Below are 62,672 nucleotides of genomic sequence, written 5' to 3' on the forward strand. Positions count from 1 at the left end.
ATAACAACAAATAACTCAATACTTCAACACTCCTCCTTGAGATGTTTGCTGGTAACTCCAAGTTGTTTACGAAGAGTTTCAAATCTGAATTTGGGAAGAGCGTTGGTAAATATATCAACGAGCTTCAATTTCATTAAACATCTCAATACATTTATTCACAAGGTTCTTCCTAATCACCTTGAGAATCTCGTTTTGTTGTAGCATCTCATGAGAGATGTTAAGAGACAAATCATCAGAGTCCACAACACCCTTCAAAAATCCAAGGTACTCGGGCATAAGCTCCGCACAGTTATCTATAATGAACACCCTCCAAACATATAACTTAATGTTGTTCATCTTTTTTCGAGCTTCAGATTCTAACATAGCATCTTGCTTCAAGAAAACTGCATGCTCCTCATCTTCAGAAACCTCGGCAAAAGTTGCAACAACATTTTTTGTACTGTGGAGGTATTCAGCCCTTGAATATTTAGTCTAGAATTCTTTTCCTGACATATTTCCAGGAACAAAGTTTAAATATGCTTGGCAGATAACTGGTTTCTCAGCAAAAATCTGATGAATAACCTCTGGAGTCAATTTAAATGTAACTCTGTTCGTCTGACCATTGGATAATAGTTTTACACACCACATGTCCTTTTTTAAAGCTACCTGCTGTTTTGGCTTCTTGTTTTCAGTCTGCTCCACCTCTTCCTAACGGCCCAAAATTCAGCCTCTAATAGAACACCTCCAATGACCAGTTGCCTGTGGAGTTTCTGCAGTAACTTAATCCAACGCCCCATTTCTGTTTTAGTGAGTTGCTCATCATGCGGAACATTAGGTTTTTCGGAAGTAGATTTCGACTTCCCCACAAGATTCAATTGATGAGGCAAAAAAGTCCCGACACTGGTCACGGTCAGGTGGTACAAGTCAAATGAGCACCCTAATTTTTGAAGACATGATTGGAGACCATCACTTAAAGGCTCAAGACTTGGTCACCCCGAGGGCACAAGAATATGCAAGGAAGACCCATTTTGAGCCTACCGTTGAGCATATCATTTATCAAGGCCGTGAGTGGAAGATTGCTTGGAGCATTGAAGACATGAGGATTCACGGTTTCGGACACTTAATAGCTCACATTTTTTGGGTCGTCTTCATTGAGGGCATTTTGGTCACTTCACTTGACCCAAAATGCACTCCATGGCCACCCCTCTCATTAAGGGTAGTGTAGTCATTTGTCTTATTTTGTATTATAATATAAATAGAACAAGATAGAGTTTTAGGACTTAGTTGTTTATTGATGGAAGGCAAACTCTCTCTCTAGTGTGAGGAGTGTAACACCCCTTAGTTGTAGGGCTTGGAAAAGCCACCAATCCGTAACTAGGGCTGCCCAAGTGTGGATATCACTTGTGTTGCATCGTTGGCTTGATCATTGGTGATTAGGGAGGTAAAGTCCCTCTTTTGTCAACGTAAGAGTTTGGTGTTAACATTCATTAATCTTAGGGTCCTTACATATGGTTAGGGTTCTTAGATTCTTGAATATTATATGTCAAACTATCTATCCATCTCTTTTGTTAACATTGTATTGTTGTTGGTCTTTGAAGTCTAGTGAAGTCGTGTGGGGCTCTTTCGATTCACTGGCATTGTTGTTCTTGTGTTCATCTCTTTTCTTGCTCAAAACTAAATCTAAAGTCTAGTGAAGCCGTGAGTGGCCTATTTCGATTCACTAGCACCTTGTTGTTCAGCTTGTTGCTCTTTTGTTGGCTTGAATCTCTTGGTACACACTTAGTCTTGTATCATCAGGGAAGCTATCAAACTCGAAAAGATAACTTCCCCCCTGATCTTGCGTAAGCTTAAGTAGAGCCTGCTTACTTGAACCCTCATTGTTTTTCTTGGGCTCATCGTCTTCATCATTACTGATTTCTTTCTCAGTAGTCTTCTCAGCCCAGAGGTAAATTGGATAGCTAATGAATTCAGAGTGCTTTTTTACGAGGTCCTTGATTCTCTGTTCCTCCAAGTACTTCAGCTGATCTTCCTTGAGGAAGAGAGTTATTTTTGTTCCTCTGCCCAATTGCTCAACATTTACATCCCTTGTAACAGTGAATAAACCACGTGTTTGTGATTCCCAGATATACTGTTCGTCATCGTTATGCTTGGTGGTCAAAATAACTTACTCACATTGACTACTTCGACAAACTTGCTCAGAATTTGAGTTCTAATTCAAAGGAAAACTTCTTTTTATCATTTCAATTGTAATCACTTCTTGGTCGCTAGATTCGGAAACAACATATTTTTATCTTTGAACAGTAACATATAATCTTGTTCTAGCATTTAACCAACTCTCAATAGATTTTGGTCAAGATCAGGTACCAACAAAACATCTTGAATAAATTTAGTACCTTTGGGAGCTTCAATTGCCACAGTTCCTTTACCAACAATCTCCAACTTGATTTTATCGGCCAACTTGACACTACCTTTGGCAAATTTCAACTTCATAAAATATTCTTGTTTGCTGGTCATATGTTGAATGCAACCACTTGTCATACCCGATTTTTACCCAAGGTCAAAACGAGCACGACATTATGAATTCTAAAAGAATTGATTTTATTACAGAGTCGCCACCTAATTTTTAAGGAAAAATAGGAAACCTATTTATTTATTTAACAAGTATGACTTTATTTAATCTACGAAACCAATTTAGATTCTAGGTAAAAGTTCAAATTATTCCGAAGGGAAGAAGTTAGACACTCTTCAGAATCCACAAGTGTGGTTCCCGACCAAACTTATTTTTATTAAAAGAAAGAGGAAAAATTAATGTTTGTAAGTAGAAATACAAAATGGATATTAAAACAATATAAAAATTTTTTATATAAAGAATGTATAAGTTACATATGTTATCGTAAAAATATGTGTATAAAAAGTATACAAAAACAAACAAAAGTACATGAGAATATGTATGAAAAAAATAAAAAAAGATTAAATATAGAAAAATTTGTTCAAAGGAAAAGATTACGTAATGTTTTTAGTGTAAAAAAATATGAATTATTCGATTAATTATATAAATCAATTAAATTCTTTTATATAAATAGTAACGGCCTAAATTTGCCTAACGCGTGATGAGAATTGCGTAAATAAAGAATATCCCTTCCAACACCCCAAAAATAAAATTTTCACTATGAGAATATTTGTACAATTATAAAAATGTAAATTACAAACATAAAACTCAAATTCTTCTTTCGAGTGCTCCTTTTGACGATATTCCTGAGAACATGTGCAAACACTTGTAAAAAAAATGTTAGTAACAAATAATAAATAATTAAAAAAGGACATGTGTGCATATATGTATTTGAAAAATATAATTTTTGTTAAAAAGTCGGGCTCAAATAAAATTTTAAATACGGCATGGCTACGAAGTGGTTGCTTAATTTATTAGCCGTTCTAAATCGTCTTGCCAAGATGCGAATCATAAAACTTTTACGTTAAAAATTTTTTGTCATCGCCCAAAATATTTATTTTATCACGTATTTATATACGTAATATCCGTCTTTTATTTGTGAAGGCCTCGAAAATCGACAGAAAATTTCTTCATTGGCCAAATTTTGGACCTTAATATAAAATAATAACTTTGATAAACTAAAGTCTGTCTTTTGTCATGGGGTGACCTCAAATATCCAGATGGAGAGATAATTTCATTGGTCATGTTTAGTGTAGAATCATGTTTCTTATCTGTTGAATTAAATATAAAGGACCAAGTCGTCCTAAGCAGTCTCGCAAAATAGTAGCAGCTCACCCAAGAAAAATCATAAGATTGTGCTAAGTCACTCTACAAGTAAAGTAATAACAAAAGAAATGCAACGTGAATATAGTAGCTAGCATCAAACAATAATAATAAAATAGAAAAACAAAAGGCATAAAAAATTAGCATCTAAATATAACAAATTGTCTAGCATTCATGGAGTTTGTGGGTTTTAGAGGGAGAAAAAAAAATGGAAGAAAATATGTGGGAGTAAAAATCTATGTTTTTTTATGTGCATTGTGAATGTGTGTTAGAGTAGTTAAAAGGAAAAAGTAATTCATCAAATCTACATTTTTTAAGCATATCCAGAGGCGGATCGAGGATTTTGAGGTTGTGGGTGCCATGTCACTTTTAACGTTAAAGCTACTACTCAGAAAGGATACTTTTTATGGGCGTCCCACTGAAATTTGGCTTGTTAGTAAGAGATTTTTGAAGAAAAATTTCATTGAAACATTATCGAAGAACCTAATTTTTACGAATTCAGTTAATTTTTTGTTTTACATTTTGCTATTTACACTGCCCCAAATAAGACAAATATTTTGTTGATTTTATAGACTTTGGATTTCGATTTGATTATTTGTCTTTTCAATTTGTATAGATAAATAGATCAAATAATAAAAATGTAATTATTATTATAAAAACTATCGAAAACAACCTTTCTACTTTTTCGGAGGTAGTGTATGGACTGCATATATTTTACCCTCCCCAGACCCCACTATATAGGGATACACTGAATTTGTTGTTGTTGCTGTTATTACTATAAATTGTATAAACAAGTGTTAAATTCAACTTATCAGTCAGCGTGAAAGTACAAAATAATTGTCAACATTCAATGGATATTTCCAATTCTATTGTTAAGAAATTATAACATCAAGCCAAGCATCATTATTATGATTTACGAGGAGAGGTTAACTATAAATTTGAAGGAAGAAGGAATCTTCAACTATGTTCTACACTTAAGTTAAAAATTCTTAAACAAAGATTACCCAAAAAAAAGAGTCAAACAAAGATTAAGTCAAGAGTCAAAAAACTTATAGAAAATAGAATAGCGATCAAAAAGTAACAAAATAATGCTAGCGTCGGAATTTGAACTTTGGTATACTACGTGAAATTTCAGCGCATTTGCCACTGACACTACTTCCTCAACTGCTGCACCGGGTGGCATTTAAATAATATATCGATTTTCTTCAAAATATATATATACACATAGTTTTTCGATCAAAGTTTGCGGGTGCCATGCCACCCTTGAACCCCCATTAGATCTGTCCCTGTATGTATGCAGATGACTGTGCCAAAATATTAAAATAATAATAAACTGATAAAAATTCTAAAATTTATGAAATTAAAGGTAATTATCAATAAATCATGTAAAATTAAAATATGACAATAAATGAGTAAAAATCGTAAAATAATGATTATTATCAACAATTATTAACAACTGCAAAAAATATGTGAAAAATCGCATTTTATGTACTATAACGATCATAAAGCCTAAAAGTGCTAATTTTAAGTAAAACTGGGTGTCAACACCACTGTACAGAAACCGTGTGTTTTCATCATTCAATCTTGTTGCTGCCATCGCCGCAAACACAAACTCTTCCTGTTCTTCAACTTCTGAAATGTTGGTTTTTTGAGTCTGTTGGTTGTTCTCCTTCTTCACTCTGCAAAACCTTTCAATATGACCAAGCGTATTGTAATATCTACACTGGAGAGGTAGTTTCTTCCCCTTAAAACAATAATCATCCTCTTTATGATTGGTTTTTCTACAATACTTGCATGGAGGAAAGTTTTCTCTCTTCTTGACTCCACTGCGAGAATCGCCTTGATTATTTCTACTAGAATTAGTAGAAGTTTCTAGGATTTTACCTTCCTCTTGCATTTGCATCTTCCCTTTGAACTTGGCTTGAAGAGCAGTTTCAGTAGCTTCTTCTTGCCTCAAGGATCTTCTTTGCTCTTGATATTGAAGAGCATGTACAAGTTCTGAAGGTGGCAGTTTTGTGAGATCTTTGCTTTAAATCTTTTCGGCAAACTCACAAGAACCTTTTCTACGATTCTTCAATCTGTAAGCTCTTCTCCCATAAGTCTGATTTGGTTTACAACCTTCATCAACTTGTTGGAGAATTCTTCAATAATTTCTGAATCCTTCATTCTGAGAATTTCAAACTCCCTTTTCAGATTTATCACTTTTATTTGCCTAATCTTGTCACTTCCGTGAAATTCTTCTTTCAACTTGTCCCAAGCCTTCTTTGCATTTTCACTCGCTATAATTCTTGCGAAAATTACTTCCGAAAGTGTTGATTGTATGCAAGAGAGTGCTTTAAAGTTTTTTGAAACCTCTTCTCTGTGATTCTTAATTTGTGTCATAATTGGATTATTTGGCAAAAGATTTACCTCTCTTCCAACCTCTACCACTTCCCACAGATCATATACACACAAATATGTTCTCATCTTGACAACCCAAATTGGATAATTCTTACCAAAAAAATTAGGTTTGAAGGAATTGTAAAACTACTGGAAGCCATAACAATATTAACTTTTATGCAGGATTATTTAAAGCTCTCTCTTGGATACAATCAACACTTTCAGAAGTAATTTTTGCAAGAGTTATGGCGAGTGAGACTGCAAAAGAGGCTTGATACAAGTTGAAAGAAAAATTTCACGGAAGTGACAAGATTACGCAAATAAAAGTTATAACACCCCGCATTTTGGGCAAGAATAAAAATCATGATTTCGATGCGTTGATAATCCTGAAGCCATAAATCCTATGCCAATATGGCATGTTAATTAATTCTGTAGTATGTGAATCCATTCAAGCTTGAATTTAGACCATGGAGGTCCTTCAACTCAAGGACGAGTTGAAACTATTTCGATCGACTAAGTTTTAGTGGACGTTGTAAAGTGTGTAAGCTTCCATCGATCATAACTCTCTGTATATATCAAATTAGAGAGCTTACTATGTATTAAATGATAGGTCTTCGAGTTAGCTTTCCAACGATACCAATTTTGCTAAAATCCGACACTCGAGCAAGAAGTTATTGCCTTTCAAAGTAGTAGGCGGCGCCTATGTAAACATAGGAGATAACATAGGCACTGCCTATGTAAAACATAGGTGATAGCATAGGCACCACCTATGTAAAGGTTTCAGGTGACTTAAACACCCCGTTTTGGGGGCAAAATGGTCCTTTTCCACCCTTATTTAGCCATAAACACAAAATTCAGTTCCCAAAGACCCCAAAATACACCTTTATTCATCCAAATTGTTCAAGAACTCTCTCTAGGGTTTCAAAATAAAAACCCAAATAGTTCAAGATTCAACCATGGGTTTTCAAAATAAATTGAAGATTTGGAATCTTCGCAACGTAGGCTTCAAAAAGCACCTATCATATTCGCATATAGAGGTACGTGGGGTTATCCAAAAATCTCATGGGTGTAGTTTTTATGAACATGCATGCTTTTAAATGGGGGTTTTCAATCAAATGCTAATATCTTGCTTTCAATACGATTTCTAAGACATTTTCTTTATGTCATGGGAATTGTTTGCCTATATACTTCAATGGTTGAAACCATGCATATGTGATTTGAGATTTTCCATGGAAGTTTGATAAATATGAATGATAAATTGTTTTTAAATTCCCATGATCATGTTTCGATACTCCATATCATATTGTGATCAACAAAAGAGAGCTTGAATTTGAAATAAATATTGTTCACCACTTGTAAATGATGAAGCACCTTATTTTTTTTAACATGATTATGCATATGTGGATATGATATTGATGACTTGCAAGTCGGGTATGACGATACCCTACAGAATACGACATGTGATTGAATAAGGTGAAATTTGAGTGCATTGATTTTATATGAGAAAGGTGGATGCCCGAAGAAGGCGTTTGAGACACAAGGGCTCATCGCTGGAAAAACATGTTTGCCGACACGGAATATTGGTACCAGGCTAAGTGATCTTGTGTACTTGACTTCATGTCATTCCCAAATTGGGACTGTAGGTAGGAGCCTGAGCCAAGTGATCTTGGGCACTAACATTGGGTCGAGACTCCATGCTGTGTGATCTTGTGTCTCTCTCCCTCACTTATACTCTAATATCGGTGGCAACCGAGGTTTGACAGTTGGTGTAAATTATGTAGGGTATTCCACCTAGCTCAGTTGCATTTCATTACTATTGAGAAAAACTATTGCATTACACCCATGTGCTTTCAAATGATTTGATATGAAATTGCTTTATAATGGCTCTCAACTATATTTTGTAAAAATATTATGTTTTTCTTTGATATCTCTGCGTGCCAGTACTTTTGTGCTGACCCCCTCCCCTCTCCAACCTCTCAGGTTCAGAGGCCCAGTCTAGGGGTCAAGAGAACCAGTAGATTATTTAGACAGAGTTGCAGAGACAAGTGTTGAGCCTTCTATGTTTTGGAAGGTCTTATATCTTGCAGTCCTTTTATCTTATATTCAGTTTTAGGGTCTGCTGAGGGCTTTGTCCCAGTTTTCAGATAGACATTGTTTCAGTCATGTAGTAGAGATTTCGCAGACGATTTTTGAGATGTTGATTGAGATTGTGGGACATTATTCCCCATTATTGTTTTCATATGATTCTTAACCATGTTTCTGTTATATTGTGTTTCTTCCGCATTACTTTGATCATATGAATTAGGTGCATGATTATCAATCAAATAGGGGTGTTTCGAGCCTCCATGGTTTAAAATGCTCATCACGGCCAGGCCATGGTTCGGGTCGTGACAAACTTGGTATCAATGCACGGTTTATGGTCCCAGGGTGTCTATGAAATCGCTTTAGATATAGTCTTATTTATGGGTGTGTAGCGCGCCACACTTATAAGCAAGAGGCTACAAGACGTTTAAAAATGTCTCTCTTTCTTCATATTCTAGTTCGTGCAACATAGTCAGAATGTTCCTCCTTCATACTCTAATTTTTGCTATGGTGATGTCTATACGAAAGTAAAATCATCCCAAATTCTTTCCTTACTCGGATGTTCTCAGACCCGTCACATTACTGGGGTGATTCAAGTGCAGAAGTTTAGAGTCTAAATGGTATTGTCCCTTTGGATCGCGTCATATAAGATCTTAAAATTGTGCAAGGACTTGAGAAGAGTCCATTATTGCTTCAGAGTGTATGGGTTCTAGTGGGAACCTTGATCTTGATGAAATCGTGCTTTTCAGCCTTCTGTATTGAATATATTCGGCCCTTTCAGAAATTTATGTTGCAGATATCATGCTTAAGGGAAAAAATATGTAGTAAGAGTGTTGGAATTGTGTTTCCACCCAAATAGTAGTATAAGTTAAAGTGTCAGTTTCATGACTTGTTGGTAGCTAGTAGCGTGTGTGGATTGTATCATAATCTGTGGGGGAAATATTTGACTCAGATTTTTATCTATACAAAGTAAGATGTGTATTCTCAGATTATGGAATATTGTGTGACAAGTTTCTATCTCTTGAAAATATTTTATCATTGTGTTGATGAAACTAAAAAGCCTAGTGAAGCTGTGTGGGGCTCTTTCGATTCACTAGCATAGTTGACTTGTCATTCATCCCATTTTCTTGTTCAAAATACAAAACCAAAGTCTAGTGAAGCCGTGTGAGGCTTGTTTCAATTCACTAGCAACTTGTTGTTCTTTCGTTGGTTTAATATATGTATGGCTGAATCTGTTTGCATGAGATAGAGCTGGTAATGAAGTGATTCGTCCTTGTATGTTATTAGTAGAAGGTAGAGAAGGTGTTATTGGTCAGGGTGATTCATTGGTTGATTGAATGTGAAAATGGCTATATTAGCGAGTAAGTTATGATTATAGACTCATGGTTGTTTGAGGAATTTGAAGGTAGTGTAAATGTATGCTTGGGTAAGTAGTTATATGAAAGTGATCTAATAGGCTTGAATGGTGTATGAAATGGTTTAAGTTTAAATTGATTTGTAATGAAGTATAATGTTGTAGGTATGGTGTAGAAGTATGCTAAGGTGATATAAGGCTGCGGCATATTTTACTAAGACTATTGCATAATTTGTGTGGCTTGTGATACCATTGAATTGTTAAGTGGAGAAATACTAGTTAGATGGTATATAGTGATCTAAATAGCCATGTTAAGTGTTAGAATCTAAGTTTGAGTTTTGAAGGTTGAACCGATATAAATAAGTGTGCAAGCATTATACTATGACTATTGGTGGCTATGGAAAGATAGAGTGTATCCCGGAAGGTAGTCATTTGGGTTAAGTTCTATGATATGCGTGTACTGTTATTTTTTTTCAAACCCTAGAGTGCAGCAAGTGTAGTTCAGTTAGAATCCGGTGAAGGATCTCCCAAACTTTAGATGATGACTTGAAGCCAAGGGGGAGATGATAGAACGAATGACCAAGTAAGGCTCTCAGATTTTAGTAGTGATGCAATATGATATAAAACATCAGAAAGTGAGGGTGAATCTCAACCCATTCCTACCTCAGTATTTTTTTGTTATCCGAATGCTTACTCATGCCTTACGATTCAGTTCCGTGATAATAGTTCATGATTCCGGTATATGATAGAGAGTCACGTACTCTTCCAGTTCCAAGATAATGAGTTCTAGTTCATTCAAGTATTCGGGATCACATTCCTTATATTATGAACTCTAGTTGAGGTCATGCAACTCATGACGCATGTACTCACTCTTTATAGTGTGCTCAGTCCTGTATAAAGATCTTTTTACGCTTGAGGGTCTTATGTTTTAACCTTTTAGTGACCCTTCCTATGCAATGATAGTGGTGATGATGTAAATGTTCTTGTTGATGGAAGATCATAGTATGCTTGTTTAGATAAGGCCATAAGTATGAAGTAAGATTTGGGGCCAAGTCTTTGATACATGTGATGGTTAGTGGGAAAGTTTGTGTGTGTATGTCTTAGGGTAGCGCGTGGGAGTTATATTGACAATAGTTTAGAAACTATGTGAAGTATGTATTTATGTGTGGTTGCCTTGAAGTTAACATGTGGTTATAAATTAGGCTTGAATGACATTTTGGGATTGTAGCGGAAGGTCGCAATATGCATTAGCGACTTCATATTAAGAGTTCAGAGTAGTCATTGAAGTGGTAAGGCATGTTATACTTAGGATGTGATCTTTAAATGAGATATAGAAGGTGGCATCATATGGTTTAGAATAATAGCGTGGTCTGGCATGTTGTATTTTTTTTGTGACTTAGAGTTAGGCTTGATCACGGCAAAGGGATTTAGTTATGTCCGACATTAGTAGAAAGATTTGTCAATGCTCATATGAGAATTTTAAGCTGAGTTGAATGAATATGATATTTATAGGGAATAGTATAGTTAAGGGATATTCGGGAAGTGCTCTAAGCCTGAAAGTCAGAAGTTGTATTGCCAAAGGTCTGAAAATTCTATCCTAATTTAGGAGTTATATGTCTATATTCCAGACTGCAGAGTAGTGTCAATGTTGTGATTTCCTCAGTTGGATGTCTTGTGTAATCCGTACCCAAGATGCATGGCTCCCTATTACTGCTAGAGCTTCCTTAGAGAGAGTGTTGAAGAGAATACTCCAGTTAAGTATGAGGGTTTAGTATAATTCAGTCTGTATGGCCAATAAGTTAGTTTAGAAGTCAGATTCGGATGACTTGTTTTCTTGTCTTTGCACTTATTCATGCTACTAAAAATCTTAGATATGCTACTATTCCAAGATAGAGTATACCAGTAATTACGAGTATAGCCCAGTCCATGCATCATGCATTAAATTTAGATTCCAAATGTTCAGTTATGATTCAATTCGTAGGTGCCCTGTGCATCGCCTCAGTTTTCTGAGTATCTTAGTGAATTGAACATTCATAGAGGGACATAAGGTCCCAAGGGGGAGATACCCCATTCAGCTGCATGCATAGATTCTTATTACAGGCTCCGCACCAGTTGTCATTGCGTATTCAGTCATACATTCATACATCAGTTCAGTCAGATATGCATGCATTAGAAATGCATGTTCAATAAAAAAAGTTCAGCCTATCAGTGTTTCAGTTCCGCGTTCATGAGAAAAACTTAGTAACAAATCCATGCATCAGGTATGCATGTTCATTATGAGAATTCAGCTTATGAGTAGCTTCAGTCGTGTATTCCATGCATCAGATATGCATGTCCGGTATAAGAATTCAGAACATCACTAGTTCCAGCCATATGGTCATGTTGCAGATCAGTGTATTCTTTAATAGAGGACATGTCATGTCTGCGTTATTCCATACCTCTAAGCTTCAATATGTCCTTACCCATCATTCGCGGACGAATGATCCCAAGGGGGAGATAATGAAACACCCCGCATTTTGGGCTAGAATAAAACCATGATTTCGATGCGTTGATAATCCTGAAGTCATAAATCCTATGCCAATATGGTATGTTAATTAATTTTGTTGTATGTGAATCCATTCAAGCTTGAATTTATACCATAGAGGTCCTTCAACTCAAGGACGAGTTGAAACTATTTCGATCGACTAAGCTTTAGTGACGTTGTAAAGTGTGTCAGTTTTCATCCACCATAACTCTCTGTATATGTCAAATTAGAGAGCCTACTATATGTCAAATGATAGGTCTTCGATTTAGCTTTCCAACGATACCAATTTTGCTAAAATCCGACGCTCGAGCAAGAAGTTATGGCCTTTCAAAGTAGTAGGCGGCGCCTATGTAAACATAGGCGATAGCATAGGCACCGCCTATGTAAACATAGGCGATAGCATAGGCACCGCCTATGTAAAGGTTTCAGGTGACTTAAACACTCCGTTTTTGGGGCAAAATGGTCCTTTTCCACCCTTATTTAGCCATAAACACGAAATTCAGTTCCCAAAGACCCCAAAATATACCTTCATTCATCCAAATTGTTCAAGAACTCTCTCTAGGATTTCAAAATAAAAACCCAAATAGTTCAAGATTCAACCATGGGTTTTCAAAACAAATTGAAGATTTGGAATCTCCGCAACATAGGCTTCAAAAAGCACCTATCATATTCGCATATAGAGGTACGTGGGGTTATCCAAAAATCTCATGGGTGTAGTTTTTATGAACATGCATGCTTTTAAATGGGGGTTTTCAATCAAATGCTAATATCTTGCTTTCAATATGATTTCTAAGTCGTTTTCTTTATGTCATAGGAATTGTTTGCCTATATACTTCAATGGTTGAAATCATGCATATGTGATTTGAGATTTTCCATGGAAGTTTGATTAATATGATTGATAAATTGTTTTCAAATTCCCATGATAATGTTTCGATACTCCATATCATATTGTGATCAACAAAAGAGAGCTTAAATTTGAAATAAATATTGTTCACCACTTGTAAATGATGAAGCACCTTGTTTTTTTACATGATTATGCATATGTGGATGTGATATTGATGACTTGCAAGTCGGGTATGACGATACCCTACAGAATACGACATGTGATTAAATAAGGTGAAATTTGAATGCATTGATTTTACATAAGAAAGGTGGATGCCCAAAGAAGGCGTTTGAGACACAAGGGCTCATCGCTGGAAAAACGTGTTTGTCGACACAGAATATTGGTACCGGGCTAAGTGATCTTGTGTACTTGACTTCATGTCATTCCCATATTGGGACTATAGGTAGGAGCCCGAGCCAAGTGATCTTGGGCACTACCATTGGGTCGAGACTCCATGTTGTGTGATCTTGTGTCTCTCTCCCTCACTTATACTCTAATCTCGGCGGCAACCGAGGTTTGACAGTTGGTGTAAATTATGTAGGGTATTCCACCTAGCTCAGTTGCATTTCATTACTATTGAGAAAAACTATTGTATTACACCCATGTGCTTTCAAATGATTTGATACGAAATTGCTTTATAATGGCTCTCAACTATATTTTGTAAAAATATTATGTTTTTCTTCGATATCTCTGCGTGCCAGTACTTTTGTGCTAACCCCCTCCCCTCTCCAACTTCTCAGGTTCAGAGGCCCAGTCTAGGGGTCAAGAGAACCAGTAGATTATTTAGACAGAGTTGCAGAGACAAGTGTTGAGCCTTCTATGTTTCGGAAGGTCTTATGTCCTACAGTCCTTTTATCTTATATTCAGTTTTAGGGTCTCCTGGGGGCCTTGTCCCAGTTTTCAGATAGATATTGTTTCAGTCATGTATTAGAGATTTCGCAGACGATTTTTGAGATATTGATTGAGATTGTGGGACATTATTCCCCATTATTGTTTTCATATGATTCTTGACCATGTTTCCGTTATATTGTGTTTCTTCCGCATTACTTTGATCATATGAATTAGGTGCATGATTATCAATCAGATAGGGCTGTTTCGGGCCTCCATGGTTCGAAATGCTCGTCACGGCCAGGCCCTGGTTCGGGTCGTGACAAAAGTGATAAATCTGAGAAGAGAGTTTGAAATTCTCAGAATGAAGGATTCAGAAAGTATTGAAGAATTCTCCAACAAGTTGATGAAGGTTGTAAACCAAATCAGACTTATGGGAGAAGAGCTTACAGATTGAAGAATCATGGAAAAGGTTCTTGTGAGTTTGCCGGAAAGATTTAAAGCAAAGATCTCACAAAATTGTCACCTTCAGAACTTGTACATGCTCTTTAATCTCAAGAGTAAAGAAGATATTGAGGCTAGAAGAAGCTACTGAAACTGCTCTTCAAGCCAAGTTCAAAGGGAAGATGCAAATGCAAGAGGAAGGTAAAATCCCAAAAATTTCTACTAATTCTAGTAGAAATAATCAAGGCGATTCTCGCAGTAGAGTCAAGAAGAGAGAAAACTTTCCTCCATGCAAGTATTGCAGAAAAACCAATCATAAAGAGGATGATTGTTGGTTTAAGGGGAAGAAACCACCTCTCCAGTGTAGATATTGCGATAAGCTTGGTCATATTGAAAGGTTTTGCAGAGTGAAGAAGGAGAACAACCAACAAACTCAAAAAGCCGACGTTTCGAAAGTTGAAGAACAGGAGGAGTTTGTGTTTACGGCGACGGCAACAATAAGATTGAATGATGAAAACACATGGTTTCTAGACAGTGGTTGCACTCAACACATGACCAGCAAACAAGAATATTTTGCAGAAAAAATTGGGGGTGAAGGAATTGTGAAATTGTTGGAAGCCATAACAATATTGACTTTTATGCAGGGTTATTTTTGGGGGTCTTCTTTCTCACATATCCCTCAAGAAATTGGCTTTGATACCAATTGTTATTCTACAGAATATAGAGAAGAAGAAAACGGTCGTTCGAGGGTAAAAAATATTCTACTTATTTATTCATTCACATCTGAAAAAATAAATAGACAAAAGATTCCTATTCTATTTCAAAACTAATAAAATCCTATTCTATCTTCAACTAGGATACTAATAAAATCCTATTCTATCTCAACTAAATAACTGAATTTCAGAAATAAAATTACTTAACAAAAAAGAAAAATAATAAAATCCTATTCTATCTCAACTAAATAACTGAATTTCACTAATAAAATTACTTAACCGAAAAGAAAAATAACAGCAAATAACTCAATACTTCAACAATTATGTCTTTGCTGCCAATTCAGTTTGCTCATTACATGAAAGAATACTATACTTGTAGGGGATGTGATCTTGACTTGTTTGAGAGGCGCATGTATCATTTGGTAAACAACAGAAGTTACACGTCAATGGGGTAATTTGGACTTTGAAAGTGCAGGAGGGAATACAAACTTATGAGCAAGTTCCGATTTTACATCACTCATAAATTTATTTACAGAGAAACCAGGCACTAATGCATAGTGGTCCATGGTCTGCTTAGTAAAGCTTCCATCTACATGTCATAGTCCCCCCATTTTGCACATTGTCTTTGTGATCATGTTTTACTTGTGGGATTTTACTGGGTACTTGTTGCTGTCGTCTTTGTGATCATATTTTAAGTAAGTAGAAAAATTAGCAGTGGCTATTTTGGCTGTACCAATGTAATATCCATCCTTTGTCTATCTTTCTTCTCACCCCTTGTTTGCAGCTGACTTGCAGTTGAGCACCAATACGTCCTTGCTCCTTCACTCTTCCTCTCCGTCCTTGTTTCTGGCTCACTTGCAATGCCTAGAAAATCATTCCGATAGATTATCTACAAGAAACAGTAACAAAGAAGAAATGATACGAGAGAGGGAGAGATTATTACCACCTCTTTGTTACCCTCACAAAGCGTCAGCATAATAGCTTTCTTAATGGCGCCCCGATGAGGCTTATCCAAAGCAAAGTTGACTGGCATTGTTCTTCTCTGATTTTTACTTCGATTTTGTTGCTTCTGTTTGTCCTGCTGTATCAAACAGCTCAAGTATTATAGCTCTATTTCGAATATTTGGACATGGGAAAAAGAAATGACTGTATTTGAAAGTGGTGCATTAGATGCTCAGATATACTGTAGCACTTTATTCTTCTTTATACAATTATTATTATTTCAGGACTGATTGATAGGGATCTAATTCAGTCATGGTACTCCAGTACAGTATTCCAAGTGAACAATTGGTGGAAGAACTTTTGGCATAGTAGTACTTGAAGAATATATGCACACAGCACATATGCTAATTTACTGTCATTTGTGTGGCTGGATTACTCTGAACATTATGCTAATGCCAGTTGTCTAAGCACCTCGCCTCTTATGTTAATGAAGACAATGTCACATCAGAATTTTGAGTGCTGTTGTTATTGCAACATATTGATGCTACAACTATCTTGTGACAACAGAAGAAGTCTTACTGCGTATACATACTAATGCTTTATGCCTTGGCAAACTGGAGATTACAGAGTACCCAAGGGTGTGACTTAGTGGTCAATAAAGTGGCTTGAGCACCGTGAGGTCTCAGGCTCAAATCTCGGCTGAGACAAAACACTAGATGATTTCTTCCGATCTGTTCTAGATTTGGCAGACAGAGTTACCTGGTGCTTGTGGCTGGTGGGAGGTGGTGGGTATCTCGTGGAATTAGTCGAGGTGTGTACAAACTGGCCCAGATACAGCTGCATGTGATATGCTAAGCGTTCTCCTGCAATCTTTTTGCCTGTCATCCATTCCAGCAAATTGATGATCAAGGCCCGGAGGAGCAATATCAAGTATCAAAAAAAACATAGTCAAATGAGAATGCTACACCCCCAACCCGAAAACTAGAAGACTAGGAGATCGCCTCTGAACCATGCTCGGGGTTATCTCCGCAGTCTCCTGATCCTGAAGCTCTGTCAGCTGGCCAGGCCTCCTGGAATGAATAGTCCTCATCGTCATCTGCATCCTCGATAGGCATCCACTCATCTGGTTTGCGTACGTTCCACATTACCTTCACCCCTCTCCGCATTCGAATAAAGAGCTAGTCTTTCTTATTCTATGTGCCTTGCATCACATTGTATGATCTCAGCCAAATCAGCATGAGCTTTCTCTCTGCCTGATTTTTTCTGCGCACCAAGTATATCGTTATCACCTCGTAGGTCACATAACCCAACTCAAACCCCGGTGGACTCCAGAGGACACGGATGACTCTCCAGGGTCTCTTGGACTCGAAGATCATAATTTATCCTAATGTAACCAGCAATTCGAGGAATCAGATGAGCTGTTTTGCTATGTGTTCGAGATAAGTTACTGAGAAAGAGCAAATGGGAATGCCCATGTCGGGGAATCTTGGTAGCTCAGTAGGTTAGTGAAAGTTCAATTTCCGACCTTGTAATCCCCTCCCTCTCCTCTTCCCCGCCCACAATTTTATTTTTCATTTTTAAAAGGATCAGGGGTTACGTATAATGTAGGTGTGTATACATATACTAGTCACAAATGTCCAAGGAGAAAAAAAAAATACAAGTTCAAAGTGAGGTTTATCAAGTGTTTTCTCAACTCTTCTTCCTTGCCATTATAATTTATTGTTGTAGTTATGACTGAATTCAAACAATATATATTTGTAATAGAAGTGTATTCTACAATATACTATATGTTTGAGACACATTGTTAGCATTGTTATTAGAAAAAGGCAAAGCTAACAATAGGCAAGATTATGTTAATTAATAATATAAAACTACTCTAATTTGAAGGGATTGAATTGTTACCAAGCTTGTGATGACTAATTCAAGTAACATAATAGAAGAAATGTAACACCAAGTTAAGCCTAAATTGCAAATGATTAATCTAAAACTCATTCTAAATAATAAAGTGCTACACCTTGGAAGAAAAAAAGGCAACAAAATGGCGTGAATAAAACAACATATCCACTAAAGTTCCACGAGTAAAGTATGGAGAGGGTAAAGTTTACGTAGACCTTATTACCATCTCGGGGAGGTAGAGAGGCGATTTTCGGAAGATCTCCGGTTCAAGTGTAGCAAATCTAGGTATAAAGAAAAGAAAAACAGTGAAGAAAATATGACAACTAATCACCCACAGAATAGTGCAATAACAAGCGAAATACAATAAATAACAACAATGATAGATATCTACGGCTAAAGTCTAAACCCTAAGCTACCATATTACCTGCACGATAACACTCCTACCCAATTAACCTTCTATTCTAATATGCGTCCTCCACATCCCCTATCTAACGTCATGTCCTCGGTAATCTGAGTAAGTATCATGTCTTTTCTAATCACCTCACCCTAATACTTCTTCGGTCTACCTCTACCTCTCTTCATATCAACTATATCTAATCTCTCACACCTCCTCACTAAGATGTCTGAACTTCACCTCATTACGTACCCAAACTATCTCAAGGTCATAAAAACTTCTCATTATAGATAAAATATCAAATTAGGCCTCTAAGCTTTTGACTTTTTTCATGTGAGACCAATAGTTTTTTCACGTGTCATTTATTTTGGAACATTTTTTTTTTTCTTTGAAGTTGTGACCTTAAGCATTTCTGATTTCAGAACATCTATATAGTCATAAAAGCTTCTCGATAAAACAAAAAGTGTAAGATAAATATTTCTTAATTAGGTCTAATTCACGCGTCCATCCCTTAAAAATAGGGTAGAAGTTTCGGTTCTTTCATGTATTCAAAGAGTTGAACATTAATTTTCCAGCATTATTTCGACATATATCTAAAAAATAATGTCACATAAATAGAAATAAAAATGCACTATACCATAAGTGCAACTCAAATATTACCTATAAATGTAATAGTTGTGATATTTCTAGACAAACATATAAACATATCATTTCATGCAAATGAGTTAAACAAAATCAAACACCATTCATGCAAACCACGTTGTTGGAAAATATAACCAATTCTTTTTCTTCTATTTTTGGGGTCAATTTTCCTCCAAATTTTTCAATTCTTTCTTTTGATCATCAATCATTTCTCCATTTCATAATCACTCCCCAAATTTATTGTGGGTGTGATTCCTTTTTCTTTGTTTCATTTCATTAATTAATTATTACAACTTTGATGAAACAATTCATGAGAAATTAGTAAAGCATAGGGGAAAAGAATATTATTTGAAGAAAAAATATGGGTGGAGGTGGAGAAGATGAAGGGTCATTGGAATTTACACCAACATGGGTTGTTGCTGGTGTATGCACTGTCATTGTTGCAATATCTCTAACTCTTGAACGCCTCCTCCATTATACTGGAAAGGTCTTTTTTTAATTAATTTATTTTTTAAATATTTTTTTGCAATTTGTTTGATATAATATTGTTATATGAAAGTGCATGGTTATTACTAATTAACTACAAAAGAAAGATTATATGTTATGAACATATCAACCATTTGAAATGATGTTCTTTAATAAAAGATTTTAGGAATACAACAATTGCATGCATTTTGTTGTCACATTGGCCGCGGTAAAGTTGTCTTAGTGTGACTATATCACATTGGCCGCGGTAAAGTTGTCTTAGTGTGACTATAAGTCACGGTTACGAGCAATGAAAATAGTCCTTAATGCATTACGGTAGGTTGTCTAAGTCACATTTCTTGGTGTGCAGCCCTTTGCCGAACCTTGTTGATGACAACAATAAAACTAGGATTTTTATGAAATATCTGTTCTGGTAACTGGTAAAGTTACTGCCATGTAACCAAGAGGTCACGGGTTCAAGCCTTGAAAACAGCCTCTGGTAGAAATGCAAGGTAAGCTGTGCACAATACACCCTTGTGGTGGAGCCCTTCCCCGGACACCGCGCATAGCGGTAGCTTTAGTGCACCGGGATGCCATTTATCTGTTCTGCCTTTTCTTTTTCTTTCTCTGCTAGTTAATTTGAATTTCAAAATTTGCTAAGGTATCTTCATTTGTGTTTTTTCCTTTTCTGTTTCGCTACATTATGAACCAGCTTATAAATTCGTTTGGTGTGAGGTATAAGTAGTCCCGGAATAAAATGAAGGGTCCCATGTTTGAAGGGTCATTTTATCCCATGTTTGGTTGGAGGTATTAGTCAATACCGGGATAACTTATCCCACCTTTTTCACCATAGTGATGGGATAAGTTATCCCATATGTATGGTGAGATAGGTTATCCTGGGTAATTCCGGGATAACTAATCCCGGGATTAATTATCCCGGGATAACTATTTCCCAACCAAACGACCTTTAGACCCATCACAGAGATGCATAGAGGAAGAGAACGAACTCCATATATCCCTTTTCTACTCAATCCAGAAACAAGATTTGACGTTATCCCGGTTCGTCTCCATTTTTGTAGTGGAATGGTATAGAGAATTCATATAGCGGATCCAAACTTGTTTAGGCTTTGAAATGCATGTGATTGTTATTGTTGTTGTTATTGGTTGTTGTTTATATGCAACTAGGTAGCTCGTGGCTATGTGTATAGTCAGTTGAGTATGCTTCATTGGAAAATTATACTATGTATATAGATTAAAAAGATATTATCATAAATTTTTAACACCCTGAACGAAATTTCTGGATTTGCTACTGGTGCAGCATTTGAAGAAGAAGAAGCAAAAGCATCTCTATGAAGCACTACAGAAAGTTAAAGAAGGTTCAAAAATCTCAGCACTGTAGTTCTTTAAAGTTCTAAATTGATCATTAAGGTTGCATTTATGAACTGTTTTTATGAATGTGTATGTGCAGAGTTGATGCTCTTGGGGTTCATTTCCCTTTTGTTAACGGTATTTCAAAGTCGAATTGTCAAAATCTGTGTGCCTCATCGTGTCGTAACACACTTACTTCCATGCTCATTATCATTGGAGGGTTCTTCACATTCAGGTTCATCGTTGGGGGGTTCTCCATCTCCATCTCCACCTGAAGTGCCTCGTCCTAGCAACAATTCTGTTCACTATCATCCTGGTCCTCACCATCAACGGCATTTGCTTGCAGCAGAAGAGACTCCTAAGGGTTACTGCAGTCATAAAGTACTTAAGTCATTGCTCTATATATACTTCATCTTACTTACTTCCTGTTACGTCAGCTTCCCGTGGTTCAGAATGCATAATCTAAACCCCTCTCGTTTGCACAAGGTTTTGTCTTTCTGTGGTAAACAATACATGATGCACCTTGTTTCTTTTATATGATATCTGTCTTGCAGAAAGAAAGTTATGTGAATCGATGCTTCTATACAAAGAATGTGTTGTAACGTCTTTGTCTTTATAATTGTAACGTCTTTGTCTTTATAATTTTGCAAATCTCCTACTCTTGAGTTATCCTGGTAGGTCTACTGCATTATGTGCCAAAACAAACAAAATTGTTGCTATGGATTCTTATACATTTCAAGTAAGATGAGCTGTGAAACATCGATATTGTGTTGACTACTGCAAATTCTGGTTCCGAAATGCACATAGAAAATTTCCCTTTTATATTAGACTTCATGGGAGGGATGGCCTTGGCTCAGCGGTAAGCTTGCTTACCGTGGTGTGCCAGGGTCGGGGGTTCGAAACGCCCCTCCAGCGAAGCTGGGGTGAGGGCGCGTAGGTCAGGCCCGGAGTGGTCCCCCCTCCCCGACACCTACGGAGTAGGTATGAACCGGGTCGTCCCTATATTAGACTTCATGACTTCGGTGTTATACGCCATTCTTGCACTGAGTTCTAATTATAATCCTTTTCATTGTTTCTCAGCACAAGGTCCCGTTACTATCTCTTGAGGCGTTGCATCACCTTCACATTTTTATCTTTGTCCTAGCTATTGTGCATGTGACTTTTTCTGTTCTGACTATTGTATTTGGAGGAGTAAAGGTCAGTACTACGTGTTTCTGCTTCAGTTACTTTTGTGCGGGTTTCTTTTGCTTTGTCTTTCGGGCTAAATCATTGTTTGTAATCTTTTTAATAATGGCCTAGATACGTCAATGGAAGAGCTGGGAGGATGCAATCGTAAAAGTGGATCCTGAATCCGAACATGGTATGGATCATCGTCCATAAAAAGATACATCCAACATTTTGGCACATAATTTTTTTTACTACCGAAGAGTTTCATGATTCATCTGTTTTGTTTCCCTTATGCTAGAATAGCTAAGTATAAAATATCGGGAATCACGTCATTCTTCTCTAAAGTGCAAGTGACTAAAGAGCAAAGGAAGTAAATGGTTGAAACGAGAAGCTACTGATATTGATGTTCCATTTTGCAGCTCAACTGAAACCATCAGTTACTCATGTCCATGAACATGATTTCATCAGGAATCGGTTTCAGGGTATCGGTAAACAATCACTCGTTATGGGTTGGGCGGTAAGCACTTCCTGTCCCTACTAAGTACTAAAAAATCAATCGTTATATGTAAAGTTATTGCTATATGATTGTCGTTTATCTTTTGCTAGATTGTCATAAGTTTTAACTTACTGCTTTGGTGAAAATTTGCAGCATTCTTTCTTCAAGCAATTTTATGCTTCTGTAAACGAGTCAGACTACAGAGCGCTTCGTTTGGGGTTCATTATGGTAAACTATGTTCTCTTGCCTGATTGAGTTGTTAGATACTGGCTACCATGTACTGGGTTCTTTTACTTGGCTTATGATATAGTAAAAGCAGATTCCTTGTGTAGACACATTGCAGGGGAAATCCAAGATTCAATTTCTATAGGTACATGGTACGTGCTCTGGAAGACGATTTTACGACAGTTGTCGGTATCAGGCAAGTAATAGGATGATGCTAATGCTCTTAGACATTTTCCTCTTCAACTCTCTCACCTCTGGTTCTTCAAATTAACTTGTTACTCTTTGCTTTTGTTGGTTGCAGCTGGTATCTCTGGGGTTTCGTAATAATCTTCTTGTTGCTTAATATTAATGGTATGCCAGTTCAAACTTGACATAGACTTGTTCCCCTTGCCACATTGCTATTGTGCTTCGTTCTTTCGTTTTACATGAAGTTTTCAGCACTATTTTAGTTTCATGTTACCAAGGTTCTTCTGTTGCATATAGTTTTCTGGTCATTGTGTTGTGGATTACGATTTGAAGGTTCATATATCATTATGCTTTTGCAGGTTGGCATACGTATTTCTGGATTGCTTTCGTTCCTTTTATAGTGAGTAACCCTATCATAACTTTTACTTGTGTAGTTTCCAGTATTACAGTCAGCCAAATTTCTTGTCATATATCTGGTTTTCTGTCTTGTTTTTCTGTTTTGCAGTACAAATCTTATGCAGGAGGAAGCTAACTTGATTTCTGTGTCCTTTCGTTCTTCTTTTCTTTTCGTGTTTTTTTTCCAGCTTCTACTTGCAGTTGGAACAAAGTTGGAGCATGTGATTATACAGTTAGCTCATGAAATTGCTGAGAGACATGTAGCAGTAGAAGGTGAATTGATTGTAACACCATCCGATGATCACTTTTGGTTCGATCGCCCTCAAATTATCCTCTTCTTGATACATTTTATTCTATTCCAAAATGCTTTTGAAATAGCATTTTTCTTCTGGATTTTGGTAAGCTAGTAATCAAGTAAACACCATTATGTTCAATGTTTTAATGTAGTTCAATTCTCTTTTCCTAATTTCATGTTTTTTGATCTTTGTAGTTCCAATATGGCTTTTTCTCCTGCATTATGGGAAAATACGTGTTTGTTATTCCTCGGCTTGTCATAGGGTAGAGTTCATTACTCCTTATCAGCTCTACTCCCCCCCCCCCCCCCCCGGCCTAGACCCGGGACCTAGCCCCGACCCAGGCCTCCCGACCCCACCTCCTTCCAGTACCAGGATTTTCACCAAGAGGATTCAATATCTACTATATTATATTAATAAAAGATACTTGGCGAAAGGGATTCAAATGAACCTCCTATATTATATTAATAAAAGATACTTGGCGAAAGGGATTTAGATGAACCTCCTTGCGTCTGCCTAGTTCCGTGCCCCTTATCCTTCTCTATTGAAGCAAATGTTCTTGCATTTCTTTACCTTCCATAATATCAGATTTGTCAGAGTGTTCATATATGAGGATGGTTTTTTCATCTTTTACAGGGTTATCATTCAAGTTTTATGCAGCTATAGCACATTGCCACTTTATGCTCTAGTTACACAGGTGACTTTCTGTCCATTGATATAACGTAAACCCAAACATTCTCCTAAATATTTTTCTTTTTGTATGAATTATAGATGGGGAGTCATTATAAGAAGTCAATGTTCGATAAACATGTTCAAGCTTGCCTCCTGGATTGGGCTGATAAGGCAAAAAAGAAGAAGGGACTTAAGATTGCTAGCCCTGTCCATTCAATTGACGGTTCTGTTCAAGGATCACCAACGTCCGTAAGTGGGCGCAAAGACTACCCTCAAAATAGGGTTTAGCTGCTTGGATCGGAGACTGCTTCTCTGCCTCACCTTTGAGGTACTAGTATAGACTGTGTATACTCTACCCTCTCCAGACCCCACTTTGTGGAAATATACTGTGATTTGACCTATATTTTTGTAAATCCGAGGTATTATCAAATATACCAACTGAAAAATTCTATGGTCTAAATATGAATGTATGATATTAGTACCAAAAAGCATTAGATGTTTACTGTGCAAGATGAATTGAAATGGAGAATCATGGTCAGTAGAATTCAAAACATTCGAACTCAGATGAATTGAAATGGAGAATCATGGTCAGTAGAATTCAAAACATTCGAACTCAACTTGTTTCGGACTGAGGCATAGTTATACTGTATCTGAGGTTATCACTAAGAGGAAGGGGCATTGTGTATTCCCTTGACATTTTGATGTAAAATGAATTGGATATATCTAATTTCCTATGTCTAGCACTTGATATCAGTGAAATGTACCATTTGTCCACAGCCTGCATTTGCCAGCTTTGGTTTGTATTTCTAAATGCTGTTGTCACAGTTGGAGAGGGTTCTTCCCCTTTTCCAAATTGTAAGCTTTGAGGTGCTTTTCTTCCTATCAAATTGGTATTTGCATTGATGGGGAAGACCCTAATCACTATATTATCAGTGCAGGAACACTCAAGCGTGTGACCTAACTGTCAATGAAGCGAGCGAAACTCATAAAAGACCAGAGCTCAAATTCTAACATAGACGAAAAGAGTCAGTAGATTAAGGTTCACACAAGCTAGCCCAAACACCATCACACTTTTTTTTAAAAGAAGTGCAGTAAATAACATAAAAAACAGAAAAATGCGGAGACCACTTTAATGATGCACTAGAAAGAGTTTTTCTTTCTCAAACAGGTTAAATATGAAGTAATAATTCAGGATTGATGATGGCTTATAACAGGGTATCTAACATTGCATGGAAAATGATTTCGAAACTGCCTAAATTTTTGAGCACTTGATGGTAGCAATTAGGCATCGAAATTGACATGTGGATTGAGCATTGCCATCTGAAGTTTGCTTAGAAAATCCTTGTGCCCAGTAGAAGATCCAGCTCCTGGTTGCGACATTAACTGAAGACAAACGATAAATGTTCAGTATTTATGAAGAGCTGACCCCGGGGAAGGGAAGGGGAAGAGAATAAGCTGACCATCTCTTACTTGATGTGGAAGCAGACCATGCCCCCAAGGTGATCTTTTTGTATACATTACAGGCCTTTCTGGGTAAACAGAACGACAGCCAAATTAGTTGTGATCAGATCAGAAGAGTACAAACAAGTACAACGACTGTGTGTCAATTCCAAGCAAGTAGAAACTATATGAACCCTTACTTTCTGTTTTTGCTAATTGAATATTATATATGCAGCAACAACATACACAATGTAATCCCACAAGCTGGGGTTTCGGGAGGATAAGAAGTACACAGACCTTACCCTATCTTTATAGGGCAATCCAATATTATATATGATAAATTTTTTAAAAAAAATGCAGATGTGTCTTTTGCTTCGTTAATTAAAATATATATGTATATATTTGAGAAGCCCAGATGGAGAAATTATCTTTTTCTTTTTGGTTTCTAAATGATAATTGGAGAAATCATCTAATTCCATTACTAACACAAGTGAGATTTATTTATGCTCAATGTCTCCTGGAATTCTTTCTGATCTACGACCCACAGTTATCAACACTTAGTTAGCAATACACAATTATGCTGAAAACAATCAATTGTATTAAAGCTACAGCAACAAGAATATTACTTCCTGCAGTTTTAGTCATACAATCAAAGCTAGAACTCTCAGAAGAATGTGTTGACTAACTCAATGATACAAAGAAATAACCCAAATCAAAGTGCCAGAATGATATCCCCAGGAAAATGCAAATCCGTTTTTTTTTTTTTTTGAGAAGGTAACATTTGTGTATATTAATTAACAAAGGATAGTACATAGGTTGTACTGAAACCATCTTTACATCATATCAGAATAGATAACTGAATCAAAATCCTAACAAGAGCCTAGGATGTCAATGATTGACTCAATATCCTCTAAGTATATCTGTTTACACCAAAAATAAAACAATTTGATACAATTCAGCTTGATCTTCTGTAGATCACAGTTTTTGCCCTCAAAACATCTAGAGTTTCTCTCTTTCCATATTGTCCACCAGATACAAGCTGGGACAACCCTCCATCTGTCTCTCTCTGCAACACTTGCTCCTGCCTCCTCCCAGCTAAATAATAATTGAGTGATTTTGTTGGGCATAACCCAAACAATGCCCCTGAGGCTAAGAAAAATCCTCCATAGTTGACATGTACTGTCTCACCCTCTTCATCACAGAGGTAACATCTGGAACAAAGGGAAAATTTCCTTTTCTTAAGTTTTTTTTTTTAGTTAAAACCACCTCCCTTGCTAATATCCAGGTGAAACAGGCAACTCTGAAAGGTATCTTCAGCTTCCAAATATGCTTCCAAGGCCACTGATGTGACTGCTGACTACCTTGGACCAGAAATTTGTATGCATAGCTGACCTTAAACTTACCTTTACTGTCCAGATTCCACCACAATCTATCAGCTTCTTTATTTGTGCCTTTAAATTCCTCCAACACTTCGAAAAATTCAGACACTGTATTCATTTCCCAGTCATTGATCCACCCTTTATGTGTGCAGAGTCTCTGCAACATTCAGTTGTTTTTGCACAGCCACCCCATAAATCTGAGGGAACAAACTTTTAAGACTATCTGACCCCAACCATTTGTCATCCCAAAAGGAAGTCTTGAGACCATTTCCTACTTTGACGACAATGTGATTTTTTAAAAAAGGCCAAAGTTCTCTGATGGATCTCCAGAGACCAACATCATAGGGAATATGAACCTCTTCTGTCATCCACCTATTCTCTTCTCCGTATTTTGCCTTGATGATCTTGCTCCAATATGCTTGAGGTTCTCGGGAGAACCTCCAAAGCCATTTTAATCTAAGCGCTTTGCTTTGTAGCTTTAGATTCCTTGTACCTAGACCCCCTTGTTTCTTCCCTAAGAAAACTTTGTTCCACTTCACTAAGTATAGTACAGTAGAGTCATTTTCTTTGTTCCCTTTCCAGAGAAAGTCCCTTCTCACCTTGTCCAATCTCTGAGTGATTCCAACTGGAATGGGAAAGATAGACATCATGTATGTTGGAAGGACATCCAAAACAGAGTTTATGAGAGTTACTTTGCCTCCTAGAGAAAGATATTGTGATTTCCATCTAGTTAGCTTCTTTTCACACTTTTCAATCACCGTGCTCCAAATGTTTAAAGCCTTTGACTTGGCTCCTAACGGCATTCCTAAATAGGTAGTAGGCAAGGACCCTACTTCACTTCCAGAACCCTAGACAATTCAACCATGTTGGGAAACTCAATGATTGGAAACAACATGCTCCTCCAGTTGATGTGTAACCTAGATACACCTTCAAACAAAACCAAAATTGATCTCAAAATTAACAGTTGACCTTCATTAGCATCGCAGAAAATTAACGAGTCATCGGCATATTGGAGATGTGTGACTTCCATGTTGACATTTGAATTAGAGTTTGAGTATGTTGCCACCTCAAAACCTCTAAGGCACTCATTACTTCTTGCTACCTTGATCATATTGTTCAACCCCTCCATGGCAATGATGAAGAGAAAAGGAGACAATGGATCTCCCTGCCTTAGACCTCTCTGAGCAGGGAAGAATCCTTCATGTGACCCATTGATCAAAACTGAAAATCTGACAGTGGATATGCAAAATCTCATTCATTTGATCCATTTCCTCCCAAAATCCATACAAGAGAGCACTTTCAGTAAATATTCCCAATTAACGTGATCGTATGCCTTTTCAATGTCCAACTTACGAAGTATTCCAGCCTTCCCTTTGACTGATTCTGGAATCCACGACTTCATTAGCGATCAAGATGGCATCCATTATTTGTCTGTTTTTAATGAAAGCCATCTGTTGGACGTCCACCAGTTTGTCTACTACTTTTTTCAATCTTTCTGTTAGAACCTTAGAAATCAGTTTGTAGACGCTGCCAATTAGGCGGATTGGTCTGAAATCTCTCAGCTCTTTTGCTCCTTTCTTCTTTGATATTAGTGCAATGTATGTGGCATAAAAACTTTTCTCAACGATTCCATGATCATGGAAATCCTTGAAAGTTTTCATAATGTCCTTTTTCAGCACGTCCCAGTATTTGATGAAGAACCGTCTGGACCAGGTGCTTTGTCTATGGCACACAACTTCAAACATGAAAAAACTTCCTCCTCCATAAATTCCCCTTGAAGAGACTCCCTCTCAACTTCAGCAAGTACTTGACAGTCAATCAGATAGCTTATAGGTCTACTGTTCAGGGTCTTTGAGTAAAGCTTTTGATAAAAATAAATAATCTCCGCCTTAATTCTCTGTGGCTCTACTATAGTTGTATCCTGAATCACTAGCTGGTCAATGTGGTTGCTTCTCTTATGTGCATTGGCACCTTTATGAAAAAAGGGGGTATTCCTATCCTTTTCTTTAAGATAAAGTGCCCTAGATCTTTGCCTCCATGCTATTTCTTCATTTTTCAGGTGTTCCTCATAATCCATCAATAAAGTTGACTTCAACACAGACTCTTCTTCGGCCAGCAGTCTTATCTCTTGAGCAGCATCTAATGTAGCCAGTTGACTCAAAATCTGAGTCTTTTGCATCCCCAAATTGCCCATTGTGGTCTTGCTCCACTCTTTTAGCTTGCCTTTTAGAGCTTTTAGTTTGCATGCTAGGATGTGATCGGGCTTTCCTACAAAATCAAAAGACTGCCACCATCCTCTCTAACTCTATCCACAAAACCATCAGTGTCCCATTCACCACATTGTAATGCCACAGGATTGTGATCAGAGACCAATTTTTGCAACACAACCTGTTTAATTTTCCCGAAACTGTCATCCCACTCTTTGGATACTAGTATTCTGTCAATTCTGGAGGCAACATTACTACTATCTCCTTTAAACCAAGTATAATTACCCCCTTCCAATTGCAAGTCCAGCAACTCCATGTCTTCAATGAAATCAGAGAAATCCTCCATAGTTGTGGTTCTTCTAATGCAGTTTCTTTTTTCTGATGGAAATCTTGTGACATTAAAATCTCCACAAACACCCCATGAACCTTCAAACAAACTCCTGACATCGCCTAATTCCTCCCATACATGTTTTCTTTCCAATCTACAATTTGGAGCATATACTCCTGTTATATGACAGTTGAAGTCTTGCAGTAATGCCTCAAAACTACAAGTAAGAGTATAGGATCCAACTTCCAGAATTTCCCCCTTCCAAGACATGCTATCCCAAATCATCAGGATTCCCCCTCTAGTACCACTAGCTTGTAGACAACTTCACCCATCTCCCACCCCATATTTCTTTATCAAATCTTTGACTTCTGAAAAACAAACAATATCTACATTCCAGTTGTAAATTAAACTCTTCACAAACCTTCTTTTATCCATACTATTTAGACCCCTAACATTCCATGTCACCAGCTTTACCTTCATTATAACAGCTTCCCTTCCTTCCCCTATCCCTTTTCCCATCATCTTTGAACTTAACATCAAAAGTGAGCCTTGTAAGTTCTTGAGTTCCTTTGTATCTTGGCCTTTTAATAATGGAATCACTCTGCATCTTTCTTGCCTGTCTACAACTGTCAATTTGCATCAATAATTCCAATGGTTCTTCCTCGTGTCCTTGGAAATCAACCCCGAAAATTTTCCCCAACTTGATCAACTTTTGTCTCACCCACATGGAGGTCTCTTTCTCCTTTTGTATATTTGAGCTATGGTTATGTTGGATTGGTTCTACGTCTTCCACAATCCACTCTTCAATTTCTGTTTCATCTTGCGTGATCGTGACAATCTGTTGTTCTATGGTCTTTTGAATCCCCCCATCCAGTTTTTCTGCTAACCTCGATTGCCATGTTTTCCAGAGCCGTTTTACTTTGCATATCCTTGATACCTGTGTTGGAATCAGTTTTTCCTTGGTTCTCATCCTCCCATGCGTAGAAGACTCCATCGCCGCCACTGTATTGTTTGAGTTGTTTCTAATCACTTATTCAGAAAGAGGATCGAAATAATAATCACTCTTTGGGCCTGCCAAATCATTAAAAATGACCTGAGTTGCATCAGGCCCAATCAATAATCACTCTTTGGGCCTGCCAAATCATTAAAAATGACCTGAGTTGCATCAGGCCCAATCAATTTATTTGATTTGCACCGGCCCACTTGTTGAGTGTAAGACTTAAAAAACCCTACCTCCTCGTCACGTGCTTGTGTTCTCAAATTTAAAATTCCTCCAACACTGAACACCCCACATGTTCTCTCTGTGGTCTCTCAGGATCACACGTGCTCCTATGTCCTTTACCAACAGAGATCGGGTCTTTTGCCTAGTGGTCCATGCGATCTTTTGGACCAGAAGTTATAGCACTGTAATCCTCCATCTCCGGCAAGTTTCATTGAAAACGAACTCCTTTCTCTACCCAAATTGGGATGATGAATATGATTACATCTATTTGTATTAAAATCTCTTTAGGACAATTCTCACCGTCCCCTGCAATCTGGATTCTCGCCCACTTTAGATGGTTCTTCAGATCTGTTTCTTCTTCAGTTGCTACCCAGCCTCCGCAAAGATTTCCAATTTTTTTTAAGGTTCTTTAAGACCATAGATGCAGCGGCACCCCCAGGGCTCGAATCCAGGTATTACTGGATTTTTGATTAAAAGATGAGCATTTGATATCTGGGTTCCACCAATGAAGTCTGGTTTTGGTCTTCTTCCAACTCCATTCCCTCTGAATAATCTGCTCCACCATATTCCTATTTGGAAATTAGAAGAGGAACCTACTCTTAGCCATCTCATAGATGTTGATCCCAAAAACCGCATTCCATGAGATTGCACACCACTTTCTGATATCTGATAGTGTCGAAATCTCTGTATCTCCCTCAAGAAAGGATGCCACAATACATCTCTTGAATAAACAACTAAAGACACTGTGACATTAATGTCTCCTTTGCTGGATGTAACTGTCGAATCATGCAAGATGCCAGAGTGCCATTTACTTTCCCCTGCGACAGTCGCATAAGAAAGATCTTCCTTAATAGGTCTGAGTTGTTCTGTCAGCAAACTATGATTGAAGCGTCGAATGAACCTTTCTATCTTAAATGCTATCTCATTCCACCCTGCATTTACGGCTATCTCTGGAATAATGGAATAATGATTACTGGTCTTTCCAGCCCATGAAGAGATATAATACTCATGTATCTGCCATTCATTAGCTTTCCTTGTACAGAAAAATTCAGAACATCTCCTTATTGCCATTTTCTCATCTTTGGAAGCTTCTTTGAGGGTGTTGCAGATCCATTTCAAGACCTTCGTGCTCATGGTTGATCTTCTCATCATATTTCGGCTTCTCTCTACCCATTCATACCAAGTGTCCCTACCTACTGTCCATCTGGGAATGTCAAAGGATTTGAATCCAGCGTTGAAATAGATTCTGTTTTCCTCCATAGAAATTAAGAATCTCAGGATGAGAAAATTAAAAAGGAAAGGAGAAAAGGAGGAAAAAAAAAAGAAGGGGGTTTGGAACTACCACAGAATATGGTGGCTCGGGTCAAAAGATGGTGTTTTCCGGCTAAGAACACCGAAAAAGGGGGTGGTCCTCCCTCCTAGGAAGTAGGAGAGAGGGTGGTCTTGGGGAATGTGCCTGAGAGCACTTTTTCAGCCTCACGCATATCTTTCTTTTACCTCCAATATAATGCAAATCCGTTTTATTGCTCTAAGCATATTTTAGATTCAAGGACATCAACACATGGCATTAGTATATAAGATGATAAATGCTAAAATCCAGGCCTGCCATTCAAACTTGGCATTACTAAACAGTCAGCATGAAGTTGTACAATTCAACAATCCCAGAGCATACCAAGAAGTGTTGAACATTTTTTCTTTTTATGATGAATGAGGTTCAATTTTATTACTTTTATTGGAAGTGTGAGCATTGAGGATACCCGGCAAGTGCATGATATAATAGAAAAAAAAACTTCAAACTCATTCCAAGCTTAGAAGTGTTCAACATACGATCCAAAAGAATAAATGAAGTTTACTTCAAAAGAAGCACCAGAATGGATCACTATGCAGTGAATATAGATGTTCCCGAAATATGCATATCTAACCCAAATTAAATTACTAAAGATAGCAAAAAAGCATTCCAAATAACTTCTCTACATGGCAAATCAAGGAAGAATTCAGAGCAATTGATTAGCAGAGAGGTACCCTTTTACTTACCAAGAGAATCTTCTGGTAAATTATTGTGAGCATTCAGAGCAGCCGCCCAGCCTATAAAAAAATGAACTTCATCATCATTCTCACTTGTGACTTCTTGATCATAGTGACTAAAGGTATCATACAATGTTCATGCACAAGACTGGAAACTGGTTACCAAATTATCATAATATCATACAAAATACACCATCAAAATATCTAAATTATGGCACGGTGACATTTAGGAAGGGGGAACCCCCTCCCAACTCACGGAACATTGACCTGTCTTCTCCCAGGGACTGCCGATGTCAGCATACTACTTTGGTGTTCTACTGCCTAGAATCGAAGTTCCGATGCTTTTTTTGCACTTTTTTATGAGTAAAGGTATTGTATTAAAGAGCAGCAAAACTGCTGGAAAGTATTTAGAGATAAAAGTCTCATTACAAGTTGTGTAACGAACTCCAAAGGTCAACCATGGGACTCAGATTTTGTTATTGTTATTGTTGACAGTTTCCTATTGTCACTTGTCAGAAGCAACAATTGCTCTTTCCTCTTAAACCTGATTAATTCGTCATCTCCTTGATATGAATATTAAGAACATGAAAATTTTGGTTATTTTCTTGATACACACATTGTGACAAGAATGACATGACTCTCATCAACAAGGATGATGGTACTCGGCGCTAAAATGTCATCTTGAATGACAACTTTCACTTTGAATCACCTCAATCAAGATGAAATGGTAAGCTTTTCATCAAAATAAAATGCAAAATGAGATACCCAATGGAAAAATTGCCATGCCGAAGACTGAGAGAACTATTCTTTGGTGGACTCCAATAAGTCAAACGTTATAAAAGCTACTACCCTTTGACATGTACATTGGATTTTTCAACAATTAGGTCCAAGAGGATTGGTATGAAATATAGGCTAAATTCAATAAAATAATTTGAAGAGCACCAGTACGTGCTCATAAATGATGGAAGAATCACATCAAAAACTAAATCACCATTGATCTCTTATACTTTACTGTACGATTCAACATCTATTGAGAGCTCAACATTGGTGTTTATAACAAAGAGAATGAATGAACACACAAAACAAAACTTCACGGGAAAAAATTGAATTTGGATAACTAGATGGCACAAAAGCTGCATCAGAAAAAAGGGAGAACTAAAAAGGATATGGAAGGTATGACAATGTAATTAAGATAAAAGTGATTTAATAGATAAAGGAATTGATAAAATTAGGAGTTCATGATTTGATTAAAGAAACATACGGTCATTGAGAAGCTGAAAAGCTTCGCTTGTACAACACCCTTGTAGTGGTATTAACTTTGTTGGAGGATACTCATTCACTCGATTGACGCCAGAATCAGCTACAGTTGATATAAACTTAGAGGCACTCATTTGGTTCTTCTCTCCATCACTAGCATAGCTGCTAGCTCGTTCGAGTCGATCTGTAAACTAAACCATTAGACAAAGGTCTATCTGGATTCCTAGTATAGAAGAATAAATCCAGCCACACATCCACAGGCAAAGAACACAAGTAATCCTATTTCTTCGAAACATGTATCACAAATAAAATTAGTCAACCACTTTAAAGTATAACACACTTTGAAGGTTTTATTATATGTCAATAGTTCAACTCAGATTTTCGGAAGTATTTACCCGACCCTGTGTTTTCTTTTTGAAATTGGTAATTGTTTCTATATCTGTAAGACAGTACATGGATTGTACTGAAACCATGTTTACAAAAGCTCTAAATGTATTGTCCTATCCCTATAATGAGTCTAGGACATCAATGATAGAGTGTCTTTACCCTAACCTGTGTTTTCTCAGGGGTTAGACATTGGCTCATCTTGTTGGCGTCTACTAGTCTATGTATAACCTTAAAGAAGGGTCAATTCTACTAGTTGATCACAGCAAAGACACGTGATACAAATTTTCCCTAGAAAAAAACTTATAAGATCCAGTAGAAGACATCCGTAGCAAAACCAAAAATGAAAACTTCTTTCTTTTCTAAAAATTAACAGTTGCATTTAGCTGCAATCTTTGTTGATGCTACAATAATAAATAATAATAAATAAAAAAGCAGCCCGGTGCACTAAAGCTCCCGCTATGTGCAAGTCCAGGGAAGGGCCCCACCACAAGGGTGTATTGTACGCAGCCTTACCTTGCATTTCCGCCAGAGGCTGTTTCCAAGGTTTGAACCCGTGACCTCTTAGTCATATGGCAGCAACTTTACCAGTTACTCCAAGGCTACAATAATAAATAAAAGAGAAATATTTGGAGTTACATTGAAGTGATCAACTTTATATGCTAGCTTAAAAGATCGAAAGGATAGCTTCTACTGATAGGCAGCTAGTATGGAAACAATTTTACATTTATCATGTCCAACTAGAGCTACTCAAATCATAACTTATTTCCCACTTTCAAACTAGTCGCTATCGACAAAGGCAAGTTCTGATATATGATCACCACTTAAATACACCATCAGATTTGATGTGCATTCTATGTTCGACAGCAAGCGGAGATCCTTTATAGATACGGCATTAAAGAACAAACAAAAAAAAATACCCGTCTTTTAAGCAAGATTGGTCCTAATTATAACAGTAGTTGTGTTTGTTCATCTTTTATGCGAGATTAGTCCTAATGATAACAGTACATTACATGTAAATTAAGGCATTGAGCTTAACAGAATTTCAATTAATAGCTAAAATTTCACCACTAGCTGTATCAAAAGTAGCTACCTCCTCCAGATTTTCGCCTACCGAGTGCACGATTCCTGGTAAAAAGGAAAGTCCAGATTTAGCAATTCAATAAAACATGTTCCGGATTTAGAAAGATCAATTGACAGTATATCAAATTCATTATGATACCGTTGATTAGGAGGAGCATAACGTTTGACGGTAACGGTGCTGTCGCTGGATGACTCTGCAGCAGGATATTCCGGCATCTCTGCTTGGTGATCAACAATAGGCAGGCGCCGCCTCCTCCGCCGCCGACACTTGTTAACTGTGAACTTCCGGCGGTATTCTCAGCTGAGCATCAAAGAACGCGTGATGAGTTCATAATTTCTGCGACTCGGAGGGATGAAGGGAGGGTTTTTGATTGATCGATTGTGATATTTAAGAAATGGAAGTCACGCGCTTCCTGGAGAGTGAAGGTACTCTCCAATTTCAACTTTCATCCCCGAACTTTTCAAGAATTAAAGGAAAGCCTGTTAAGTTTTATTATTTCTCTTTTTTGGCTTCATCAATTATTGTTGCCCTGACATCAAAGAATTGTTTGTCCGCACAACATATTATCCGCCTGTTTAGTTTTATTATTTCTCTTTTTTGGCTTCATCAATTATTGTTGCCCTGACATCAAAGAATTGTTTGTCCGCACAACATATTAAGGATTTCATAATGAATTGTATCATATTAATTTATAACATTTAGATAAATTATAGAGTATCAATTTTCTTGGATACTGTCACACATTAATTATTTGAAAAATAAATGTACAAGTAAAATATAATACCGGGTGAAACTTACTATAAAAAAGGAGGATAAATACAATCACTAAATAATAAACAAATAATAAACAAAGACAATGAGGGGATAATAACGCAATCACACAAAATCGATTTTTAGAAAAAAGGAGACTTCTCATTTATACGATAAAATAAAATTTAAGTAACGTTAAAAATAAAATATATAGTTAAACTAACAACACAATAAAATTTTTGGCTAAAACTTCTTTTTTGGATAACCGTAATGTCCGAACCAGCTTACACAAACCTCTACTAATTTCACGACATATTTATCATCTCCCACCAGCAACAAGTACCAAATAACCCTATCCACCATGGCTATAATAAATGAGAAGAAATCACCTAGTGCTTGTCGTTTGGGAATTGAAATTTTTTTCGGCTGAAACATTAAGCAAAATTTCATAGAAAAGGAATTTTGCTTCCCATGTAAGTAGCATGCGGCACCAAGTATAAAGCATACGAGATTCCAAAACGTGAAAACTCAATTGCAGGGATAAAACACTTGCATCACATCGTCCCAACTAACATTCACCATTCACATCGTGCAAAAATATCATTCTGATACTAAATACAACCTCAGTTCAAAAAATGATGCAAGAGAGATTTGTTCTTCTCGTGCAGAAACAAAAACTTTAAGACATAAATGAATAGGAAAAATACATTTTGTATAACTTCACAACTCAAATTATGCAATGCTCCTTTCATGCTGCACATAATGCAAAACGCCTGATATTTTTTTCCAGAAACCAGTCAATTCAAGTGCCACTAGCCATAAATGTCTTTGGCACTGGCACTAATTTTACAGCAACAGAGTAATATATTTCACTTTACCATCACTGCTATAACGCGCCCTTTCGCCGGCCCAGCAAATGCCACATGATGAGAGAAGATTATAATGCAGAGTCACCATGAGCATTGCTTTGAAACTGTACCTACCTCTTCTATCAGAAGTCCAATGAATGGCCGCAGCATCTAGAAAAGCTCCTCTGAATTGAATTTGTTCCATGCTTCCTATTGCAAGATATAGAACTTAATAAAGAGGACAAGAGAGAGTAAAGGAATTGACATAAGCAGTGACAACTAAACGATCTTCCAATGATGATTCAGATGAGGCAATAAGGAAAGACGCCAGGAAATGAAACTTGCCATTTGGCTGCATAAGAACCCTTCCTATAAAACCACAGAAGATCTGTTTTTAACAGGCTTCATAAAGTTCAGAACCCTTGAGCCATGACTTTAAAAGTAACATACCAAGAAAGAAAGTGGGATTGTTGGGAAATTGGACTTGATGGGTGGTCCAGTCAGCCCATAATCACAGACTAATTGGTTATTAGTGTCTCGTAATATAGGAGTAAAACCTCCGATTAACAAGAAATGTGAATGGCATGTCAATGAAAAACCAAATTCATATTGTACTGATGGAACATCAGGTTGAACAGCAATAAAAGTACCTTGAGCATGTCAAACACCTTCTCAGCAACATATTTCTGTTGAAGGGTTGCGCCTTTCTGCTGCACTTTATCAGGATGGATACACAATGTTGCTTTTCTATATGCCTTCTTCACAGAAGTACCAGTAATTAAATCCGTCAAAGAAACAGGCTGCCAACCGCTTCCAGGCCAAAGCACCTGTGGCACAAGCCAATATCAAGACCATTCAATTAGAAGCACAAACGATCAAATGTTTCAGAAATTATAGGGTTTCCCATTCAGAAATGATTTATCTGTGAATGTCAATCAAAACAATAACTATTTTCCTAAGATCCAGAGTATTTTGGTCTCTGTAGATGTTCAATGCGTGTGTAAATCTTTTGATGCATAAATTTCTATGGTTGAAAGAAAAATCTGTTAGCTGATATGATGGCTTCCTCTGTGTATGTCTGTGCGCTTATAATTATTATTATTATTTTTATTTTTTTACTTTTAATATCAGTGCTGTTCAAGATATGAATAGGTAGAAGGAAACAATCCCCTAACCCCACAAAAGTTTTTAAAAAATGACTATGATTAGCAAGGCAAGTAAATACAGAGATAAGAAAATAGATCGGATGTGTGTGTCATTTGTTTGGTAATTTCTATTCAACGAATGAAACTCCTTTCAAATCTTCTGCTCTCTCTTGTTATAATAACCAGGTGGTGTGTTAAGTGGAATCCAGCAGTTCTGGGGTAAAACTGATCTCCGCATATAAGAGGACAAAACGGAACATACATATTGCATAGTTGATAGCAGCGCACGCAGATTTCCTTCTTTCCCAGCAGCCCATCGCTTGATTTCAATATCTACAGTCTCCGATATTCTCTGTAACAAAAAGTCAGCAACTATAACATAGATAAAATAGTAAAAATCACAGCAAAGACATACAATAGATGACAGAGCAAAAAGAAGAAGGATGACACACACAGCAGAGTTCAAAAGTACACTTCAAAAATTATGAGGAGCATCTAAACAAGCACCTAAATACATGATTAACTCTGTAATTCGATATAGGCATATAAAAGTGATACACAAAGAAATTGTAGGCATTATTTTTTTGAGTATGCCACTAATTGAAAGGGAGCCCCTTGGAGTAACTGTTAAAGTTGCTGTCATGTGACCAGGAGGTCACGGGTTCAAGCCTTGAAAACAGCCTCTGGCAGAAATGCAAGGTAAGGCTGCGTACGATACACCCTTGTGGTGGGGCCCTTCCTCGGTCACCGCGCATAGCGGTAGCTTTAGTGCACCGGGCTGCCTCTTTTTTACTAATTGCAATGAGAACACAATAATTTATAAGTACTTTGGCAAGTTTATTATTTTTTTAGAATAAACTTTCGCAAGTTGTTTGTTGAAACAATACTTACATGTCTTTCCTGCTGCTCCATCTGAACTTGAAGGTCACGTTGATTCTTTTCAGCCAAAGCTTTGGCCTGAGAAAATACATACCGTAAATCATATATAGAGCTAAACAATGCAATACATGGTCAAAGGCTGTAAACAGAAATTTGCCCCAACAATCCAAACATGAGTGAAAACACATTGTGCCAGGGAGCATACCGCACGCTCCTGAGTTCGTTGATGGCGTTCCAATCTAGCTTTTCTTCTTTCTTCTGTTTCCCCTTCAACCTCTTGGAAATCTCCAGATGACGTGGCAGCTGGTTAAGTAACATAATTCAGTATTCAGGAAATAGATGAGACAGACTTAAAACCAACATGACACATTTTGTATGCCAATAGTTTGTCTGTACGCATATTATTGCCTAGATCACTTGTTAAAGAATAAATACAATACAAGAACAAATGGTAAGAAAGTGAGACGGTTAAAAAAAAAAAGCATCTTCTGTACAATTGAGGGAATCATTCAACAAAAACTGCTTATGACTGATGTGCTGCATTAAGTTGTAATCGCGTGACATTAATTGAATTGAAGATAAAGTTGGAGAAAATGAAAAGCCGCTAAGGTGGTAACTCTAGCCTGCAAGGCTTTACTAGTAGTACAGACAAACCCCCTGAATTTTGCTAATAAAGCCACAAAAAGTTAAGTACCTCCAAATATTGAAGAGAGATCATCAACAAAATTTGTTGCTGAAGATGCCTTTGTCCTGTTGGAGGAGGTTGTGGAAGATGAAAATGTTGGCTTTGGCCCTCCAGCACCTGCCTTGTTCTGGAACTGCGAAGCAAATGAAGACTCCTAGAAATGGCAGGTGAAGAAATGAAATAATTACAAAAATGAAGAGAAAAGATAAAGCATAACAAGAGGCTCAAATTGATATCTTGGTGTTGTTTTGTTTACATTTACAGAAGAACTTGTTCTTGTCTTTGGTGCACTATTAGCTCTAGAACCCATATTGAAAAAGGATTCAAGATCATCATCGTTCTTTTGTTGGTTCATCTTTGCAGCAGCAGCTGCCCTGTCTCGAGCCTCTGCAGCAGCTCTCTCACGAGCCTCTGCGGCAGCTCTTTCTACTGCAGCTCGTTCTGCTCGACGTCTTGCCTCAGTCTCAGCCTTTGCAGCTGTAGCTTTTTCACGTGCTTCTTTTTCCCTTGCTTCTGCAGCTATCTTTTCTGCTCTTTCTTTAGCTTCTGCTGCAGCTCTTTCACGGGCTTCCGCTTGTGCTCGCTGAACTGCAGCCCTTTCTGCCCGCTCTCGAGCTTCAGCTGCAGCCTTCTCCACGGCAGCTCTTTCGGATTTTAAACGAGCATCAGCAGCAGCTCTTTCTCTAGCCTCTGCTGCTGCTCTTTCTCGTGCTTCCCTAGTAGCCCTTTCTACAGCTTGCCTAGCCCTATCTCTTTCTATCTCTCTGGCTCTTTCCCTCTCCCTCTCAAGTTTCAATTGTGCTCTCTCTTCCTCTTCTTTTTCCCTCAGTTGACGTTCACGTTCTAATCTCTCGTTTTCTCTCAATTCTTTTTCTTGTGCATCATGCATGGCTTGTTCATCCTTGTCCAGGTTTACAGCCTCCTTACTCTTAGCTGCCTTTGCGTGTTCTCTTTCTTTTACTTCCTTAGCATGTCTAAATTTGGCCTGAGCTCTATCCATAGCCTCCTTCATCGCAGCTGCTGATGCAGCAGCTACTGAGTTTGCATTCATATCTTCACCAGAAACAAACTCTGCACTTTCATCCACACTATGGTGAGACCTACCCATGGCAAATTCATCAAGTTCGTCCAACTGAGAAGTTGGAGGGCTCTTGGCTGCAGGGCGAACAAGCTTAGGACTTTGAGAATATTGGTTGTAACTTGGAGGAGAAGAATATCTGTCACCCTTCTTTCTTGCATTTGAAGCAAAGGAACTGGTCTCTGATTTTAAATTTCGCCGTGGAATTGGAGGTGGAGGTCGTGATGGAGGTGGAGCTCTCGTAGGTTGTGTAAAAAGAGGAATCTCTGACACACTAAGCCATACATCATCAGAAGGTTGCACTTGTTCCTCTGATCTTGGGGATGTGTCTGATTCGAAGTGTGTTTCATGAATATTGCTACTTGCATATGGAGGGGGGAAACCAGCTTCACCAAAAGGTGTTTCATGAATATTGCTACTTGCATATGGAGGTGGGAAACCAGCTTCAACAAAAGATCTCTGAGGATCAGCTGGAGGCATATCAAACAGAGGAGAGTCCGGAAAACCATCCCCAGGCACCTTTTTCTGTGAGCGATTATCAGAAGATTTTCCAATGTTTTCTCTAGAAGTAGAGGCTTGTGTCTCACTCCTTCCTGATCCTGATCCTGCCCTCTGAGGGCTACCTCCCATCCCTCTGTTATTCCGACCAGGGTATAATGGAGGACCAGACTTACTAAAACCATTAAGTGGATCTAAATCATCAAGAACTCCTCCACTAACTGATGAAGCTTCAGACTTCGCATTTCCAGATTTACCAAGCTGACCAATCTGTTCAAGTGGATCCATGAAATCCTCTGGGGAAGATGAAGCCGGCATTGAGGTTGACCCTAAGCCTGCAAAAGGGTCATCCAGCACACTAGAACTTCGATTTGAATTTCCAGTGGGTTTGGAGTAATGACTAGACTCTGTAAACGACCTGTGCAAAATCACCTGTCCCTCATTAGACAATCAAATTGCAGGATAAGAAAGATCAGATAACAATTTGGCCATACATTTGAGTACATCAATTTATTCTAATCAACAACACTAATCGCAACTGATAGGCCAAGGAAAAATGCACATATATGTCAAAAACAGTCTAATCGATGTCGTTCATTGAGACACCCTGTTCTATCTTTTCTTCTTTCTATATTTATTGCTCAAAAGTCAGGCTATTTCTCTCCAGTCAGTCTGCAAAAACAACAGCATACCCAGTATACTCCCACCAAGTGGATTCTCCAGTCAGTCTGATAATGTCAAAAGAAATTCATGAAAAGTGAAAGGGCTAATGGAGAAACAAACTGGCTTTGTCTAACGACAAGACACACAAACTACTAAGCACGAACATTGACCACAATTTTGAGAAAGCTAACCAGAATCATATGTATTCCACTAAAACAGTTCCATGTTTGTAACTTATTGTTTGGAGAAAGTACCACCATTTTTTCAGTACAAATTAAGAACCTCAGTTACATATTCATTCTTCGAGTTAATACACTGTTCTTCACCTAATTAAAGCATTTTTTTCCTATTGGGCGCATATATAGACATAATATGGCAAGCAATTCCATATACTAACAATAATAAGAACTACGGAGTTTCCAAAAGCTAAAAGATGCAAGAATTTTGGAATACATTCCATATATCCTATTCAACATGCAAGACGGCAACATTTGTTACATGTTAGCACTTTCAAGATGTATTCAAATAGCCTAGACAGCAGTATGTACTGACCAGTGAGCAGATCGCCTTCTGCAGTATACATATTTGTGTTTACCGTATGATCCTAAAAGGGTAAAATGTTCTCTCTTATGCTAGTTCATAACCTCCTTATCACAAACTAGTTGGGATCAGCTATATAAACAACTTTAGAACAACAATGCCTTAATTTTGTACGAGTTCTAATCATCACTTCAATTTCACTGAGATATAGCTTAAATTATTCAAACGAATGCAATCAGGTAAACAAATGAAGCTTTGATAAATATGACAAAGCACCTCTTATTAGTGGTGGAAGTACTACTACTCCCAAAACCAGCTAACAAATCATCAAACTCTTTAGCATTCGAGCTCGAACTCCTCTTAGGCTCTGAAACCTTCTCATTTGACCTCAAATTCCCAAGCAGATCACCAAAATGCTCATCCTTAATCTTCGGTTGTGGTGGCAAAGTCATTGAAGCAAAAACATCATCATCAAATCTGACAGTAGAGGCAGTTTTCTCAGATACCGATTTGCTCTTCAGTCCTGGCAATCCCTCGAAAATATCCTCATCATACACTGGCTTATCATACACCGGACCAGACGACGTTTTATTTGAATCCTTGCCAGTATTGAAAATGGAATCGTAATTGATATCATTCATCGAAGACGATTTATTGCTGTTATTAGTGTATTTTGGAGGTCCACCGAAGACGTCTTTGTATAATAAATCATCAGAATGATCATCATACAATGGTGAAGACGACGATGATCGGCGCCGATCTCCACCGTCGGATCTCATCGGAGCCGATTTTCCGGCGGGTCTTAACCCGAAATCACGAGCCAACACATCAAGATCATCCATTGAACAACCAACCAGTATTCAATTTTCTCAGATCTGGACGAAATTACCCTTGAAAACACTGCAATTGCTGCTTGTACGATCTGAAAATTAGAAGAAATTGCAAGGCAAATACGGTAAACCTGAATAAATGTGAATGATTGAAAATCACAACAACATGATTAAATAAAAATCTATATCTATATCTATATATGTATGTATAGGTAGAGAGAGAAAAATGCTGAATTAGGGTTTGAAGAGGGGGAGGACTGAGTAGCGGTGACTGTTTCTCTCTCTTCTTTTTTTCTTTTTTCCCTTTGATTCTTCTTCCTCCACCTCCGTTTTTGTTGTTTTCTTTTTTGTTTCTCACTTCTTATTGATTGGGTTCATTGTTGAGTAAATTCCCTACATGTCTATAAATATTATTTTTATTTTATTTAGAATAAAAATATCACCTAGCTTTTTCTATTTTTCTTAAATATACTTAACACTTTAAAAATCTTCTTTATCCTACTTGAAATGTCATATCATTAGATAAATAGATTTATTTAATTAAAATTTTAGTCTAATTTTTTCTATAAAAAAAATTACACATAATATATTAATCATTGAAGATTCATTTAATCACACAAACTTAAATTATTTTATTTGATATGTACTTTTCAAAGTTTCTTTTATTTACTTATTTATTTCCACACTTAATAATATTTAAAACTCAAGTACTTATAAAAAATACTACTCATTTAATTTTTTGTTGTTATTTATTTTATATATTAAAAATTCTTAAAATGTAAAACGAAATAAAAACGATGAATTTATATTTTAGAAATTAAATGTTTTATTTATATGAGAATAAAAGAATAAAATTTACTTTTTTGAATTATACAAAAGAATTTTTGGATTAATATATTCCAAAGATATTATATTACCTACAAATATAGAGTAATAGAGAATACAAAAATATAATTTGTTATTTAAAATATTGATGACAAATCTACGGTATTTTTTGTTGCCAAACAAAATTCAATAAGAAAATTTTAATATGTATTATTACCTGGAAATTTTAATTTGGACATAGATTACTTGTAAATTATTGTGCAAGATAATTTTTTATAAATATATAGTGAAAAGAAGATTTTTTTTTCTTGCAAATTTTTTACAAGTAATTGTCCATAAATAAAACAAGTAAATCCGTAAGATAAGATATAAAATTTAGAAAAGAAATTATTATTTTTAATTTAGTTTCTTTACTTTTTTTTGTGATCATTATATTTATATTTTATTTTATTTTATCATACAATTAAACGCTAATTTATACCCATACTTCATTCTAAATCCATCAAAAGTAAAGAATAATTGATTGAGTAATATTTTAAAATTCATTTGTAATAGTACTGAAGAAGGTATCATTTTGTTAATATTTCTTAAAAAAAGTTTATTTGTTTCAAGACTACATAATTTTTCTTTCCTTCAAAAATGGGGATATTATTCTTTTATTCTCAACTTAGAGCCCGTTTGGGATTGCGGTTATAAAACTATTTATTTGAGAAACACTTTTAGAAAATGGCTTTGCAGAAAAGTGTTTTAAAAAAAAAATATTTTGTGTTTGATAATTCATTCGAAAAGTACTTTTGATAATCAAATTGTGTTTGGATAATTTTTTTCAAGAAGTGTTTTTTTTGAGACAAATGACTAAAAAAGACATCTATCAATAGACTTTTATTACTAAAATCAAATTAAAGAGAAAAAATATTTTAAATATCTATTATAATATTTTTAATTTAATTAAAAATTACTTACTCTAAATTTTTCAATCAATATTTATATACATAAATACATTAAACAAATTAAATGGTGATATATTATTTAAATAATTTAAATATTACTTAAAACATCAAACAAAAATAAATACAGAAGTTATTTCATAAATGAAATCACTATATATGAAAAAATTAACCACAAAAATAATTAGACCTCCATACATCACAAAAATTCTCAACAATTTCATCCCTAATTTTACTACACAATGTCTTCATACTTGTAGAACATCTATATTGTATTTCTGAAGGTATACCAAAAAATTGGTCTGCATCTTCGATCTCTGTGATGATGCCTTCGTTAGAACAATAGTTAAAGTCTTTTTTAATATATTTTTACGGTGTCAAAATTTACTACGAATAAGCAGTTATCAAATTCATATATATACACACGCTATATTTTAACAAATATGTCACTTTCCATGAATTATTTATTTAAAATTAAATATTCGAGAAAAAATTTATATGTGATAGCAAAATATAATCTTGTAACGTGATTCATCTGTCAATTGTTATCATTAATAATAAAAAAATAATTCATATATTCTTTAGTCATCATCATCAATGATATTTTCAAATTTATTTAAAGAAAATAAGTGAAAATAAAATAATAATATATAAATCATAAAGAATTATGACGTAAATATAAAATATAAATTTTAAAAAAACAAACATTAATCAAACTCGCAAGATATGTTAATTAACTAATAAGGGGTGTGTGTGGGGGTGTGTGTGTGTGTATATATATATATATATATATATATATATATATATATATTTGTGTATGTGTGATAGGGATATTTTTGTCATAAAAAAATAATTTTCTACTTCTGCTTATTTTGAGAAGCAATTGCTTATTCTCAAAAGCAGAAAAACTGTTTCTGCTTATTTTGAGAAGCAGTTATTTTTAAAAGTACTTTTACAAGTTTACTAAACACCCTTCTTTTTTTTAAAAAGTATTTTTTTTCTCAAAATAAGTGCTTATTTTGGGAAATAAGCAATCTCAAACGGGCTATTGATGTCTAGAATATGAAATCCATCGTTTTATTTCTTTTACATTTTAAGAATTTTTAGTATATAAAATAAACTACAAAAAAAATTATTGTACCAATTTGTATAAGTACTTGTATTTTAAAACTATTATTACGTGGTGAAATAAATAAGTAAATAAAAGAAATTTTAAAGAGTACATATCAAATAAAATAACCCAAACTTTTGGTGTAATTAAATAAATCTTCAATGATTAATATATCATATGTAATTTTTTTTTTTTAAAAAAGAATTAGGATAAACCTTTAGTTAAATAATGTTGATAAGTTATACATTTATAAAAAATAATGACATGACATTTCAAGTAGGGGAGAGAAAGATTTTGAGGTGTTAAATATATTTTAAGGAAAATAAGAAAAGTTGGATGATATTCGTGCCCTAAATAAAATAAAAATAATATTTGTAGTCAATTTCTCAAACATGGATGATCATTCAGGGAATTTACTCTTCATTGTTCATGGAAGAAAATTTTAACTTTTTTTAGACAAAATGTTGATTCTTTTTTCTATAAAGAATTTTGATTTTAGCTTTTAAAAAAAAAAATCACCCAGTGTTCGGTATTCGTATTGAAGCCCCGATTAATTTAGATTGCTGAATTGGCGCGCCCAACAGAATTTTCTCTATACTCAGGGCTCGAATCCGATTAAAGGATATATTATTGTTGGTTAGATATAAAAATGGTAAAGTAATAAAATATATTTTTATTCTTAATTATGAAATTAGGACTCGTTTGTACGGGATAAGAAATAACTAATTATGGAGTTAATTTTAGGATGAATCGATCAAATGTTTGGTTGACATAAAAGCGCGAGATGATTTATTCAAGAAAATTATAGTTTATTTTTATCCCACGTGTATTCTGCCAACCAAATGAGCCCTTAAAATTTGATTTTTGACCGAATTTATTAGAGAATGTTAAATATTTAAAGTTTTGATGAAAATTGAAATGTGCTAGAATCAAAAGCGCGAAAGCCTGTCGAGAATTTAATTTTTAATTATAAATTTTAAATTTGAATTTTAATATTTTTTTATGATGACTATTATATGTCAAAATATTTTTTTCGTACGAATTTGAATTAGGACATCAAATTAGATATTATTACCTGATTAGAAATTTAGAATTATGTGGACTTGTTGCAAATTTTGGTAAGAAGTTTTTTTTTTCTAGCAAACTTATATATCAATTTTTCACTAAGCATATGTCCTCCGATTATTTTTGTTTTGTACCTTGCCTTATCAAGAATGTCATATCTTTTTCCTTTTGTTTTAAGTGGGTACAACCCTGTCCAAAAAATAAATGGGATTAAGTAATATAGATGAGTTTAACAATATATTTGACATTTTCATATATTTAATTAGTTAAGGTTAGATGCCATTATTTATATTTTATTATTTTGGAAAAAATAGCTACACCATTTTATTTAAATGAATATCATATTTTTTACGTAATAATTGTCTAGTTGATTTGTTCATTATAGTGAAAACAAATAAAATTTATTGGCAAAATGCTCTTCTGGACCCTTGTACTATGTCGATTTTATAAGTTGGACACTTCGACTTACATGTTTGTCATCTAAACCCTGAACCCACTAAAAAGTAATATTTTAAATCATTTTTTGGTGAGTGTAACACACTCTCCCTACGTTAGCTGCAACGTCACTTACCACGTCATTTTAATATATAAAAAATATTAACTATTAAAATAAATAAATAAATAAACAAACAAACAAACAAACCAACCCCCTTTCTCTGTCTTCCCCTTTTTGTTTCTTTTTTTAGTTCTTTCTCTCTTCCCCTTTTCGTTTTTTCTTTCTCTGTTTCTTCCTTTTTTTTTTCTTCTTCTTCCTCCTCTTCTCATTCTTCTTTTCCTTTATCATCTTCATCTTCTTATACTTCTTACTCTACAAAAAATTTAAAAAGTGGGGCAAAAAATTTAAGAAGTATGGAAATAAGAATTTTTTTGTGATTTGGGAGATTCAAGAAACTTGAAATTCAACGTAAATACTCAATTTTTATGCTTTCTTTAGATTCTTTATGATTTGGGTAATTTAAGAAAGTTTGAAATTCTGAAATTCAATGTAAAAATTCAATTTTTATGAATTTTTTTGTGATTTGGGTAATTCAAGAAAGTTGAAAATTCTTGAAATGATTTGGATAATTCAAGAATGTTGGAATATTTGTGAATATTTGTCAATTTTTATTCACAATGTGAATATTTTTGTGAATTGGTTAAAATTCAATGTTGAGAATTCTTGAAATTTTTGTGAATTGGTTGAAGAAAAAAAAACTTAAGAATTTTTTGTGAATAGGTTGAAAAAAAAAAGAAATTCAATGATCAGTGGTGTAGTGTGTGATGATTTTTGTGGAGATCAAAAAAAACTTTTCGGTGAGGTTTTGTCGGGGAGGGGGGCAGTGTAGTGGTGCTTGCCGGCGTTAATGGTGATGGCCGGCGTAGAGGGAGGGAGGGGTGGGGTGGGGGTGGATGAATGGGGGTTAGGGAGGGGTGTGGGTGGTTGAACGGTGGCTGGGGTAGGGGGTGGCTGAATGGGGGAGGGTGTTGGGGTAGGATTTTTTTATTTTTTTAATTTATTATTTTTAAAAATATTTTTAAATGAAAAAGATGGAGGAAAACAAGGCAGGTCCTTGTATTTTCTTTTTTTAATTTTAGTATTAATTTATTTTCTAAAAATTATTTTAATATAAAATTGGCCAAAAATTGATCGCCACTCGTACCCCAGGAGAGTGACTACACTCTCTTAGTCTTAGTTAGCCATTTCAATGCCACATAGGCAAAGTCAACGGTCAAATGATCCAAAATATTGATTTTCAGTGGGTTCAGGGGTCCAGATGACAAACATGTAAGTAGAAGTGTTCAACTTACAAAACGGGCATAGTATAAGGGTTCAGAAGAGCATTTTGCCAAATTTATTTACAATGGAATCAAATGCTTAAGTTGAAATGTATTTATTCCCATGTTTATAGGACAATTTTGCGATCAAAGAAAAGGTCTCTGTGATATTTTATTGGATTTAGTATATAGTCCATTAATTTGTTTTTTGATTGAGAGTTGAATTATATAAAATTAGATCAAATATAAATTATCTAATCACATTTTTTATTAATTATGGAATAAAGAAAAGAGAAAAAAGGAGAAGTGAAAATCAAACTCACATGTATTATGTGAAACAATTTATAAGGGGTCGTTTGATTTGCAAACAAATTATATTAGAGTTATAATATGGAAATAGCAATATCTAGATTAAATAATGACAAGTTAATTTGTTGAATATATTCTTTTGGTGTTTATGTATTTGATTCACTCAATTAAAAAGAACATGATAGTTGGCGGTGATAACTGATGATGGTTAATAATGTAGTCGCTTATATCTGCTTGAGATGATGGTTGGCGATATGTTGATTGATGATAGTAGTTATGGACGGTAGCTAGCAAGAATAGTAATTGATAAAGTCATCTTAGTGTTTAAGCTTGTGGTATATAATTGACATTACAGTTAATACTTATAATAATGACAACTGATAGTAACAGTGACTTATAATCTTCCTATAATTGTGATTAAAAATATATAATAGTGGCTGATGGTAAGTGATTATACGATTTATATCATTGTATATCGTACTAAAATTTAAACATTGTCTTTTTTCACTATACTTCATCTCTATCCATTTGATTTTTGTGATCTAACTTATTAATTGAGATATTATAAATTTCAAAATAAAAAATTACTAATGATAGAAGGTAGGGAGTATTATTTTTTTAAAATAAAATAGAATTAAAAATATATATCTAACATAAAACACACAATGAAAGCACATAAAATAGACAAGAAAATTACTTGTTTCAAAAGTGTATACAATTACACGAAAGTGTATTTTTTTAACAAAGAAAAGAGGATGTATTTTGGTTGAAACAAGTACTGTATGCAAATTTAGCAGAGAAATGAATGCAAAAAGATAACTATGGCCCATGCAGGTCTCGAACCTGCGACCTTCGCGTTATTAGCACGACGCTCTAACCAACTGAGCTAATGGGCCCTGTTGTACAAATGCAGTCAATTATTATTCTTCAACTCAATTCCCATATTTCTCACAAAACATTGGATTCTGTTTCTAGTCTCTGTATACTTCCATTTTATAAGTAGCCGTTGTTGTCCGCCTTCCCCATTTCAAATTCGAACCTACAAACTAAAAAGCCATTGACAAAAAAAACAAAAACAAAATGGCACCACCAGCTCCACCACCTTTTCCGGAAAACAACCAGATCCCCCGGCCAAGTCCAAAACTTGGCCGGAAACCTCTTCAACCGAAGAACACTCCGTCTATTCCTCCAAAACAACAAGAAAAACAAATAGAAATCTCAGTAGCACAAAACTCAAACAAAGAGAATCTTCATCTTCATCTTCAACTTCATCCAGATGTTTCAACTCCAAAAAAGGCAACAAATCCAGTCAGCTGTATTCAGGTAGAACAACCATTCGATTCATCGTTAGCTGAGGAGCTCAGTGCTATTCGTGAAAAGCTCGAGAGGCTGAAAAGCGATAAAGAGAAGACGGAGAAGATGCTGAAAGAAAGAGATCTGTTTCTGGATTTGCGGAGGAAGGAGCTGTTAAACAGAGGAGAGCTGCAGAAAGAGCTTGAACTTGAAGTTGATCGGCTTTTTCGATTGAATGAGCTCAGATTAGCCTGCGCGGTAAATCTACTTTTTGTTCTGATTGATTTCAGGTGAATTTTTGTTTGATCAAAAATGGAAAGTTAAAAAAGGAAATTCCAAATCTGTCTTTGAATCTCGAAGATTTTATTTTGTAATTGAAGATGCAAGGAATTAAAATATAAATCCTATTGAGATTCAAACATACCTAAAGTATACTTTTTTTTCGAGTTCCATACCTAAACTATAAGGTGTGTGTTTCCTACCTTAATTATCACTCTCCCTTTTTATTTTACAGGGCCAAGTAAAATGAAAAGGAGTGAGTATTTGTCAACACACACAAACTATCAATTGTTCATTTCTCTTACCTGAAATATCACCATCCTTCAGGTAGGAAAGGTAAACATTGATAGTTGATAGTTCAGATAGAAATCTCGCCCATCTAATAGTTTAGGTATGAAACTCAAAAAGTTAGGCTACTTTAGGTGCATTTTTGACAATTATTAGAATGAAATGAACATGATTATTATGAAATGAGTATAGAGAATTCGAAGAATAATTTGTTTGACATTGAGATGAAGTTGATTGAATGATGGTGCATGTATATTGCAGCAAAAGATTTCTCCAATTCGAACGCTCAGGGAGAAGGTAGAAGAAAGGAAGATAAAGGGAGATCATTTAAAGGCAAGTAGAACATTTACTAGCTAATCTCCTCTTCTATAAACAGAGCTACAATGAAACTTGATTCATTTACATGTTGGAACTTTATTAATTTTAGCTCATTGAGTCTAGTTTATTACATTTTCTTTGAGCCGAGGATCTATTGAAAATAACCTCTCTATCTCGTAAAGGTAGAAGTAAGGTCTTGCATACATACTATACTCGTTAGACTCCACTTGTGAGATTACATTGGGTATGTTGTTTTTGTTTCTTTTGGTGATGTGGATATGAAAAATTTGTATTCTTTTGTAGGAGCTGAATTACGATGAAGAAGAAGAAATCATGACCGATAGCTCATCGGACAAGAATCCAAATGCATAGGGAATGAATTTATAGCTATTAGTCACAAAGATATTGCTTTGCATTGTCTAAAATCTCCTACAACACAGCATTTTCCTTTTCATACAACTTTGAACCTTCAACCTACTGGTTGTTGGTTAGTTGTGTCATGTATCATTCTATTGTATAAATATATGTTTGGTTTTATCGATGTTTGTCCCTTGAAATATTTACTCTTTAACCGAAAGAAAGTTTGCCATTATCTCATTCTTTGATTTTCGTATTATCTATGTTCTTTTTTTGCTTCAATTATCGTATTATTGTTGTTGCTATTGTTCTTTTCTCCATTGTTTTTGCTTTATATACTTGTTGTTAGAAAATAAGAACCATGATCGAAGAAGAAATGACTTTGTTCGACTTTCCTTAACAGACATTTCCCGTATACAAATTTGGGAAAATACAATTAATTTTCTTCTGGATACAAAAAAGCTCATGTTTATACCTGCAGATTTTTCTTAGGTAACTTCAAGAGAGTCCTTATATTTTTTATAGAACTTAAGAGAAGTTTTCAGTAGTCGTGTTCTTTCATGAACATATACAACAACAAACTCAGTATATTCCTACATAGTGGGGTTTGTGAAGGATAGAATATACGCAGTCCATACCACTACCTCTGAAGAAGTAGAGATGCTGTTTCCGATAAACCCTTGGCTCAGGACACAATGATTGTAAACAAAATTGTCATAGAACAAGAAACAAGATATAATAATAGAGATACAACACCCACAAGGAAATACGATATACTAACAAACCAAAGGAACACACCTCCCCCCAATCCACCTAACTAGAAGCTCCAACCTATGTACAAAGCCCTACGACTACAAGCGTCGCTACCCCAAGGTACTCCTAACTACTGACTACAACTCAGCCACACACATATTAACCCTCTATCTTAATATGCATGTAACACCCCACATTTCGGGCTAGAACAAAAACCATGACTCTGACGCGTTGATAATTCCAGAGCCTTAAATCCTATGCCAATTTGGCATCTTAATCAATTATGTAGTATGTGAATCCATTTGAGCATGAATTTAGACCATAGAGGTCCTTCAACTCAAGGACGAATTGAAACTATTTCGATCGATTAAGTTTTAGTGGACGTTGTAATTTGTGTCAGTTTCCATCGACCATAACTCTCTGTATATGTCAAATTAGAAAGCCTACTATGTGTCAAATGATAGGTCTTCGAGTTAACTTTCCAATGATACCAATTTTGCTAAAATCCGACACCCGAGCAAGAAGTTATGGCCTTTCAAAGTAGTATGCGTCGCCTAACCAATCGCACATGGCCACTGGAAAGCATATGCGATAGCATATGCGGTGCCTATGTAAATATAGGCATATCATATGCGGTGCCTATGTAAATATAGGTGATATCATATGCAGCGCCTATGTAAATATATGCGATATCATATGCGGCGCATATCTTATGGTTTCAAGTGACTTAAACACTCCGTTTTTGGAGAAAAATGGTCCTTTTCCCACCTTTATTCAGCCATAAACGCGAAATTCAGTCCCCAATTCTCCAAAATACATCCACATTCATCTAAAAATTCTCAAGAACACTCCCAAGGGTTTCAAACTAAAAATTCAAATAAATCAAGATTTAACCGTGAGTTTTCAAAATTGATTAGAGATTTGGAATCCCCAATCCACAGGCTTCAAGAAGCACCCATTATTTTTCGAAATAGAGGTACGCAGGGTTTTCCTAAATTCTCATGGGGCATAGAAAAATCATGTTTTAGAATGAGGTTTTTGAATCTATGTATATATTCATGTATTAAATGTTTTAACATCATTGTTTTGGTCTTTTGACTTTTCCCACAGTGATTTGAGAATATGAATGTGTGAAACCATGTATTTAAGAATGAATTCTTGTTGAGAGCATGATTTTCGGTGAATTTCCTCTTATTATGAATTTTTCAGATTTCTCATAGCATATGAATTGTTTTGCAATGCATTCTTGAAAAGCACTATATGAAATGATTGAACTCTTGTTATGATTTAAAGGTGGTTTTAAATCACTAAAAAGGGAATCTAGCATGAATGTTTAATGTTCATAATGCATGTAATGAAAGAGTGCATGGATTTTCTAAAGGCACTAGACCACCATATGTTGATGAAGTTTTTGCATGATTTTGACTTGAGTTTCGAAACACGAAATCTTCTATATCAGTTGCATGTTTTTGGTGGTCTAAATTATGCTTTAAATGAAAGATTTAGCTTAATGTATTATGGCTCAGAAATCATGACTTGCAAGTCTTGGTATGACGATACCAATTCAGACTAATGCCATATCAGACTCAGACTAATAGACATTTCAGACTATCATGATTTTAGACATTCAGAATGTTGCATGTACAGAAAAGGTTAAAAATGGGCATACAGAGATGTTAGGTGGTTCCCTGAAGAGGGCTTGAGTTCAAGCAACTCATTGCCTAAAACCGTGGTTTGCCGACTCAGGTATATTATTATACGCTGACTTAAGTGTCGTGTGGCGTATCAGATTCAGGAACTCCAACCCTTGCGGCATACTCGGGTTGGAGGCTTTCCCGCCGAGTCAATGGTGGATTCCATATCGCCCGTAGAATATCAGACTTGTAGGGGATACCACCTAACTCAGAAGTAATACACAGATCAGAGTTTGAGATTTACAGATAGGTTACATGTTTTCAGAAGTTGCCCATGTGTTTTTCAGAAACTGTTTTATGCATAATGTTTGATGAACATTTGCTCTCACGTATATATATATATATATATGTTCAATTACTCTATTTTGGATTGCTTCGCGTGCCAGTATAATTGTGCTGACCCCCCTTCCTCCCAGGTACTGAGGCGCAGTCTAGGGGTCCAGATCCTCAGTAGAGTCTACAAACAGGGTTGTCTCAGAGTTCAGTTGGTGAGCTTTCTTTGCTTTGGAAGGCCTAGTCATTTAGGTATTTATTTCAGTATGGTTTTTGGTCTGCTGGGGGCCTTGTCCCAGTTATTCAGATAGTATGTTAATAGAGATTTCGTAGACTGTTGCAGATGTTTATTAAATATTGTTGAGCATGTTTTCAGGCCTTTAACTGTTTTAAATTGTTGACCATGTTTTCGTATTATTGTGTCTATTCTGTATTACTTTGATCATATGAATTATGTGCATGATTACCAGATAGACAGAGGGCGTTCCGGGATTTTGGGTTCGGGAATGCTCGTCACGCCCAGGGCCCCGGTTCGGGTCGTGACAATGCGTCCTTCATACCTTCCTATCTAGGGTCATGTCCTCAATAAGCTGTAACTGTTTTATGTCACGTCTAATCACTTCTCTCCAGTATTTCTTTGGCCTCCCCCTAACCCGCCTGAAACATGAACATATATATCCGTTCAATCATGTTAATTTTTGCTACTTCACAACCTTTAGGATCATAAATGACACATTTTTTATCCTTAAAATTAAGTGAATAATTATTATAAAGCAACTGAGTAACACTCAACAAGTTGAGTCAAGCTTGGTACATAAAAAACATCGTTTATGATTTTCATACCTTCATCCGTAGGAAATTTCAGTGACCCTCTACCTTGAACTTGCACCAGTGCACTATTTTCAAGCTTCACTTTAGTCCTATCAGACCTGTCCAAGCTAATAAACAGATTTTCATCAATCGTCATGTGCATTGTGCACGCACTATCGACATACCAATTGCATCAATTAGCATATGATGTGTGCCAGACCATGAATACCTCCTCTGACTTTTCAACTTAGTGATCTTTCGCGAAATTTACTCGTCGGGAAGACTAGCCACTTTGAGTTTGCTTTTGCCTACAATACCTTTCAATGTGTCCATACTTCTTACAATATCCACATTGAATAGGAGACATCTTTGATTTGTGCCAACTCTTCTCCAAGTGGTTTATCTTCTGACAAATACCACAAGGCGGAGATTTTGCTTTCCTTAATGATTCACCGTGGTATCCACCAGATTTCATCTCTCCAGCGTTTGGTCTAAAGAAACTTTTCTGCCTTCCTTTTGTTGATTGAATTTATGCCTTACTTGAAAGGCATTATCTTTGACTATCCCTTCACTTCTCATAGTTATCCGTTGCTCTTGGATTTACAATTTAGAGATTAGCTCAGCTATTGAAAGGGTAGTCAAGTCACAAGACTCTTCAATAGCTGAGATTTTTATTCAAACTTGTCCGAAAGGCTGACCATGATCTTCCCAACAACTTTCCGATCTGAAAAATTTTCACCAAGTATCCTTATTTGGTTCACAATATCCATCAACTTGGAAGAGCATTCTTTCACACTATCCGAGTCCTTCATCTTCAAGAGCTCAAACTCCCTCTTCAAAGTTAAGACCTTGACAGACTTCACTCTGTTGCTGCCTTCAAACTTCTCCTTTAACTTATCACAGGCCTCTTTGGCTGTTTCACAAGCCATAATCCTTATAAACATCACTTTCGTAAGACTTGAATGTATACAAGTGAGAGCTCTTGGAGATCTAGTAACCAACTCATTATACTTTTTAATTTCACTGAGAGTTGAAACTCTCTCAATGGCTGGACAACAGGTTCTCTCTCAACAACATCAAGTTGAGAGCCTTCAAATAAGCTTTCATCTTAATAGCCCAAATATGATAATTTTCTTCCATAAAATCGGAGAACTCGTCGTTGGCTAATTTTTTGGTGCCACGACTTTCCAACAAATAGATCCAAGAAGAGAACAAAAAAATAAGATAAGTCAATCAACAAAATCAAATTCAGATCCCTTAAGAAACGAGCTCTGAAAAGGCAAGAAAAATAAAAAAAGTAACAAGCTGAAACAGTAAAAAAAAGATGCAGTTATAAATTGCTATAAAACTGCAAGGAAGAAAAGGAGCTGAAACTTATTGAATATATATATATATATATATATATATAGTGGGGGATTACAAACCACAAAATATGCAAAATATCTCACACAATACTAAATGCATATGTGGCTAACTAACAACCACTCATTTTAACTAAAACACTTGTCGACTACAAAAATATCTTTCTAGAAAAATCTTATTTCCTAACACAACCTACAATGAAGAGGTCAATAAAACTTTTACAGGTCTCTCTACTCAACTAGACCAACAATACATATATTTCTTTATATAAATATTAGATCCACACAAAAGTTATTGGGTTGGCCTTGCTCGAGCCTCCGCGGCAGCTTGTTCTGCTCGATGTCTTACCTCAGCTTTTTCACGTGCTTTTTCCCATGCTACCTTTTCTGCTCTTTCTCTAGCTTCTGCAGCTCTTTTTTGGGCTTCCACTTGAATAGCAGCCCGTTCTCGAGCTTGAGCAGCAGCTCTCTCTCTAGCTACTGCTACTGCCCTTTGTCGTTCTCCAGCTTCTACGGCAGCTCTTTCTACTGCAACTCGTTCTGCTCTACGTCTTACCTCAGCCTCAGCCTTAGCCTTTCCAGCTGAAGCTTTTTCACGTTCTTCTGAAGCTACCTTTTCTGCTCTTTCTCTAGCTTCTGCTGCAGCTCTTTTACGAGCTTCAACTTGAACAGCAGCCTGTTCTCGAGCTTCAGCAGCAGCTCTCTCCCTCTCCATCTCAAGCTTCTATCGTGCTCGATCTCTCTTCTTATTCTTTTTTTTCCCTCTATTGACGTTCACGTTCTTATCTCTCGCCTTGTTTTCTCGCGGTTCTTTTTCTTGTGTCTCATGCATGCATGGCTTTAATTTACACCACTCCTTGCTGCCTTTGCATACTGTCTTTCTCAAACTTCCTTAGCATTTCTATCTTGTCAATGAACTGCTCCCCTTGTTAGGATCTAAGACGCGTGGATTTTTCAAAGTTTTGACAAAAATTCCAACATTTACAAATCTAGGAAAAAGTGTTTTTAGCAGAAATGGCACAATAAAGTCAATGGCTATCCGCGTGGAGATTCTTTGGACAAGTGGCCATATGTTTTGACGGACTTCTATTTTTAGTCCGTTTCAAATTTCTTCAATTCCGTGCTAAATTAAAATAGGTAAATCAATTAAGAAAATCATCTGGGTTTTGGTAGATGATCATACAACAACAATAACAACAACAACAAACCCAGTATAATCTCATATAGTGGGGTGGGAGGGTAGAATATACGCAGTCCATACCACTACCTCCGAAGAAGTAGAGAAGTTGTTTCCAATTGGTAGATGATCATAGAGAGGAGAAAAAGAGCTCAAAGCTTGAAGAAAACAAAATGGAATCAGTTTCTTTCCTTGTATAAGGTCGCTCTTCTCTGGTGCGAAGAAGTAGAGAATATTATATAAATTCTCGTAACTTAATTATACATGTACAATTATGCCAGTTTGTAAATGACAAGTCAAATGCTATATTAATTTTATATATAAATAACTTGCTTATTAGCTAGTATCAAATATGATGTTACTTGTACAAAATTTAATATCTGCAAAATATGATATTACTTGTACATGACATATGTGCAAGGGGGCATACCGCAGACTCCCGAGTACATTGATGGCGTTCCAATCTAGCTATTCTTCTTTCTGGTATCCTCTTCAACCTCTTGGAGATCTCCATACGACATTGCAGCTGGTTAAGTAACATAATTCAGTATCCAGGAAATAGATTAGACAGACTTAAAACCAACAAGTTCCACACAATTGGTATGCCAAGAGTTTATCTGTAAGAATATTATTGCCTAGATAACTTCTTAAAGTATAAATACAATACAATATCAAATGGTAAGAAACTGAAATGGTTTCAAGAAGTTAATCTTCTGTACAATTAAGGGAATTGTTCAAGAAAACTACTACTTTGAGTTTAGTTGTAATTGTGTCAGATTATTCAATTGAAGGTAAAGTTGGAGGAGATGAAAATCCGCCAAGGTAGTTACTCTAGCCCACGAAGCTAGTTCAGACTAAGCCCCTCAATTTTACTAGTGAAGCCGCAAAAAAAGTAAGTACCTGAAGATAGATCATCAACAGAACTTTTAGTTGAAGAAGCCTTTTGTCCTGTTGGAGAAGGTTGTGGTAGATAAAAATGTTGGCTTTGGCCCTCCAACACCTGACTTGTTCTGGAACTGTCAAGCAAATGAAGTCTCCTAGAAAAGAAATATAGTTACCAAACTGATGAATAAAAGATAGAGCATTGAAATAAGCTTAAATTGATATCTTGTGTTGTTTTGCTTACACTTACAGAAGAACGTGTTCTTGTCTTTGGTGCATTATTGGCTCAATAACTCACACTGGAAAAGGATTCAAGAGCATCATTGTTTGAACATGCACGACAGAAGCAATAATTCTACAGGATCAATAACTTACATAATATCTAGATAACATTGTAACATCTCAGGCTCATGTAGATGTCATTGCTTACATCTACCAAATCTAGTCTATGCAGCCAATGAAGACTTGCCTACACCTACCAAATCTTCATGTTTTTCCAAATCACATGATAAAAGCCTCCCTTTTTCTTTCATAATTTTTTTTTTCAAAGCTTTCCAGCAGCAGTCGATACCCCTTTTCTTTCATTAGTTTTCATAAGTTTCAGCAGTCAATATTCCTTTTCCTCCTCTCAATCACAACTTCTAAGAAACACAAGAGAATTGGTTGGGAATCAAGTTCAAAATTTTGTCTTCCGACCTCAAATTCATTAAACGTTTTGAGGTATGTAAAACCATCTTTTGCTCACGTTTCATGATGTTTTCTTATTCTCCAAATCTGTTTTGTAATTTCCTTTCCAAACAGATGGTGTCTAGGTGTTTGAATTCAGCAGTTAGATTAAAAACAAATTAACCTGTCAAGTTCTATTTCTATTGCCTCTTGGCGTCTTAGCAAGTGCTTATGGATTCATAACGTATGGACTGGTTTTGGCTAAATCTGGAACCTGAGTCAATAACCTAGTGTTCTCAATAATCTTCAATAAATATTTTCTATTTTTAAAATTCTTAAAAGACGTTAGGATTAATTAACATAAAGAACGTCCCTTTTATCTCTTAATTTGATGTCCGATCCAGTTTGAGTTTATGTGGCATGCTGAAATTCTGTAAGCTTAACAAGTAGGAAGGACTGCCATTTCTTTGGAATTCTTGAACTTCTGAAATAAATAATTTATTACCACAAACTTCATAATCTTGGCTAATACTGGCAATCAAAATTGTGCGCGGCTAAAGAATGGAAATTCTATGTTCTGAAATCTTATTATCTTAATCATTTTATTTTTAAAAGTTTGCTTCCGAACAAATTTGGCTTATCCCAACTGTTAGAGTTGTGAAAGTCATGTTCATGAACCATTAACAGAATGTTTTTTTTTACTGTCCAAAATACTATAAAAAAGTATCAAACAAAAATCTTATGAACTCAAAGTGATTGAATTCCCAGCATAAGCCTAAAAAGGGATAAATTATGTACATGAGCCTAAAACGGCTAAACTATGAATATGAGCATAAAACGACTAAACTATGAACATGAGCCTAGAACAGTTAAATTATGTACATGAGCCTAAAAGGCTAAACCACGAGCATGAGCCTAATATGGCTAACACTTTGAAGATAAACAAATAAGATAACGTCATGAGCATAAGGGAGTTGGTTAGCTGACCATGAAGGCATAGGTCTAAACGATAAATGCCCGAAACTATATTTGCCGACATAGGATAGAGATCATTTTGCAAGTCGGAAGACTCTTTTTTTCATGTGTCCCGAAAAGGGACTAATCATGGATACTTGCTAGCAAATTATGTCATGTTACATCCTATGCCCGGCAAGGTATAGGACGGCTTAGCTGATCGGGTCGAGATCAGACTCCATGCGCTCACATAGTGGTTTATGACGGTTCACTACTTTCTCTCATAAATAATCAAAGAAATTGAATCTATCTTACTTGGTCAAATATAAATTTATTTTATATTCTTGTTCCTTTCCATTTGCTTTCACTTATATTTAAATTTTATTCTCATTTCTAATCTTTTGTTGTATTACCCTTTTGAAATGACTTTACATACCAATACATTCCATGTATAGACCGCCTTTGGCGCTACATCGTTTCATGATATAGGTTTTAGTGCTTAAGTTCGCGGCTAGGCATCTAAGTAGGATCTCTATCTTTTGCTATTGGTGAGCCTCTTTCCCACCAGGAGACCGGACGAGATATGATGATTATTATTATATATTTTCTTTCCTTTCAGTATTAGTACTTATTAGAGGCTTCATAGATTGGCGTAGTTGTCAAGCAAACTTTGTAATTTCCAGTTTTCATTTATCATAACTATTGATATTGTTGGACATATTGCGGTATTAGTAAACTTGGGTGAGGTTTTATATCTTGAGGAAAATTATAATTGAATTCTATATTACTTCCGCTTTATCTATTTGAAATAAAAGTATACTCGAATGATATGCCAGAACGTTCGCCCGTACTAGCTATAGTATCGGGTGTATGCCACATTTAGGGTCTCAACTCGGGTCGTGACAAACATAATCAAAACGACAATAAAAAAACTTACCACTTGAAGCTTTCACACAATTCATTCAACACCTTGTTTGCCAGGTCTGCTGCCTTCTACTATTTCCTAATTAACCTTATTAATCAACCTTGTGTGGGCAAGTACTTTTGAATTGGAAAAGGATAATGAAATTCTCAAAAATTAGCCTCTACTTATTCCCACTTTCAATTGAATGAGGAAAAGAAAGAGGCAAACCTTTAAGCCTTTATTTTAACCTTAAAGCCAAAAAAAAAAAAAAATGTTTTCAGCCTTAATTCCCTTTAATGCTAAAATATTTTTTCAACTTTAAATCTGTCATAATGCCAAAATTAATTCTTAATTCTTTTATTCCTTATTTACAAATTTAATTAGTTAATGAGGCATAGTAGGGACCGCAGATTTTAATTGAGGCTTCCAATTATGATATTAATTCGGTAGTAAGTGAATTATCATATCATAATAAATTACAAATTATTCCACTAAAAAACTATGATTGTACTCCTTGATTTAATTTCAAAATCTACCATTACATCTTATTTAACTTCTCATGTTAGAATTACCGACACCAATCAATTAAATTAAATTCTTTGAAAAATTTAACCCATTGATTAATTTAATCCTTTATTTATAATGCTTAACTTATTTCACATGACGGATACAAAATCCACCTGCAGGATTTTCACGTGTAAACTTATAAGCAACATAAAGGGTGTCTTCTATCTCAAGTCTGAGACATGGTTCTATCAATTAATTAATATTTCACTACGTAATTTGTCATCATCTAGCCTATTAGGAATATGTTGACTCACAAAAGAGTCTCATCTTTTAATAGATTAAAACGACAAAAAAAACCACATAGATCATAATAATTATATCAAAATTAAGAGTATAAGTACATATAATGGACTAGAGAAAACATTTATTAATATTCAGAACATAAACGAATATCTCTAATTGATCCGTTCAATACATACGGAATGTACTAGCATAAGAAATTGGAATATTACCACTCTCATAATTAAGATCAAATTATATTTAATCTTGTGCTACAATCATCAAGATGTTTGTCTTACCTTATCTTTGATTGTGAATGATAATTTATTACTCATAAGAACCGACAATTCTAAACCTCTATGCATGAGTTAAAATACTCCATACACAAAATTGTCTACTAGATAAGCAAAGGACGCACATGTTAACATAATAATTTATTTAAATAAAGATTTTATTAATATAATAAATAGTCTTTACATAAAATGAAAATATAATACTATAACACAAATTACATGGTTAATAG

At 35.8% G+C, this 62,672-nt stretch overlaps 6 protein-coding genes, 1 long non-coding RNA gene and 1 other non-coding gene across 11 annotated transcripts; 2 read left to right on the forward strand and 6 right to left on the reverse strand.

The window, feature by feature from the left end:
- Positions 1-5,200: 5,200 nt before the first annotated feature.
- Positions 5,201-6,217, reverse strand: LOC124899652. Its single transcript, XM_047414613.1, has 3 exons — positions 5,880-6,217; positions 5,308-5,778; positions 5,201-5,207 (listed from the first exon to the last, which is right to left on the reverse strand). The coding sequence occupies exons 1-3, from the start codon at positions 6,215-6,217 to the stop codon at positions 5,201-5,203; spliced, it is 816 nt and encodes a 271-aa protein (XP_047270569.1).
- A 9,043-nt stretch (positions 6,218-15,260) lies between these two features.
- On the reverse strand, positions 15,261-16,141 carry LOC124899394. The gene is made up of 2 exons (XR_007056851.1): positions 15,902-16,141; positions 15,261-15,822 (listed from the first exon to the last, which is right to left on the reverse strand). It is a non-coding gene; the product is annotated as an uncharacterized LOC124899394 (long non-coding RNA).
- A 281-nt stretch (positions 16,142-16,422) lies between these two features.
- Positions 16,423-24,607, forward strand: LOC107874591 (MLO-like protein 1). 2 transcript variants are annotated; one of them, XM_047414186.1, is made up of 14 exons: positions 16,423-17,401; positions 20,616-20,673; positions 20,766-21,046; positions 21,746-21,862; positions 21,965-22,025; positions 22,252-22,349; positions 22,482-22,556; positions 22,661-22,749; positions 22,855-22,904; positions 23,099-23,139; positions 23,324-23,533; positions 23,626-23,693; positions 24,065-24,125; positions 24,200-24,607. In XM_047414186.1, exons 3-14 carry the CDS (start codon positions 20,771-20,773, stop codon positions 24,386-24,388), a joined length of 1,335 nt encoding a protein of 444 aa, XP_047270142.1. In that variant the 5' UTR covers positions 16,423-17,401; positions 20,616-20,673; positions 20,766-20,770; the 3' UTR covers positions 24,389-24,607. The 2 variants fall into 2 exon arrangements, with proteins under 2 accessions (XP_047270142.1, XP_016576841.2); XM_016721355.2 differs by lacking the exon at positions 16,423-17,401 and adding an exon at positions 18,772-19,319.
- Positions 24,608-25,236: 629 nt separating this feature from the next.
- LOC107875386 lies at positions 25,237-35,941 on the reverse strand. 2 transcript variants are annotated; one of them, XM_016722094.2, is made up of 6 exons: positions 35,565-35,941; positions 35,436-35,470; positions 33,963-34,142; positions 32,711-32,761; positions 25,571-25,629; positions 25,237-25,483 (listed from the first exon to the last, which is right to left on the reverse strand). In XM_016722094.2, the coding sequence occupies exons 1-6, from the start codon at positions 35,639-35,641 to the stop codon at positions 25,382-25,384; spliced, it is 504 nt and encodes a 167-aa protein (XP_016577580.1). In that variant the 5' UTR covers positions 35,642-35,941; the 3' UTR covers positions 25,237-25,381. The 2 variants fall into 2 exon arrangements, with proteins under 2 accessions (XP_016577580.1, XP_016577579.1); XM_016722093.2 differs by having other exon boundaries at positions 25,561-25,629; positions 35,565-35,882.
- A 794-nt stretch (positions 35,942-36,735) lies between these two features.
- LOC107875384 (auxilin-related protein 1) lies at positions 36,736-43,779 on the reverse strand. The gene is made up of 8 exons (XM_016722092.2): positions 42,789-43,779; positions 39,990-41,727; positions 39,743-39,887; positions 39,254-39,351; positions 39,061-39,126; positions 38,432-38,521; positions 37,675-37,851; positions 36,736-37,234 (listed from the first exon to the last, which is right to left on the reverse strand). The coding sequence occupies exons 1-8, from the start codon at positions 43,352-43,354 to the stop codon at positions 37,196-37,198; spliced, it is 2,919 nt and encodes a 972-aa protein (XP_016577578.2). The 5' UTR covers positions 43,355-43,779; the 3' UTR covers positions 36,736-37,195.
- A 6,397-nt stretch (positions 43,780-50,176) lies between these two features.
- On the reverse strand, positions 50,177-50,250 carry TRNAI-AAU. Its single transcript has one exon. It is a non-coding gene; the product is annotated as a tRNA-Ile (tRNA).
- A 39-nt stretch (positions 50,251-50,289) lies between these two features.
- LOC107874590 lies at positions 50,290-52,073 on the forward strand. Of its 2 annotated transcripts, XM_016721354.2 has the most exons (3): positions 50,329-50,905; positions 51,476-51,547; positions 51,836-52,073. In XM_016721354.2, exons 1-3 carry the CDS (start codon positions 50,435-50,437, stop codon positions 51,902-51,904), a joined length of 612 nt encoding a protein of 203 aa, XP_016576840.2. In that variant the 5' UTR covers positions 50,329-50,434; the 3' UTR covers positions 51,905-52,073. The 2 variants fall into 2 exon arrangements, with proteins under 2 accessions (XP_047270143.1, XP_016576840.2); XM_047414187.1 differs by lacking the exon at positions 51,836-52,073 and having other exon boundaries at positions 50,290-50,937; positions 51,476-51,517.
- A 4,714-nt stretch (positions 52,074-56,787) lies between these two features.
- LOC107873791 (auxilin-related protein 2) lies at positions 56,788-58,849 on the reverse strand. The gene is made up of 2 exons (XM_047414188.1): positions 58,388-58,849; positions 56,788-57,716 (listed from the first exon to the last, which is right to left on the reverse strand). The coding sequence occupies exon 2, from the start codon at positions 57,493-57,495 to the stop codon at positions 57,073-57,075; it is 423 nt and encodes a 140-aa protein (XP_047270144.1). The 5' UTR covers positions 57,496-57,716; positions 58,388-58,849; the 3' UTR covers positions 56,788-57,072.
- Between the last annotated feature and the right edge of the window lie 3,823 nt (positions 58,850-62,672).

The sequence above is a fragment of the Capsicum annuum genome, chromosome 6 (genome assembly GCF_002878395.1).
Source record: "Capsicum annuum cultivar UCD-10X-F1 chromosome 6, UCD10Xv1.1, whole genome shotgun sequence".
Lineage (NCBI taxonomy): Eukaryota > Viridiplantae > Streptophyta > Magnoliopsida > Solanales > Solanaceae > Capsicum > Capsicum annuum.

Excerpts from the sequence above, each read along its gene's own strand:
- LOC124899652 (XM_047414613.1), bottom strand. The coding sequence starts at position 6,217 with ATGAGAACATATTTGTGTGTATATGATCTGTGGGAAGTGGTAGAGGTT. Across the intron at positions 5,779-5,879 it reads ATTGAAGAATTCTCCAACAA|CAAAGATCTCACAAAACTGC; the intron begins GTTGATGAAGGT and ends AAAGATTTAAAG.
- LOC107874591 (XM_016721355.2), top strand. The coding sequence starts at position 19,194 with ATGGGTGGAGGTGGAGAAGATGAAGGGTCATTGGAATTTACACCAACA. Across the intron at positions 22,350-22,481 it reads CACTCGTTATGGGTTGGGCG|CATTCTTTCTTCAAGCAATT; the intron begins GTAAGCACTTCC and ends GAAAATTTGCAG. Across the intron at positions 22,905-23,098 it reads CTTGTTGCTTAATATTAATG|GTTGGCATACGTATTTCTGG; the intron begins GTATGCCAGTTC and ends ATGCTTTTGCAG.
- LOC107875386 (XM_016722093.2), bottom strand. The coding sequence starts at position 35,641 with ATGCCGGAATATCCTGCTGCAGAGTCATCCAGCGACAGCACCGTTACC. Across the intron at positions 35,471-35,564 it reads TATGCTCCTCCTAATCAACG|GAATCGTGCACTCGGTAGGC; the intron begins GTATCATAATGA and ends CCTTTTTACCAG. Across the intron at positions 25,630-32,710 it reads TTTACCAGAAGATTCTCTTG|AAAGGCCTGTAATGTATACA; the intron begins GTAAGTAAAAGG and ends CTGTTTACCCAG.
- LOC107875384 (XM_016722092.2), bottom strand. The coding sequence starts at position 43,354 with ATGGATGATCTTGATGTGTTGGCTCGTGATTTCGGGTTAAGACCCGCC. Across the intron at positions 39,127-39,253 it reads AACGAACTCAGGAGCGTGCG|GCCAAAGCTTTGGCTGAAAA; the intron begins GTATGCTCCCTG and ends GTATTTTCTCAG. Across the intron at positions 37,235-37,674 it reads AGGTGTTTGACATGCTCAAG|GAAGCATGGAACAAATTCAA; the intron begins GTACTTTTATTG and ends ATCTTGCAATAG.
- LOC107874590 (XM_016721354.2), top strand. The coding sequence starts at position 50,435 with ATGGCACCACCAGCTCCACCACCTTTTCCGGAAAACAACCAGATCCCC. Across the intron at positions 50,906-51,475 it reads AGCTCAGATTAGCCTGCGCG|CAAAAGATTTCTCCAATTCG; the intron begins GTAAATCTACTT and ends TGTATATTGCAG. Across the intron at positions 51,548-51,835 it reads TAAAGGGAGATCATTTAAAG|GAGCTGAATTACGATGAAGA; the intron begins GCAAGTAGAACA and ends ATTCTTTTGTAG.
- LOC107873791 (XM_047414188.1), bottom strand. The coding sequence starts at position 57,495 with ATGGAGAGGGAGAGAGCTGCTGCTGAAGCTCGAGAACAGGCTGCTGTT.